Source organism: Oncorhynchus mykiss, chromosome 6, assembly GCF_013265735.2.
Source record: "Oncorhynchus mykiss isolate Arlee chromosome 6, USDA_OmykA_1.1, whole genome shotgun sequence".
Classification (NCBI taxonomy): Eukaryota; Metazoa; Chordata; class Actinopteri; order Salmoniformes; family Salmonidae; genus Oncorhynchus; species Oncorhynchus mykiss.
In genome coordinates, this window is record NC_048570.1 from 85123438 (window position 1) to 85195526 (window position 72089).

General features: G+C 41.5%; 4 protein-coding genes and 1 pseudogene across 8 annotated transcripts in view; 4 read left to right on the plus strand and 1 right to left on the minus strand.

Annotated features, from left to right (window-relative positions):
- The first annotated feature begins 753 nt into the window (after positions 1-753).
- Positions 754-2876, plus strand: LOC110506919 (guanylyl cyclase-activating protein 2-like). The gene is made up of 4 exons (XM_021586789.2): positions 754-1070; positions 1205-1354; positions 1796-1904; positions 2204-2876. Exons 1-4 carry the CDS (start codon positions 786-788, stop codon positions 2329-2331), a joined length of 672 nt encoding a protein of 223 aa, XP_021442464.2. The 5' UTR covers positions 754-785; the 3' UTR covers positions 2332-2876.
- Positions 2877-8116: 5240 nt separating this feature from the next.
- LOC110506187 (sushi, nidogen and EGF-like domain-containing protein 1) lies at positions 8117-27176 on the minus strand. Of its 4 annotated transcripts, XM_036981280.1 has the most exons (12): positions 27085-27176; positions 26888-26960; positions 26766-26789; positions 24500-24538; positions 23211-23249; positions 22321-22359; positions 21913-22034; positions 12806-13084; positions 12530-12625; positions 12233-12359; positions 10352-10390; positions 8117-9112 (listed from the first exon to the last, which is right to left on the minus strand). In XM_036981280.1, the coding sequence occupies exons 2-12, from the start codon at positions 26952-26954 to the stop codon at positions 8973-8975; spliced, it is 1011 nt and encodes a 336-aa protein (XP_036837175.1). In that variant the 5' UTR covers positions 26955-26960; positions 27085-27176; the 3' UTR covers positions 8117-8972. The 4 variants fall into 4 exon arrangements, with proteins under 4 accessions (XP_036837175.1, XP_036837172.1, XP_036837173.1 ...); XM_036981277.1 differs by lacking the exon at positions 22321-22359; XM_036981278.1 differs by lacking the exons at positions 22321-22359; positions 26766-26789; positions 26888-26960; positions 27085-27176 and adding an exon at positions 25659-25740.
- A 4414-nt stretch (positions 27177-31590) lies between these two features.
- LOC110506923 (guanylyl cyclase-activating protein 2-like) lies at positions 31591-44266 on the plus strand. Of its 2 annotated transcripts, XM_036981281.1 has the most exons (5): positions 31591-32409; positions 40483-40649; positions 42516-42665; positions 43544-43655; positions 43953-44266. In XM_036981281.1, the coding sequence occupies exons 1-5, from the start codon at positions 32205-32207 to the stop codon at positions 44090-44092; spliced, it is 774 nt and encodes a 257-aa protein (XP_036837176.1). In that variant the 5' UTR covers positions 31591-32204; the 3' UTR covers positions 44093-44266. The 2 variants fall into 2 exon arrangements, with proteins under 2 accessions (XP_036837176.1, XP_036837177.1); XM_036981282.1 differs by lacking the exon at positions 31591-32409 and having other exon boundaries at positions 40235-40649.
- Positions 44267-59741: 15475 nt separating this feature from the next.
- LOC118965049 lies at positions 59742-60887 on the plus strand (annotated as a pseudogene).
- Positions 60888-64816: 3929 nt separating this feature from the next.
- The window catches only part of LOC110506925 (guanylyl cyclase-activating protein 2-like), a 9388-nt gene continuing 2115 nt past the window's right edge, over positions 64817-72089 (plus strand). Inside the window, exon 1 of the mRNA XM_036981283.1 lies at positions 64817-65008. Coding sequence (XP_036837178.1) covers positions 64817-65008 — 192 coding nt within the window. The remainder of the gene's footprint in view (positions 65009-72089) is intronic.

Sequence of the window (72089 nt, forward strand, 5' to 3'; positions counted from 1 at the left end):
CTAATTGGCTTCTCTGTTATATTAAGATGTTCTGTTCTGAGAAGATTTGCGGGCATCAAGCTGGGAACCCCTTTAAGGACAATTGCTTTCGATGTGAAATGCTTACGTGGCAGTAATGAATGTCCTCTGGCATAATCCATGGACCATTGGTTATGGACGATTCCTTCATAGTGATTGGTTGATCAGCAGCTCCATGGTTCCACAGTGAAAGACAGTTAATTAACCATAGGATGAGAATCACATACTGAGGGACTTTACCAGACAAATTAGCTTGGTCTGAGGGGCTTCGTGTTTTCTATTGATTCCATTTATGTGCTGTCATGACAGTCTTGACAGCATATAAATAGAATGACTAGAAAAAATGAGATGGGATGGTACAGCCTCATTAAATAATATGTTCAGTCTATCATGGGTGCTAGATTGAGTTTTATTTGTTTTAATGAATTCCATTTCAGATTAATTAAAGCATTTGGGGAGTTGTATGATAATTTGAATTGAGGATAGAGTGTCTAGGTAGGCATTACCTTGAATAATGTTCAGGACAAGCTGACATGAGGGTATATACAGGCTATAGGCTAGGGTATCATATGTTTTTATCAATTCACAACCCTTGGGGCCTGGGGAAACCTGTCTGACATAATTCCTGTTCTAAAGCTGCTCCAAGTTACCTGACTTGAACATTAGTGAAGCCTCTGTGGTGTCCAACCTCTTATCAGTTCAAGTGCTTTCATGATCGAGTCCTTCCTAATTACTGACACCAACTCGGGAGCCCCTCCTGTTTGTTAATGACCTTTTTTAGTAGACCAACTGCAGAGACTCAGCACCAAGGAGTTTCAGAACAGAGGACAGCGCTCCCCCGACCACCAAACATGGGACAGACACACCAGACCGAGCAGAATGACCCGGAGATCGATGTCAAGGCGCTCCAGGACATGTACAAAAAGTTTGTGACAGAATGCCCGAGCGGTGTTTTATTTATCCACGAGTTCAAGCGTTTTTTTGGCATCGACCCAACTGGGGAAGTCTCTGAGTATGCGGAGAGCATGTTTCGAGCTTTTGACAAGAATGGGGTGAGATAGCCTATTGTATGCTGTCTGTTTCTGAGTTTTGCAGTTTTCTATATCCATGCAAATGAACACGGACACCCGTTTTTCTAAGTTTAGGGAAAAAAATGATTATTTTCAATTTGTCTATGTCTTTTCAGGATAACACCATTGATTTTCTGGAGTTTGTGGCAGCCTTGAATCTGGTCTTCCGGGGGGACTTGGAGCACAAATTACGCTGGTCATTTAAAGTATACGACAAGGACGGCAACGGCTATGTAGATAGGACAGAACTGCGAGCTATTATTGATGTAAGCACCCAGTGAAGGTCGCCCGAGGATTCCACAAAGTCACTTCGGTGTCTAGTGATTAAATTATCCAAGGGTCTTATGGGAGTGTCTTCTTCAGTGGTGGTAAATAAGCAGAAGCAGACAATCAGTTTATCAGTTAAAACTTTCTGGTCAGATGGCTAACTTTTAACAATTCTGATGAGACAATTATGTGTGTTTGTATGTGTGTGTGTAGGCTACTTTTGGTATAAGGTGTGGTTTAAATTACAAATCTAAAACAACTTTGATGTGTAAAAACATTAAGCGTGAATGCAAACCTGCAAACAGGTTCCATTGATGTAAGTTAGGCCTAACAATAGTAAAGGTTTTTAGGCCCTCTTACTTTGTGAATGATCTTGGCCCAAATAATTTATAACCATGTATGTATTGGTTACACACTGTTACTCCTTAATTCCCCCCCAGAGTATATATCGATTAAAGAAGACGTCCAAGAGAGAGCAGGAGGATATGCAGCTGTCGGTGAATGAAGTGTGTGAAAGAATACTGAAGACTGTGGATGTGGACAGGGACGGTAGGTGCATACTCAGTCTGAATGTTTACATTATGTGCAGTATTGGGGGCCAATTCAGCAGAGCTCAATGTTGTGGAACAAACAGATAGATATGTTTTGAAATCCCTCTTGTTTTCTTCTATATGTAGTCATGTCAGCTCTGTTCATGACATGTTTATCTGCAACGTTCCACAAGGTTTCCCTACTGAACGTGGCCCTGGTCTGCTTGTCTAGGTGTGCTGTAGGCCTGCACAGAAACTTTCAGTTTGTCTGTCTGCCTTGTTTTCTGAACAACCTTTCTGTTGTGATGGCCCATACAGGTCACATCACCCTGGAGGAGTTCATCAAGGGGGCCCAGGGAGACCCATGGATCATGAACATGCTCCAACTGGACATGAACCCTTATGGCTGGGTGCTGGAACAGAGAAGGAAGAGCGCACACTTTTAAAACGTCTGGAAAGACATCTTCATTTAACAGTTTTCTTCATTTTTTCCCCCCTTTTTTTCTTAAACTAAATTAGGTTCCAAATCAAAGCACATAATAGGAAAAAATACATTGCAGATTCATTCGGATTGTTTAAGCTAGTTTTAATTATAAGGACAGGAATGGTTGTGTCGTTTACCTTTCATAAATTCCATGAGATCTTCATTCTGAGTGAACCTGCAGTGCAGTTTTTCTTCATCTGTAGATGATCTCATTTGGGCCATATGACTTAATATGACTTAAAACAATGTCAGTTCCACTTGAACTACTTTTCAGAATGAAACAAACAGACAATCATAATATCAATACAAAATATAAAATTCCCAGTTCATGCTACAAAACCAACTTAAGAGGTTTTAAAAATAGGGTATATTTCACTCAAGATTCCATGACATACAGTAAGGCATTGTTGGGAGAATAGATGGATGCAGTTCAATGCATGAGTAATATAATTCACCTATTACAGTGCATTCAGAAAGTCTTCAGACCCCTTGACTTGTTCCACATTTTGTTACGTTACAGCCTTATTCTAAAATGGATTCAATTGTTTTTCCCCCCTCATCAATAAACACACAATACCCCATTAATGACAAAGCAAAAACAGGTTTTTAGAAATGTTAGCAAATGTATTAAAAATAAAACAGAAATATAACATTTACATAAGTATTCAGACCTATACTCAGTACTTTGCTGAAGCACCTTTGACAGCGATTACAGCCTTGAGTCGTTGGTATGATGCTACAAGCTTGGCACACCTGTATTTGGCAAGTTTCTCCCATTCTTCTCTGCAGATCCTCTCAAGCTCTGTCAGGTTGGAATAAGGAGCACCGCTGCACAGCTATTTTCAGGTCTCACCAGAAATGTTAGATTGGGTTCAAGTCCGGGCTCTGACTGGGCCACTCAAGGAAATTCAGAGACTTGTCCCGAAGTCACTCCCGCATTGTCTTGGCTTGTGGGCTACACTAGTTCATTTAGCAGACAAGATTTGCTTAGAATTCGGTGGCATTATTTTATACAATTTGAAAGTATGAAGAATATAGTTGAACATAGCTGAATAAAATATAAGTAATATTTTCTCCAAACGATATGGGGGAGTGAGCACATGCAGCAATTCTGTGTTGAGCAGTTAACAAAGAAACAGGTACTGCTATGTGCTTAATTTAGAGTTATTTATGAAACTTTAGTTGTGATGCAAATGTTGGGCTATATATATATATATTAATTTTTAATACATTCTAAGGCTGTATGGTGCTACTCTCATCATGATTTTTTAAAAGTTGCATGAAAGGCATGAGCTCTGCTTTGTTTTTTTGCGCAGGCTGTACAAACTCTCATTCACAGTCTGACAAGCACTTGATCATTCCTCAGATATCCTGGCTGCATCCCTGTGTGGCCGTAATGCTCCCTAATAAAAATCCATGCCTTTTGTGGCCAGTAGACATTGTGCCTTTGGGCTGAATATGATCATTATAATTCCTATGGAGAGTCATGTGAGCACCTCTCACTCACATGGCTGTCCATCACGTGATCGGGTCTTTCTCACAGGCAACAAGTGAAGACAGACTCGGGGACGCAATGGCGCAGGTCCTTATCCAATTGTGAGGAGCATATTGGAAGAACTCTTTACTTTTCGTCAGCCAACAAGATGAGTAGGCCTACCGAACAGCAAAAGTACTAGCCTATGTCAATCTACTATCCCCTATAGTACAAAAGTTTACCTATTCTATTCTGTGCGAAAAATAAATATTCCAAACAGTGTCATGACTATCTCTCTCTTGGTGAGGATCACAGGACAACAGATAGCCGAAACCCCCTCTCTCCCAGAGGAGAGGGGGAGTTGGGCCGGTTTTATGACTTAACGACAGGTTGTAAACTTTCTCTCTCTTGCACTGCAGTATGGAGAAGTAAAAAATTCCTTTGTTTCACTCCCAGAGAGAAACTCTCCCCGCCAAAACTTCAACATCAAAAGATTGGACATTGGAACATTCGTTTTTAAATCCAAATGTTTGCAATGGTTGGTAAGGATACAAACAATAATCATGTCATAATTTATTATTTTGTGATGTCATTAAGGATGGCATAACAAGATAACTGTAACTCTTAGAGTGTACACATCCGAGTTGTCAGGTTTGCATCTAAATGTTGTATAAAATCAATGATTAACATACCTTTCTGAAAATATACGGTGCAAATACTTGGCTAATCCCCCCCTTCATTTTACAGCCTGTTTATTACTATGTATTTACTAGGTAAGTTGATTAAAAACATATATACGGAGTAACAATTGGGTCCCCGATGTCGCCACTCATCTCTGATTTGCCACTGGGCACGCAATATCAAGTGCGCCTATAGGCTATTTAGTGTGGTCTCAATCAAATGATCCATAGCCTATAGGCTACAAATTGCATGCTTGTAGAAGCACAGAGCAAAGTTATATTTCTAAGATAATCAAATCAAATGTTATTGGTCGCATACACATATTTAGCAGATGTTATTCTGGGTGTAGCGAAATGCTTGTGTTCCTAGCTTCAACAGTGAAGTAATATCTAGCAATTCACAACAATACACACAAATCTAAAAGTAAATGTGTATATATGCGTGATGGGATGTATAGACATTATGGATAGCTGGTGGGATGGTGGAAATAAAACTAGGATGCATTACACACTGCTAATGGATATTCCAACCCTGAGCCCCGGCCTGCTCTGCGCTAGCTAATCAAAAGTGTTTGTGTGCTGCCTAAACAATGGCTGTGCTGCATAGGAGGCCTACGGTGGCAGTTCAGGAGGAGAGTAAGCCTACCTGTTTAACATATGACATGAGGGTATATGCTGCTATAGCCATAGATTTGTCGGTCAATTCCTCCACCCACCACGCACTCTTTAAATAGCCTATCTCAGTGTCATTGAAGGGCTGTTAAGTTAAAACAAAGAGTCGAATTGAGGGTGTATGAGAGGTTATCCCATAGGCCTGCCTTTAATTAAAGAAAATTGTAAACAAATAAAAAAAAAAACACAGGCCTACCGTTTGTTATTTTAAGATTTTGAAGAAAATAAAATGGATCTGATTATGTAAAGTGGTCAATAACAGCGCTTTGGTCTGTGAGACTTTATGTTAGGAACAAGCTGTAAAATACCTGGGAAAGGTGGGACTCTGATGCATATGGAGATATCATTGTTTAGTTTCTTTGACATTCAGAGGCTGAGCTACAACCCTTGATAGCCGAGGCTCATTTTTGGGGACTTTTCTTGGGAAGTAATCTAATTCTGTCACAGTCAATTTATTAAATGATTCAGTGTCCGTACAATAGAAGATGTTTAAACCCAGACAGCTTTTAGGGAAACACTTGTGACCTTCTCTCGTTGGGTTAAGCCACGGAAGAAGAGTAGCCAGCAGGTAAAGCTTACATGCTCGTGTGGCCTAATTTTTGAAAGTAACATCCCAGATAGAACTATGAGACAGATATTTCACCGGATGTATAAATGTGAAGCATCCGTTTGGCATTTCCACTCACTACCAAATAAGGTACTGAGAGGAAGCCCAGTGGCATTCTCATCAACGAAACATTTGATTTCAATAGAGTTTTCTGTTCCCAAAACTAGAATCTGTTACAAACAGAATGGACTAAATTTTGTAGAAAGTGCCAAAGTAAAAAAAACATGTTGTTTAGGAGTGCAAAGGCAAATTGCGTTATTGCACATGTCCATTTTAAAGTAGGTGTTCACTAATGGAATATGCAAATGCATGCTAGAACACGCCAATAGGATCTCTCTAACTTGTGCTTGGCTCTGCCCACCTCGTTGCTTGTTCTGCTCTCTATGACTCATTTGTTCCCATTGGTTTAAAGGAGACGCAGGGAGTCAGGAAGCAGGTGCAGTCGGTGAGTTTCATAGGAACGAAGATGGAGTAAATACAAAAACAGGAGACGTGTCAAAACATGAAAACAGGAAACAATACTACCTAATGGGTGATACAAAGGAGTGCTAGATAAAGGGGAAGTAATCAGGGAGTGATGAAATCCAGATGTGCCTCATGATGGGGCGCAGGTGTGCAAAATAAGGGTTGCCAGGTGTCCGTAATGAGGGTTGCCAGGTGTGCGTAATGATGGGTTGCCAGGACCGGTGGTTAGTAGACCGGTGACGTCGAGCGTAGACGTGACAATTAGAAACGACAGGGTGTGCTCCATCTTGGGTTAGTTATAAAAAATCTTTGGTACCATTCTCAGATTCCTAATGACGTCTCAGATTAAATTATTTGCAAATGGAGAGTTTTGTTGCAAACAAGACACACTGATTTGACATTGGAGAAATATGATATGATGAACACATAGGCCTATCTCTCTGTCCATTCTCAGTCTGTGATTAGAATTACATGACATTTTTATAAAAAGCAATGTTTTTCTCTGACCTGCAAATACGATGATAGATTCATGCAATGATTTTACTATAAAGGAGATATTTCCACCCCTACTCTTATCCATTGTGGTCTGCAAACCCATAACCTGGCCCCCAGCCCTGTACACTATCAAAATTACTGCAATGCCATGCAATGCATACAGGATGAAGAAACTGCAATCTGCACGCTCTGGACTCGGGTCTGTCCAAGAAGTGATGGTAAACATGTTCTCCACTACCCACTTTATGTTTAATTATTATTTTGGATATAGGGGAGGGTCACCTTTTTTAAATACTTTTTTTTTGCATTTTGGCACTATTAAGGTAAAAATATATTATGTTGAAGGGAGGGCCATCCATTTTCATTTCAAAGGTCCAATTTTCTCCATGTAACCGTTACTATGAATAAATTTCACTCCCTTACCGCTCCCTAAAAGATGAAATCGATGTTTCCCTTAGTCCTGCTTGGAACCAACGTCTTTCAAGATATGTTCGCCCTCTGGTTGGTATTGTAATCGTAACAACGCAGTCCTTTTTGAACAGACTACGGGTGATTTATGACAAGCATCCTGTACAGCGGAGGTAAAGAATGTCATTTTTTACCAAGCTAATCTACGGTGGTAATTTACTAGACTATTTGTATGAATGAAAAATAATGATGGTGTGACCTACTGTTATTATTTGATTTATTTCCTATTTATGTTATCGAAAAGTGTCTGGTACGGCCATTTCTTATCAAGAGAGAGGGTAAAATATCTATGGACTGTCCATATATGAAATGTGTAACCTGCTCAAGTCAATCGGGGGGGATGGAGTTATTTGTGCCTGAAGGGTGCAGGCTGGAATCAAACCCACGTTGACACATTGGGCTACAGATACGTTGGGCTACAGATACTTTGGGCTACAGATACATTGGGCTACAGGTACATTGGGCTACAGGTACATTGGGCTACAGATACGTTAGGCTACAGATACGTTAGGCTACAGATACATTGGGCTACAGATACATTGGGCTACAGATACATTGGGCTACAGATACGTTAGGCTACAGATACGTTAGGCTACAGATACATTGGGCTACAGATACATTGGGCTACAGATACATTGGGCTACAGATACGTTGGGCTACAGATACGTGTTGCAGTAATAGGACATAGGCCTAACGTTTGAGCGAGCGAGAAAAATACTTTTAGCGCAAGCCCTGATCCGAATGACTCGACTGCCCCAGCACAGAGAGAAAGAGAATTGCTCTTTTCCAGGGACTCACAAGGCTCATTTGAATGTCCTGATGCAGCAGGAAAATTCTCTGCCACAAAGAGGGATGAAGTTAAGACATCTGTACTTTGAGCTAATACTGTCAATCAGACTTCCAGTATATATTTAAAAGTAATCCGGTTAATTACAGTTGTGCAATAAGAATACAGTTATCAAAGAGAAAATATAGGGAGGCTTCAATGTAAAAAGATACTCACTTATCTAAGTCTATAAGCCTAGAAAATACCACAATGACATAGAAAATGTATGTCAGGAGATTGGTTAACAATATCTCCCATAAGTAAGAATATTTCCAACTTTTATCCTTCCCAGGGCAGATCCAAATCTCAATAATTACCCTAATGTAATTACCATCACTCTGCTTGGCCAAAACAATGATACAAAATAATAAAATCATCAAACACTCTCAGAACTAAATCAACACAACTCAATCTAAATGATAGGAGCGCACATCTGTGTTGCTCCTGCTTTGAATCGACCGCTGTCTGGCAACAGAGTAACATAGTTATCAGTCAGTCCTTGCAGCCATAGCTCCATCTATGAATTTGGGTTACATTTCTCCAGCCCCATTCCTCAACCGTTTATCAAAAAGTGGCACAGTGATCACTTTGTTTCTATTGGAATTTGCCACTTTAATGAATAGGTAAATATATTTCAAGTTATCCATCTACACAAATAAATCAATACAATAGCTAAGCCCATTAAAACACCCAGGAAGAAGGGCCCAAGGAAAATGGGAGTGGATCTGGAGTAACTCAAAGGCGCAACTGCACAAACAATACTGTTTAGAATATTAGACAATAGGCTCCCTCCTTCCCCACTCTCATTCTTCCAGTGCACTCCAGCCTTCACTTTGAAAGAGAAATCTCTCGAATGAATAGCACATGCACTATGGCTGCCAATAAAACCACTCCCTTGATTGCAACAAAGTAAGAATCAATGATTTAAAATGGTAAGAAACACCAGAATTAACAAAGTGCTCAGCATATAAACAGAACCAGTCAAACCCTGTCCTTTACAAAAAATGGAATCTATGCAGAAGTCATCAATTGCGAAAGGCTCATCAGATGTTGGAGCTGGAAGGAATAGAGACAGAGGTTTGATACAGAGATGCAGCATAATATGAATAACAATGTAACAATTTGGCAATTATGTAACAATCTTCCAGAACCAACTTCCTGTAGGGTCATCCTCACCCCCTACGATTTTGTTGTTGATGGAGCGGATGCCACACACGAAAGTGAGAATACTTTTGTTAGAATTTTGACATAATAACAATTGTAGAATTTAGCCAAACTGCTTTTAGATTGAGGCTGGACACAAGATGCTCGGGAATGGGTCTTGTATTTTATTTAACATTACACAATCCACCAGCACAACTCAACATTCCAGATAGCGCCAAGGAAGCCCAAAACGTGTCTTCTGCAGAGGACAGGACAAAGCCATAATAATACTTGATCAGCCATAGTGTAAAAACTATTGGTCGCTAAATCCGGAGAAATTACAGACAATGTAAAAAACTGTTGGTCATTAAATCCGTCTCGAAGGACCATGTAAAAAACTGTTGGTCGTTAAATCCAGCTAGAAGGACCATGTAAAAAACTGTTGGTCGTTAAATCCGTCTCGAAGGACCATGTAAAAAACTGTTGGTCATTAAATCTGTCTCGAAGGACCATGTAAAAAACTGTTGGTCATTAAATCTGTCTCGAAGGACCATGTAAAAAACTGTTGGTCATTAAATCTGTCTCGAAGGACCATGTAAAAATGATCGGTCGCTAAATCCAGTAAGGATGAGAAATACCAGAGTTTTGGTGCAGGAACGGGATAATAGTGCTATTTAATGTTATCAATCAGTCATAGGCTATACACATTTTATTTACTGTTTCATGGATAACCCACTTAAGAGGTTAACATTTTTCCAAATTGAATATAAATCATTTAGAACGATTTAAACACTTGACATCATCTAGCGTGCATCATGTGATTTTATACTGTAACAAGTAGGTAAAGTCTACTTTTACTGGTTAAAGTGATGTTGCACACCAGATGATGTCAAAGTGTATCCTGGTGAACTTCTCATTGGTTTTTTAAAATACTTTTATTTACTATTGCTCAATATTTAAATTCTAATTTTGCACAAAACCGTGGCAGACTGGAGGGATCACTATCAGACACATCAAGTGACCATTCCATAAAGGGATTAGAGTCCAGGTGTTCTTTTAATATAACATTGGTTTCAGTCAGTTACAATCCAGTAAGAGAGAATTGGGAAGTGGATTGAAATCAGCTATTTATTGAGTGTAATGTAAACTCACCAGGTGTTGTTGAAGGGCCATCAGTTGTTGAAGTGGTCGCTGGAAGATATAGACAGAGAGGTTGGAAACTTAGCACAAGCACTTCCTGTAATGTCCTGTAGCCCCCAAAATATGAGATTTGGACTCTTTTATAAACGCTCAAAGCCCCACCCGCCTTTGATCCTGCTGATTGGATTGTATAGAGCAGTACAGCTGTTTAAACTCCTATCACCTGCTCCCCTTTCTCTCCCTGAATGTTGACCAATTCCACTGACTACTTAATTAAACTCTTTGCAGTCCATAAGTCATTCATTTTCAATGGAGGCAGATCACCTTGATTTGTCCCACTCTTGTGTGTTTTCCATTGTACCCTGCGGCAACCACCAGTTAGTTGATTTTAAATGTATTTTGTGACATTTTAAGAGTATCAACTCGACAGCAACAATAATTCAGGAGGGCCGAGGTAAACTATTGTTTGCTAATTCTAGAATTCATGAAATAATGTTTTAGCATGGAGCACAAGCCACCAGCACAACTCAACATTCCAGATAGTGCCAAGGAAGCCCAAAATGTGTCTTCTGCAGAGGACAGGACAAAGCCATAATAATACTTGATCAGTCATAGTGTAAAAACTATTGGTCGCTAAATCCGGAGAAATGACAGACAATGTAAAAAACTGTTGGTCATTAAATCCGTTCTCGAAGGACCATGTAAAAAACTGTTGGTCATTAAATCCAGCTAGAAGGACCATGTAAAAAACTATTGGTCATTAAATCCAGCTAGAAGGACCATGTAAAAAACTGTTGGTCATTAAATCCAGCTAGAAGGACCATGTAAAAAACTGTTGGTCATTAAATCCAGCTAGAAGGACCATGTAAAAAACTATTGGTCATTAAATCCAGCTAGAAGGACCATGTAAAAAACTGTTGGTCATTAAATCCAGCTAGAAGGACCATGTAAAAAACTGTTGGTCATTAAATCCAGCTAGAAGGACCATGTAAAAAACTATTGGTCATTAAATCCAGCTAGAAGGACCATGTAAAAAACTATTGGTCATTAAATCCAGCTAGAAGGACCATGTAAAAAACTGTTGGTCATTAAATCCAGCTAGAAGGACCATGTAAAAAACTGTTGGTCATTAAATCCAGCTAGAAGGACCATGTAAAAAACTGTTGGTCATTAAATCCAGCTAGAAGGACCATGTAAAAAACTGTTGGTCATTAAATCCGTTCTTGAAGGACCATGTAAAAAACTGTTGGTCATTAAATCCAGCTAGAAGGACCATGTAAAAAACTGTTGGTCATTAAATCCAGCTAGAAGGACCATGTAAAAAACTGTTGGTCATTAAATCCGTTCTTGAAGGACCATGTAAAAAACTGTTGGTCATTAAATCCAGCTAGAAGGACCATGTAAAAAACTGTTGGTCATTAAATCCGTTCTCGAAGGACCATGTAAAAAACTGTTGGTCATTAAATCCGTCTCGAAGGACCATGTAAAAAACTGTTGGTCATTAAATCCGTCTCGAAGGACCATGTAAAAAACTGTTGGTCATTAAATCCGGAGAAATGACGGACCATGTAAAAAACTGTTGGTCGCTAAATACAATAAGGAAAAATACCAGAGTTTTGGTGCAGGAACGGGATAATAGTGCTATTTAATGTTATCAAGTGATGTTGCACACCAGATGATGTCAATGTGTATCCTGGTGAACTTGTCTTTAAAAAAAAAAAATTAAACATAGTCATCAAGTAAAAGTAGCTGTAGATATAATACTTTACAAATGTATTTCCAAATACATTCACGTAAACTACTTTAAAAAAACGTTGAATAATTATTTTGAAATGTATTTAAAGTAATTGAAATACATGAAATAGTATTTGAACCCAGGTTTGTTGAAAGTACCATTTGTCTGGAAGGCCCAGCGACCGGCGACATTGACATTGCTGGTGTAACTGAAAGTTGTGTCGTTGCTTTGAAATGACCCCGGAATCGAGAAGTAGTGGATGGAGTTGACTGTGTCATAGCCAGCCTAGAAATACACATATCATAGATCGTTATTATCATTTATTAAAAGCATCAGAGATGAAATACTGTCCATACATAATTCACATCAGGAATGCAATTTATGCTCATGATAATGAATAGAAACCCATATATTATTCTTCATGAAAATGTATAATATGCATTCATTCTTCTGACCTGAATATTTTGAGTTGTTGGTGCAATCTCCCCATAGTTCATCAGGATGAAGGAGGATTGGCCACCAGCAATCAGAACCACTTGGAAGGTGATTTCCTTATATTAAGGAAATTAGATACACATTTTAATACATACTGTAGCCTCCTGTGTCATGTACCAATCTTGCACATTATACATCTTATATCATAGATTCACAGGCTTTTACTAATCGGCTTAAAAATAACTAAGCATCACTTTAGCTGACAATAGAAACAGAGTCACAACAAAAAGTCTTACTGTTCCAAAAGTGTTGTAGTAGGGAACCTTATCCCAGGTAGCAACGAAGACCCAATTAACAGAGAAGCCCAGATTTGGGAAGTACTGATTAATATCTTGTGTGGCCTGTTGAAGAACACTGCCACTGCTGTACTGCCGGTAAGAGATGGTACCATTCCGCCTGTTGTCCAAATCGGTCCAAAACGGGGCGATCAGATCTCTTGAGGAAAATGCAGGGAATCGGTATGGTATGTAACTGGCAAATGCTGCATTGAAGGTCAGATGTCCATTGTGGTTCACCTGAAATGAAATGTCTGAATTGGAATGGAAATAAAGCCTGTATGACAGTTTAGACACAACTGGTTACGCTTCATCATTTGTTTATTTGTAAGGACAGATGTTTGGAGAAGATGGTTTTGCATCGCTTACAACACTGACAAGTGAAAGTAAAGGAAAATCAGACAAAATGCGTGAATAAATAAAGTACATGTAACATATTGTATGGGACACTTTTAAATGTACTTTTAGAGGCCATTCAATACAATACTCATAACTAAAACAAAAGCAGTTTAGGTCAAAATAGATTAGACTAATAAAGGAAATAGAGGAAGTAACAGTGCAGGCAGATGGTAATGGAAATTGTACTATAGAGGCACAAAATAGGCTAGAGAAAAAAACAAAAATAAATGGAGGTACTTATTCAAGAATGATCAAGTGTAATGTATTGCAAAAATAAAGTGAATTGGATGTAAAATTGTGAAAAATGCACAACATTTCTTCAACATAGAAATTCTACCAAAAATAATAGACATAGAAATTCTACCAAAAATAATTTACAGAAACTTGTTACAAATGATGGAGTTATCCATGATTCAAATTATAATTTGAAAAAGGAAGCAAAATATGTTAAGCATGTTTTCTTTTCAGTCTCCTCTATTTGCACTGAATGGTGTTAACTGTTATGATTTCTTTCCTAATAATAATAATAATTTAAAATGAACACATTTACAGAAAGACCTGTGTGAAGGCCAACTTACTGAAGAGGAACTTCTTGAGGGAATAAAATCTCTTCAGTCTGGAAAACATCAGGGCTTGACGGTATACCAGTAGAGGTACATCAGAACTTTTTTTTAATGTACTCAAATATCCATTATTAGCATATTTTAATTACTCCTATGCAAATGGTAGACGTTCAAGTTCTCAACAAGAAGGTGTGATTTCATTACTACTAAAACAGGACCCAAGTGGTAAGTATAAAGATCCAGTCCATTTTAAAAACAGGAGGCCTCTAATGCTTCAATGTTGTGATGTGAAAATCCTGGCGAAATGCATAGCACATAGAATACAAAAGGTTTTACCAGATATTGTTCATCCTGATCAGACAGGATTTTTACATGGACCATATATTGGAGATAATATATGACAATTATTTGAAACAATTGAACATTATGAAACATAGAAGATACCAGGCTTGGTCTTCATAGCAGATTTTGAAAAGGCATTTGATAAAGTACGACTAGAATTTATATATAAATGCCTGGATTACTTTAATTTTGGTGAATCTTGTCATGTACTGTCATGTTGTCTTGTCTCTGTCCTTTCCCTTCACCCTGTCTCCCTCTGCTGGTCGTGTTAGGTTACCTTTTCTCCCCCTCTTTCCCCCAGCTGTGCCTTGTCTCCTCCTAACCACCTCGTCACCCCGTTCCCCACCTGTTCCCTTTTTCCCTCTGATTAGGTCCCTATATCTCTCTCTGTTTCTGCTCCTGTCCTTGTCGGATTCTTGTTTGTTTGTGTCATTCATGCCTGAACCAGACTGCCGTCATGTTTGCTGTAACCTTGTCCTGTCCTGTCGGAATCTGCCGGTCCATCTGAGCCTACCTATGTTTGGTAATTAAAGAAGCTCTGTTTAAGTTGATTCGCTTTTGGGTCCTCATTCACGCACCGTAACAGAAGAATCCGACCAAGAATGGACCCAGCGACTTCGGATCCTCTCCACTCAGCCGTCGAGATCCAGGGAGCGATGCTAGGCAGACACAAGCAGGAATTGTCTGCTGCTCGACATGCCGTTGAGACCCTGGCCACCCAAGTCTCCAACCTCACAGAACAGGTTCACCATCTCCGCCTCGATCCACCGGCCACTTCCAGGGCTTTCGAATCTCCGGAGCCCAGAATCAATAACCCGCCGTGTTACTCTGGGGAGCCCACTGAATGCCGCTCGTTCCTCACCCAGTGTGATATTGTGTTTTCTCTCCAGCCCAACACTTACTCCAGGAGCACTGCTCGTGTCGCCTACGTCATATCTCTCCTTATTGGACGGGCTCGTGAGTGGGGCACGGCAATCTGGGAGGCAAGGGCTGAGTGTACTAACCAGTATCAAGACTTTAAGGAGGAGATGATACGGGTTTTTGATCGATCTGTTTTTGGGGAGGAGGCTTCCAGGGCCCTGTCTTCCCTATGTCAAGGCAATCGATCCATAACAGACTACTCTATTGAGTTTCGCACTCTTGCTGTCTCCAGTGGCTGGAACGAGCCGGCCTTGCTCGCTCGTCTTCTGGAGGGTTTCCGCGCAGAGGTAAAGGATGAGATTCTCTCCCGGGAGGTTCCTTCCAGCGTGGATTCCTTGATTGAACTCGCTATTCGCATTGAGCGACGGGTTGATCTTCGTCACCGAGCTCGTGGAAAGGAGCTCGCGCTCTCCGTCGCCTCCCTCTCCGCATCACTACCATCTTCCTCTGCCGGCTCGGGTGCTGAGCCCATGCAGCTGGGAGGTATCCGCATCTCGACTAAGGAGAGGGAACGGAGAATCACCAACCGCCTCTGTCTCTATTGCGGTTCCGCTGGTCATTTTGTCACTTCATGTCCAGTAAAAGGCCAGAGCTCGTCAGTAAGCGGAGGGCTACTGGTGAGCGCTACTACTCCTGTCTCTCCTTCAAGATCCTGCACTACCTTGTCGGTCCATCTACGCTGGACCGGTTCGTCAGCTTCCTGCAGTGCCTTAATAGACTCTGGGGCGGAGGGCTGTTTTATGGACGAGACCTGGGCTCGGGAACATGACATTCCTCTCAGACAGTTAAAGGAGCCCACGGCCTTGTTCGCCCTGGATGGTAGTCCTCTCCCCAGGATTCAGCGTGAGACGCTACCTTTAACCCTCACTGTTTCTGGTAATCATAGTGAAACCATTTCTTTTTTAATTTTTCGTTCACCTTTTACACCTGTTGTTTTGGGCCATCCCTGGCTAGTTTGTCATAATCCTTCCATTAATTGGTCTAGTAATTCTATCCTCTCCTGGAACGTCTCTTGTCATGTGAAATGTTTAATGTCTGCTATCCCTCCTGTTTCCTCTGTCTCTTCTTCACAGGAGGAGCCTGGTGATTTGACAGGGGTGCCGGAGGAATATCACGATCTGCGCACGGTGTTCAGTCGGTCCAGGGCCACCTCTCTTCCTCCACACCGGTCGTATGATTGTAGTATTGATCTCCTTCCGGGAACCACCCCCCCCCGGGGTAGACTATACTCTCTGTCGGCTCCCGAACGTAAGGCTCTCGAAGATTATTTGTCTGTAGCTCTTGACGCCGGTACCATAGTCCCCTCCTCCTCTCCCGCCGGAGCGGGGTTTTTTTTTTGTCAAGAAGAAGGACGGGTCTCTGCGCCCCTGCATAGATTATCGAGGGCTGAATGACATAACAGTGAAGAATCGTTATCCGCTTCCTCTTATGTCTTCAGCCTTCGAGATCCTGCAGGGAGCCAGGTTTTTCACTAAGTTGGACCTTCGTAACGCTTACCATCTCGTGCGCATCAGGGAGGGGGACGAGTGGAAGACGGCGTTTAACACTCCGTTAGGGCACTTTGAATACCGGGTTCTTCCTTTCGGCCTCGCTAACGCTCCAGCTGTCTTTCAGGCATTAGTCAATGATGTCCTGAGAGACATGCTGAACATCTTTGTTTTCGTTTACCTTGACGATATCCTGATTTTTTCACCGTCACTCCAGATTCATGTTCAGCACGTTCGACGTGTCCTCCAGCGCCTTTTAGAGAATTGTCTTTTTGTGAAGGCTGAGAAGTGCACTTTTCATGCCTCCTCCGTCACATTTCTCGGTTCTGTTATTTCCGCTGAAGGCATTAAGATGGATCCCGCTAAGGTCCAAGCTGTCATTGATTGGCCCGTCCCTAAGTCACGCGTCGAGCTGCAGCGCTTTCTCGGCTTCGCGAACTTCTATCGTCGTTTCATCCGTAATTTCGGTCAGGTGGCAGCTCCTCTCACAGCCCTTACTTCTGTCAAGACGTGCTTTAAGTGGTCCGTTTCCGCCCAGGGAGCTTTTGATCTCCTCAAGAATCGTTTTACATCCGCTCCTATCCTTGTTACACCTGACGTCTCTAGACAGTTCGTTGTCGAGGTTGACGCGTCAGAGGTGGGAGTGGGAGCCATCCTTTCTCAGCGCTCCCTCTCTGACGACAAGGTCCACCCATGCGCGTATTTTTCTCATCGCCTGTCGCCGTCGGAACGTAACTATGATGTGGGTAACCGCGAACTGCTCGCCATCCGGTTAGCCCTAGGCGAATGGCGACAGTGGTTGGAGGGGGCGACCGTTCCTTTTGTCGTTTGGACTGACCATAGGAACCTTGAGTACATCCGTTCTGCCAAACGACTTAATGCGCGTCAGGCGCGTTGGGCGCTGTTTTTCGCTCGTTTCGAGTTCGTGATTTCTTATCGCCCGGGCTCTAAGAACACCAAGCCTGATGCTTTGTCTCGTCTCTTCAGTTCTTCAGTAGCCTCCACTGACCCCGAGGGGATTCTCCCTGAGGGGCGTGTTGTCGGGTTGACTGTCTGGGGAATTGAGAGGCAGGTAAAGCAAGCACTCACTCAAACTCCGTCGCCGCGCGCTTGTCCTAGGAACCTTCTTTTCGTTCCCGTTCCTACTCGTCTGGCCGTTCTTCAGTGGGCTCACTCTGCCAAGTTAGCCGGCCACCCTGGCGTTCGGGGTACGCTTGCTTCCATTCGCCAGCGTTTCTGGTGGCCCACCCGGGAGCATGACACGCGTCGTTTCGTGGCTGCTTGTTCGGTCTGCGCGCAGACTAAGTCCGGTAACTCTCCTCCTGCCGGCCGTCTCAGGCCGCTTCCTATTCCCTCTCGACCGTGGTCTCACATCGCCTTAGATTTTGTCACCGGACTGCCTTCGTCAGCGGGAAAGACTGTTATTCTTACGGTTGTCGATAGGTTCTCTAAGGCGGCTCATTTCATTCCCCTTGCTAAGCTTCCTTCTGCTAAAGAGACGGCACAAATCATCATCGAGAATGTTTTCAGAATTCATGGCCTTCCGTCAGACGTCGTTTCGGACAGAGGTCCGCAATTCACGTCTCAATTTTGGAGGGAGTTTTGCCGTTTGATTGGGGCTTCCGTCAGTCTCTCTTCCGGCTTTCACCCCCAGTCTAACGGTCAAGCAGAACGGGCCAATCAGACTATTGGTCGCATCTTACGCAGTCTTTCTTTTCGCAACCCTGCGTCTTGGTCAGAACAGCTCCCCTGGGCAGAATACGCCCACAACTCGCTTCCTTCGTCTGCGACCGGGCTATCTCCTTTTCAGAGTAGCCTCGGGTACCAGCCTCCGTTGTTCTCATCTCAGTTCGCCGAGTCCAGCGTCCCCTCCGCTCAGGCTTTTGTCCAACGTTGCGAGCGCACCTGGAAGAGGGTCAGGTCTGCACTTTGCCGTTATAGGGCGCAGACTGTGAGAGCTGCTAATAAGCGTAGAACGAAGAGCCCTAGATATTGTCGCGGTCAGAGAGTTTGGCTCTCCACTCAGAACCTTCCCCTTAAGACGGCTTCTCGCAAGTTGACCCCGCGGTTCATTGGTCCATTCCGTATCTCTCAGGTCATTAATCCTGTCGCAGTGCGACTTCTTCTTCCGCGATATCTTCGTCGCGTCCACCCGGTCTTCCATGTCTCCTGTGTTAAGCCCGTTCTTCGCGCCCCCGCTCGTCTTCCCCCCCCCCCCCCCCCATCCTTGTCGAGGGCGCACCTATCTACAGGGTCCGTAAGATCTTGGACATGCGTCCTCGGGGCCGTGGTCATCAGTACCTAGTTGACTGGGAGGGGTACGGTCCTGAGGAGAGGAGTTGGGTTCCCTCTCGGGACGTGCTGGACCGTGCGCTGATTGATGATTTCCTCCGTTGCCGCCAGGTTTCCTCCTCGAGTGCGCCAGGAGGCGCTCGGTGAGTGGGGGGGTACTGTCATGTACTGTCATGTTGTCTTGTCTCTGTCCTTTCCCTTCACCCTGTCTCCCTCTGCTGGTCGTGTTAGGTTACCTTTTCTCCCCCTCTTTCCCCCAGCTGTGCCTTGTCTCCTCCTAACCACCTCGTCACCCCGTTCCCCACCTGTTCCCTTTTTCCCTCTGATTAGGTCCCTATATCTCTCTCTGTTTCTGCTCCTGTCCTTGTCGGATTCTTGTTTGTTTGTGTCATTCATGCCTGAACCAGACTGCCGTCATGTTTGCTGTAACCTTGTCCTGTCCTGTCGGAATCTGCCGGTCCATCTGAGCCTACCTATGTTTGGTAATTAAAGAAGCTCTGTTTAAGTTGATTCGCTTTTGGGTCCTCATTCACGCACCGTAACAAATCTCTTATACAATAGGTTAAAGTTATGTACAGCAACCCCAGGTGTAAAATAGTAAATAATGGTTACTTCTCAGAAAGTATTGAGCTTTTAAGAGGAGTAAAACAAGGCTGTCCGTTGTCTCCATATCTATTTATTATGGCCTTTGAAATGCTAGCTATTAAAATGAGATCCAACAAGAACATCAAGGGGTTAGAAATCCAGGGGATAAAAACTAAAATGTCAATGTATGCTGATGACTAGTTTTTTCTTAAGTCCGCGATCTGGATCCCTGCACAGTCTCAATCTGGATCCCTGCACAGTCTCAATCTGGATCCCTGCACAGTCTCAATCTGGATCCCTGCACAGTCTCAATCTGGATCCCTGCACAGTCTCATTTAATTTGATTTGGAATGCTAAGCCAGACAAATTAAACGTGCCTATTTATATAATGAATATGAGTTTGGGGGGCTAAAATGATTAAATATTAGCATTTGAAACCTTTCACTAAAAGCTTCACTAATACATAAATTATACTTAAACCCAAAATGGTTCTCCAGTAGATTATTAAGAAAGGCTCAGCCTTTGTTCAAAAATGGCCTTTTTGCATGTATACAGATTGAAACTTCTAATTTCTGACAAATTGAAAATGAAATGTTGTTTAAAGCATTGCCCTTTCTTAAACAAGCCATACAAAGCTGGTTACAATTTCAGTTTTATCCTCAAGACAAGATATAACAAATATTACAACAAATATTATGGTGAAACTCAAATATACTGATTAATAAATAAACATTCTTTATAGATTTTCTTTTAAATGGTATTATATTTATTAATGATATTATGAATAGAAACAGTGGAGTTATGTCACATATTTAGCTATTGAAAATATATGGGAATATCTGCTCAATCCAAACTTACAACCAAATGGATGCAGTACTACCACACAAATGGATGAGGCAAGTGGAAAAAGGAGAAGGAAGGGAACTTGTTTGCCTGCCATATATTAAAGATACAAATTGGCTGAAAGGAACTGCATTAATAGAGGACAAAAATGTTGACAGCTGCGCCATACAGGTTGCAAAATAAATGGGAAGAGATTTTCGATGTACCAATTCCATGACACATGGTTTATGAACTGGTACAAAAAACTATACTTGATTCAACACTTAGAGTTTTAAATGTAAGTTTTTATATAAAATTCTTGCCACCAACAGAATGATATATATTGGGGGCATACAACAATCTCAGCTCTGTAAATTTAGCCTGCGAAGAGAGAGAATTAATAGATAATTTACTCTGGTATTGCCCCCATGTAGCTTGTTTCTGGTCACAGGTTCAGGAATGGTTAAAAAAAAAATCACAACATGCTCTTAAAATGAATCTTACAAATAGCAGTGTTGGGCGATTTGGAAAGACATAGTTAGTCAATAAATAATATAATAATACTCGTAGGAAAGGTTTTCATCTTTAGCTCACAATTTGTGGTTACTATACTATTAGAAAGGTAAAAAAAAGGATCTAAAACATCACAGGACAATTGATAAATATATGGCACATGGAAACCAAACAAGGGTGGTCTATGGTGATAGGTGGTATGGGCTGAGAGTGGCTGAGGGGTGGGATTAAAGAGCTGAGGTCTATAGTGATAGGTGGGATGGGCTGAGAGTGGCTGAGGGTTGGGATTAAAGAGCTGAGGTCTGGGATTAAAGAGCTGAGGTCTATGGCGATAGGTGGGATGGGCTGAGACTGGCTGAGGGGTGGGATTAAAGAGCTGAGGTCTATGGTGATAGGTGGGATGGGCTGAGAGTGGCTGATGGGCAGAATTAAAGAGCTGAGGTCTATGGTGATAGGTGGGATGGGCTGAGAGTGGCTGAGGGGTGGGATTAAAGAGCTGAGGTCTATGGTGATAGGTGGGATGGGCTGAGAGTGGCTGAGGGGTGGGATTAAAGAGCTGAGGTCTATGGTGATAGGTGGGACGGGCTGAGAGTGGCAGAGGGGTGGGATTAAAGAGCTGAGGTCTGGGATTAAAGAGCTGAGGTTTATGGTGATAGGTGGAATGGGCTGAGAGTGGCAGAGGGGTGGGATTAAAGAGCTGAGGTCTATGGTAATAGGTGGGATGGGCTGAGAGTGGCTGAGGGGTGGGATTAAAGAGCTGAGGTCTATGATGATAGGTGGGACGGGCTGAGAGTGGCTGAGGGGTGGGATTAAAGAGCTGAGGTCTATGGTGATAGGTGGGACGGGCTGAGAGTGGCTGAGGGGTGGGATTAAAGAGTTTATGTTTGGTAATGTATTATTGTTATGTGACTGCTTTATATAAAAGTACCATGTATGTAAAATGTGTATGTAAAATGTATGTATATGTAGCAGAAAAGTAGTTTTAAAAAAAACAAAAAGATATTTGTACTCCGGGTGGTGGAGTAAAAAAAACACAAAAAAACATGGAACATATTAATAAATACAGTGTGTACTACTATCACTCCATAATGTATGTAATGTATGCACTATCCCAGAGAGGTTAAAAACATTTATTTTTACGCACGTGTATCTGTTGATATGGTTTTCCAAAATAAACAAATGGCTGCTCCAGGGTTATAGGAGGGGAACTTCCATCATCGGATCGGGAGCTCACTGTGTCTCCAGCCCCAAATGGATAGAGTGGGCCTGAGATGAACAAAATGGTCCATTAATAACATCATTACAATTAGGTCATACAGCGATTATCTAACAACAGTTGGAATGCAAGTGCACAATATTTAAATTCTCATTTTGCCCAAAACCATGGCAGACTGGAGGGATCACTATCAGACACATCAGCAAGTGGCCATTCCATAATGGGCTTAGAGTCCAGGTGTTCTTTTAATATAACATTGGTTTCAGTCAGTTACAATCCAGTAAGAGAGAATTGAGAAGTGGATTGAAATCAGCTATTTATTGGGTGTAATGTAACCAGGGGATGTTGAAGGGCCATCAGTTGTTGAAGTGTTCACTGGAGGATATAGACAGAGAGGTTGGAAATTTAGCACTTCCTGTAAAACCCCGTAGCCCCCAAAATACGGGATTTGGTCTCTTTTATAAATGCTTAAAGCCCCACTGATTTTAGATTGCGGCGGGACACGAGATGCTCGAGAATGGATCTTGAATTTTTGAATATGAACACGTGGCAGCTGGGATGTAAATCATATTGTCTGACTTCTCATTTTGCCCAAGCAATTCAGCCAAAGTGAGTTTAGGTCATGGCGGGACACAAGATGCTTGGGAATTGGTTTTTAATTTTGGAATATTGACAGGTGGCAGTTGGAATGCAAGTGCACCATATTTAAATTCAAATTTTTCCCAAAACCATGTCAGACTGGAGGGATCACTAGCAGACACATCAGCAAGTGGCCATTCCATAATGGGCTTAGAGTCCAAGTGTTCTTTCAACATAAGATTGTCAACCTGTTGTTTTATGTAAACGATGCCGAGTCTCCAAGGTACTGTGTAATGGACAGGGCTGTCTCACTGTCTGGAGGCTACGATTGGATAGAGCACAATCAGTGCATCTGTTTAATCTAGTGTTAGTGGGCAAGTGGACATTATTGTAATCCAAACCCAACCCTCATGTAAATCGTGATGCACAGTGATTGGCCACCCATCCAGTAGCAAACCCGCGTCACAACTATAACTTTATTGATCAAATCCCAGCTCTTTCATGACAACCCCACTAATATGTAATATTTGGTATATAACATAACATCTCATTAAGATGAGAGACGGTTTCAGACAGTTACAATCCAGTAAGAGAGAATTGAGAAGTGGATTGAAATCAGCTATTTATTGGGTGTAATGTAAACTCACCAGGGGTTGTTGAAGGGCCATCAGTTGTTGAAGTGGTCGCTGGAGGATAAAGACGGAGAGGTTGGAAATTTAGCACAAGCACTTGCTCCCAAAATACAAGATTTGGTCTCTTCTAAACGCTTAAAGCCCCACTGATTTTAGATTGCGGCGGGACACGAGATGCTCGGATATGGGTCTTGAATTTTTGAATATGGACAAGTGGCAGCTGGGATGCAAGTGCATTTACTGCTTGTGAAGTTGCTAGCTAGCAAGTTAGCATAAACTAGCACTAACTGGGCTAGTCATTGTCTAAATCAACTGTTGCCAAACTCAGTCCCCGGGACCCAAAGGGGTGCACGTTTAGTTTTGTTCTCTAACACTACACAGCTGATTCAAATGATCAAAGCTTAATGATTAGAGGATTATTTGAATCAGTTGTGTAGTGCAGGGGCAAAAAACAAAATATGCACCCCTTCGGGTCCTGGGGACCGAGTTTGGGAAACCCTGGTCTAAATGACAGGCAGAAGCACATTCATAACAATAATATGATAACATCTTGTGGTCCAATGTGAATTACGGAGGGGGGGGGGGGGTCAGTTACCGCAGGGGGCTATTTACCCCCTAGTACCCTACCCTGCTGCAGCCACCGGTTGGTTTAAATGTATTTTTTGAAAATGTAAGAGTAATGTGTTGCGTTGTCTCATGCTTCAACCACCAGTTGATTTAAAAAGTATTTTGTGACATTTCAAGAGTATCAACTCGACAGCAAAATTCATTACCGAGCCAAGAGGGCCGAGGTAAACTAGGGTTGACTTCCATAGATTCACTTTGCTCTGATTTGATTCATTTTTTGCTAATTCTAGTATTCAGAAAATAATATTTTAGCAAGAGCACAAGCCACCAGCCCTCAACATTCTCAACATTCCAGAGAGTGCCAAAACAAAAAGCCCAAAACGTGTCTGCTGCAGAGGGACAGGACAAAGCCATAAGAAAACCTATTCAGTCATAGTGTAAAAATGATTAGTCGCTAAATCCAAAAACATTGACATGATTGTAATCCAAACCCAACCCTCATGTAAATCATGATGCACAGTGAATGGGGGACCAGTCAGTGGCAAGCCCGCGTCACACCTACACATTTACTGATCAAATCCCAGCTCTTTCGTGACAACCCCACCTATATATAATATTTGTTATATAACATAACATCTCATTAAGATAAGAGACGGTTTCAGTCAGTTACAATCCAGTAAGAGAGAATTGAGAAGTGGATTGAAATCAGCTATTTATTGGGTGTAATGTAAACTCACCAGGGGTTGTTGAAGGGCCATCAGTTGTTGAAGTGTTCACTGGAATATATAGACAGAGAGGTTAGAAATGTAGCACTTCCTGTAAAACCCCATAGCTTCCAAAATACTAGATTTGGTCTCTTATAAACGCTTAAAGCCCCACTGATTTTAGATTGCGGCGGGACACGAGATGCTCGGGAATGGATCTTGAATTTTTGAATATGGACAAGTGGCAGCAGGAATATAAGTGAGTATTGTCTCAATTCTCATTTTTCCCAAAACCATGGCAGACTGGAGTGATCACTATCAGACACATCAGCAAGTGGCCATTCCATAAAGGGATTAGAGTCCAAGTGTTCTTTCAACATAAGATTGTCAACATGTTGTCTTACAGTATATATACTGTATATAAAACAATATCTAAAGAAAGCCACACACTCTCTCACACACACTCCTATAGTATATGCAATACCACTTAAATGTAACTAAATGTTATCTTAAATGTAATCACTGTAATCCCCAAAAGTAACTATTTATCATGAAGGGGCATAAACAATAACTACTAATGCTGCACACTCCAAGAAATGTACAAATCTCACCTTTCTGGTAAAGAAATATATAAATTGCTGCGGTGTAGTCACTTTTGAGGACACAAGCTCAAATACACAGTACAAATATGATAAAAATATGAAAATATGAAATATTTGATAAAAACTGTAGTTCTGGGTCGCCTCCCTGACCAAGTTTCTTCTTGCACGGTTGCTCAATTTGGTCAGCGCTAGGCAGAGTCTGAGTAGTTCCATATTTTGTGCTCAAGGAAACTCTAGAAATTGTTTTATTGTCATGACTTCCGCAGAAGTGGGCTCCTCTCCTTGTTCGGGCGGCGTTCGGCGGTCGACGTCACCGGCTTTCTAGCCATTGCCGCTCCATTTTTCATTTATCCATTTGTTTTGTCTTGTTCCCTGCACACCTGGTTTTCATTCCCAATCACACTACATGCATTTATTCCTCTGTTCCCCCTCATGTCTTTGTGTGAAATTGTTTGTTTGTTACATGTAGCCCGTATTAGGCTGGTTATTTTGTACCATTCGTGTACTTTGGGCGAATATTGCTATTTTCATTGGGTATGAATAAAATGCGCCTATTATCACCCATCTCTGCTCTCCTGCACCTGACTTACCTTCAACCAGTAGCGCACACCCTGACATTTATACCTTTCCCCAGATGACCTCCGAGATGAGGTGATCTACGGACAGTCCCTTGGCCTTCATGGTATAGTTTCTGCTCTGACATGCATTGTCAACTGTGGGACCTTATATAGACAGGTGTGTTTTATTTTTTAAATCTTGTCCGAACAATTGAATTGGCCACAGGTGGACTCCAATAGAGTTGTAGTGACATTTCAAGGATGATCAAAGGAAATTGGATGCACCTGAACTCAATTTGGAGTGTCATAGCAAAGGGGTGTGAATACTTATGTAAATTTGAAATTTCTGTATTTCATTTTCAAAAAATTAGCAAACAATTCGAAAAGCATGTTTTCATTTTATCATTATGGGGTATTGTGTGTAGATAGGTGAGAAAAAATGTATATTTAATCCATTTTGAATTCAGGCTGTAACACAAAGAATGTGTAACAAATCAAGGGGTATGAATACTTTCTGAAGCCAGTATAAGCAATTCCAATGCAAGTCAATGGAGAGTGAGGCATGCTCCAGTATTCTCCCTATTCCCCTCCCTCTCTCACAAGTACACGTGTACACACAAGTGGAGGCTGCTGAGGGGAGGACGGCTCGGAATAATGGCTGGAACGGAGTCAATGGAATGACATGAAACACATGGAAACGATGTGTTTGATACCATTCCACTAATTCTGCTCCAGTCATTACCAAGAGCCTGTCCTCCCTAATTAAGGAGCCACCAACCTCCTTTGGTAGACACATACCACAGACATCCATGCACACCCGCGCAAAATCTTTAATTCTAATTCACAGATCTTCTCGAGTGACATTGTCACAATAGAAGTTAAATATAAGTTATTTTAGGATGCTTGTAGGCCAAGTTTTCACACTTGTAGTTTTCACACCAAGCATTCTTTCGGTAGAATAAGGAAGTCAAATCCATTCCTCTGTGTTAGTTCAGGAACTACCACCTATGCCTCTAAGACTAAGTGATGTAATCTCTGCTTGTTTCATGTTATGTAAGTATCTCATGACGGTTTCAGTTACAATTCAGTCCGAGTTGAAAAGTGGATTGAAATCAGTTATTGGATGTCATGTAAACTCACCAAAATCAGCAGTGGTCACCTTACCTTTTGAGACAATGGAGGGGGGTCAAGGTGAGCAAGCTTAAATTCACATGTAAAATACTAACACAATCATCAAGATACAACGTGGATAAAGTACTTACTCATCATCAACAAAAACATCACAAAAAGCATCATTTGATTCCTCATTGTCACAAGCTCCTTGTCCATTCAAATCTAGAAGCAAAATGTTTCATATTTATCGTCATAACCATGAATATCATTATCCCTTTCTTCAAAACTGTCTTCATTCACATTTTACATGTTCTATTCTACAAACAGATGTGTTAGAACAGCTCACCTGTTTCCGCGCATTCACCCTTTCTTCTGTGTAGTTCTGTTGGGTTGGGACTATTGGTTCCTAGGTATAGTTTATACGTAGGTATGTTAAGAAGGTGGAATGTGGCCAACCCCTATAGTCAATGGCATACATGAATCACCCCAAGGACACTTCCTGCAGGTTTTGGCACCAGGCTTATGTATTTTATATGTAAATCAAATGAATAAGGTGGAATAACAACAAATGGAATGCAATACATACATTTCAATTATGAGATTACAAAACAATTAGACCTAGACCTAGGTAGCTAACTGGTTTCTTAGCTATATTCACCTTCAATATCTTAATCAGGACTTGATTTACTGTAATAGTGTCACGCCCTGACCTATGATATCTCTGTTTTCTTTATATTTTGGTTAGGTCAGGGTTTGACTAGGGTGGACATGCTAGTTTTTGTATTGTCTAGGAGTTTTGTATTGTCTAGTGGTTTTGTATTGTCTAGGGTTTTTGTATGTCTAGAGTTTTGTAGGTCTAGCGTTTTTGTATGTCTAGGGTTTTGTAGGTCTAGGTATTTGTATGTTTATGGTGGCCTGATATGGTTCCCAATCAGAGGCAGCTGTTTATCGTTGTCTCTGATTGGGGATCATATTTAGGTAGCCATTTCCCTTTGGTCTTTGTGGGTTCTTGTCTATGTGTAGTTGCCTGTCAGCACTCATTTGTATAGCTTCACGTGTCGTTTTGTTTAGTTTGTTCAGTGTTCATTCTTTTAAATAGAGAATGTACGCATACCACGCTGCGCCTTGGTCCGATTCATACGACGAACGTGACAAATAGAAAATAAAAGATTATTAGCTAGAGACAACCTAGTCCTATTTCATTTGCAAATCTCATGACATGGCTTGAGACTTGGCTATGAGGTATACTGTAGTAAAGTATCTATGGGTATTTTTTATTTAGCTGAGCCTGCTAACTAGCTAAATTTAGCATTGATATAGCTAACATTAGCTAGCTAGCAGCTGTGAAGTAATTGAAATGGTTTGAAATTGCGATTGAGGTAGCCATATAATCTATCTAAACACTTAGCTAATTTATATTACCATAAATAAAGGTTAACTTACCCGTAGCACCACACGTGGGCATTTTGATTTGTGAACTCTGTCACATGCACAGAAACACAGCTAACCAAACAACAGTGCTAGGTGCTAGGTGCACTAAAATGTTAGACTTAAAAACATTTCCCCTGGTGTGTAGAGCACCCTATTGTTATTATATCCATTTTTTGATGTGATTTTGAGAGCGAAGCTAGAAAGAAATGGGGGAAATACGAATCCTGGCAAAACAAAACCGAGAAAGCGGAATTTGGGAAAAACCTGAATTAGGCTAAAAAATAATCTAATAATAATTAAGAGCCCTACCAATGTTTTACTCTGTGCGTGACTGCACTTTAGAGTGTGTCATCCTGTAGCACAGAATTCTGGGGAACGTTGAGGTCACGTCCAATATTGGCAGTGCACACAAGAAGTAAAGAGTTTAGGCCGTCCTAGAAATGTAATATAAATATACAGTTATAATATAATATATACCATTTAGCAGATGCTTTTATCCAAAGCGACTTACAGTCATGCGTCCATTTATAACCAGTGTGAAACGGCTGGCTAGTTAGTTGTTTCCCTTGCTCTGCCGCTGCTTTTGTGGAGCTATAGGTAACAATGCTCTGTGGGTGACTGTTGTCGTGTTCAGAGGGTCCATCGTTCCAGCCCAGGTCGGGTCAAGGAGAGGGATGGAAGCAATACCTTTACACATACAGTTGTACGCATGGGTGGTCCCTGCAATAATCTACCAACATGCATGACAAGGTTATAGCTAGATTTGTGATGCCTCAATTTTATAGAATTCATAAAGCTTTTATTAAGCAGTGTTCATGTCACCCTTTATAAAGCACAGGTTTGTGTCATGTATGACATAGTGGGTTATGTCACATTTGACATGGGTAATTATGTCACACAGTTATGCCACATTTATGAACCCTGTATAGAGCATGACATATAGTTATAGATGATTTGTGACATTTATGTAGTGCTTATGAAGGCTTTATGAAGCATTTATAAGCTACACTTCATTTAAAGCGGGACCAAACATTTGCAAATGCTGGAGTATAGAGATACATTTTAAATGTTAGCTTCACTGTACAAATACATATGGGGTTGAGTGTATACGTAGCTTATAGACAGGTAAATAAAGGGATTCTGGCAATTACACCTTTTGTCTCCTTACCCAGATTCAGATAGACTTGTGCAGTATGAAGCTATGATGACTAAGTAGAAGAATGTTGTTGTTAAGAATCTTAACATTCATGGACCTTTGTGACATGCAGTGCAGGCGTGGAACAATGCACAATAGATTAGACATGGGTACACAATGAGTTATGACTGACAGTTGACCTCATAGGATTGAATAAGAGCATTCTTAGTCATCATCGGTAGCGAAAATGCGAACTGGAAAAACACGTTGCCTCACCAGATGTGTGTGACATGGGGAGAACTTCCTCCTTAATAGATGTGTGGGAGGCAGGTGGACCTTTATTGGAATAACTGAGTCTAAAAGGCGTCAGTCAGAACGTACCAGCTCGTAACTGGTACATACTGTTCCATCTCCAGACCAAGGGCTGTTATGGTGACCGTATTACTGCCGCACCGGCAGTCACAAGTCATGACTGCAGTCAAATTCCACGTGACCATTTAGTCCTGGTTATTAGGCTTCTCCAAGCTCTGACACTGCTGATGGTCATTAATAGCCCACCAAACTTGCAGAGGCGGAGCTAAAGGGGTGCTGACAGTTTGATGTTGATTGACATCCCATTTCACCTCTTGTTGAAAGAAGCATTTATTTTGACATTCGGCAGCGCATTTTTCAAATCGAGGAAGAGAGAATATTAATGTTGGTTGCGAGATACAGAAGAATAAGAATAAGAGGAACATACAGAAGAAGAGAGAATATTTCCACAGCTCCACAAGCTCTTTTCGCGATTGGCGAAAGCATCATATTTTAAGTAAGTTTAAGGTTTAGCATCGGGTTTACATTTCCTGAACAACTTTTATGAAAGTTGAGTCGCTGTGTCAGTTAATGTTAGACCTTTGGCTCCATTAACGCAGACGTCTCATCTAGACACCTGGAAATGCAAATGCACTACGCTAAATGCTAAATGTACTCGTTAAAACTCAAACGTTCATTAAAACACACATGCAGGGTATTGAATTAAAGCTACACTCGTTGTGAATCTAGCCAACAAGTCAGATTTTTTAAATGCTTTTCGGCGAAAGCATGAGAAGCTATTATCTGATAGCATGCAACACCCCAAAATACCTGAAGGGGACGTAAACAAAAGAATTAGCGTAGCCGGCGCTACACAAAACGCAGAAATAAAATATAAAACATTCATTACCTTTGATGATATTCTTTGTTGGCACTCCTATATGTTCCATAAACATCACAATTGGGTCTTTTTCCCGATTAAATCCGTCCATGTATGCCCAAAATATCCATTTGTATAGCCTGTCTGGTTCAGGAAAAAGCTCCGTTCCAAAACGCAACGTCATTTTTAAAAATTATATAAGTTGCCTATATTCTTTGACAAAACACTTCAAACTACTTTTGTAACCCAACTTTAGGTATTTGTAAACGTTAATAATCGATCAAATTGATCACTGGGCGATCTGTATTCAATAGCAGCTACTCAAGAAAACGTTGTCCTTTCTCTCTCTTCCAAAAATCTTTTCCTGTATGCTGGATGAAATGAAGGATCTATTTGTCATTACACAAATGATTTTTGTCAATGAAAATGACGTTTTTGGCGACATCGTGTGGAAGTTGTAGGAACTGCAAGCTCCGGGCTATATATTTTTGCTTGCAATAAACAATTCAGAGACTGGCGGATTAATACTTTTCTGTGGTTTTTGTGACCACGGGGATTTTGCTTGCTGTTCACGTTCTGTTATAGTCACAGACATTATTTAACCAGTTTTAGAAACTTCAGAGTGTTTTCTATCCACACATACTAATCATATGCATATACTATATTCCTGGCATGAGTAGCAGGACGCTGAAATGTTGCGCGATTTTTAACAGAATGTTCGAAAAAGTAGTGGGTCGACTTAAGAGGTTCAGACAGTTAATCAGATAAGAGAGATCGGTTCCCAATTTAGCCTAACATTGTGTCAACATCTGTGCTAGTAATACACGCATATACAGTGCAGTGTTGTAAGTTACAGTGTACAAATGTTTAGCTAATGTGGGGTAACCAGTAGGCTACAGCTGTCAGTGTTCAGCAAGTTAACATTCAGCAATTTGAAATCCATGAATTAACTCAGTTCGATTTTCGGACTTGAACTCAAAATGAACAATTGTTATTATCAATCTGTTGACGTTACTCAAAAGATTACAACAATTTGCAGATAGCCTGTTTGCTATCGTAAAGGTGAAATAAATTATAGCTAGCTGTGTTACTTACTGCAGAGTAGGGCTAGCCATGATCTAACTAGTAACTTAGGCTGGTAGTTGATTTTAAGGCACAGTTATGATAATGGGGATTTGTAATTAAGATTGAGATTGGACTAAAATGTGGGTAATTGGATGCCTAGAGGTAAACATAGACTGTCTTGTTTTTGCATAGGGTCAGTTAAACATCAAAAGAAAGGGAGAGATATCAGACTGTTACAAAAGGACCCAATGGTAGGCCAGGCCAATACTTTAAACTACACATTTTAGTTAGCAGCTGTTAGTATCTAATCTTGTGGATCCCTTAATTATACATTTCCATAGAGATATGACACATTATTTAATGTATATTTCAGACATGTCAAGATCCAGAGAAGAGGGTCCTGTACAGCCGTGTTTGAAAACATTTCCCAGAACTCAGCATGGTACTAGGAAAAAGGTTTTCAACAGCTCCTGGTATAAGGACAATTCATGGCTTGAATATTCTGTAAATCAAGATTAAACGTATTCTTTCGCCTGTAGTCATTTTTCTCTGCCCAGTACACCTGAATCTGCCTTCACATCACAGTCAGGGTTTTGTAACTGGAAAAAGGCGCTGCTTAAAGATTCTGGGTTTAAGCTCCATTCGAAGGCAGAGCATCATATCAATGCTATTTACGTATGCTTGGAATCAGCATAAAATGGCTATTGACAGCAACTTATCAATGTTATATTTCATAAATGAGGACTGGAAAAAGAAAGTGGAAGAATACTGTACTTACATTAAAACAATTGCAGATGTGCTCCTATTAACTGCCACTCAAAATATAACGCAGAGAGGTCATCGAGAGTCTGATGACTCTCACAACAAGGGTAATTGTTTTTACAATCTTAGAAGAAATAACAAAGCATGACCCTCTCATAGAGAAAAGGATGAATGCATGTGGCAATGCTAAGTACACAAGCTACCAAATCCAGAACAAAGTTATTGAGGGCTTAGCTGAGATGGTACAAAGTCAAATAATAAGAGAAGTAAAAGAAAGTGAAGTTTTTATTGTAATTGCAGATGAAACCAAAGATGTAAAGAAAAATAAGAAATGTCTTTAGTTGTGAGGTACTACTACAACGGGGCCATCCACGAAAGCTTTTTACACCTTCAGTCAGCTGAAAGCTTAGATGTAATCAATGATAATTGATTCCGTTGAAAAACATGGTCTGGACTACAGGAATAATCTTGAGGGGCAAGGCTATGAAGTTGCATCCGTCATGAGCGGAAAGCATTCTGGTGTGTCTGCACGGATTAATATCAGTGCAAGATGTAATGCACAGTGTTTGAATTTGGTTCTTGTAAATTCTGTCAAATCAGTGCCTGAGGCAGTTCACTTTTTTGCTCTCCTGCAGAAGCTTTATAACTTTGTATCTGGCTCATAGGTTCATCTGAAGTGGCTTGCAGTTCAGAAAGAGCTGTATCCACAGCAGCAGCCCAGGGAACTACAGAGACTTACGGATGTAAGGTTGGCATGCAGATACATGGCAAGCCGTAATCTGAGGGACAGGCTTCCAGCAGTTCTAAGAGTGCCACAGGATATCACACTTGAAAATAGCGGTGATAGATCAGTGGAGGCAAGGGGCCTTCTTTCTCAGATAGATTTACATTTCATAGGGATTTTGGTTACCTTTTGTAAAGTGATTGGTGATGCCAAATGTCTTTCTGACATACTCCAATCAAGGTCTCTTGACCTAGCAAGAGCTGTGGATCTAGTAGGTTCCCTTACAGACACATTACAGGACTACAGAAGTGAGGGTTACATTGGAGAACTATGGAAAGAGGTTGAAGAGATTGCAGAGCAACCCAAAGAGCATTCTACAGCATTCTTGAATGAGGATCCTCTGTTTGCCTTTGCTCAGACCTTTGAGTCAGATTTAGAGGACCTCAAACATGAGGTTCATCAAACCAAGCGGCTTTTTGATAGGAGAGAGAAACGTGGAAGCGACAGACCGTCTACTCTCCTTGACTTGGTTGTGTTTCTAGAACCTTATAAAGAGGTCTTCCATGAGCTATTTCCACTTTGTAAGATTTCTGTTGTTAAACACCAGTCAGCAGTGCTTCTTGCGAGTGCAGCTTCTCAGCTTTAAAACGGATTAAAACCCACCTTAGGACAATAACGGTTGATGACAGGTTGTCACCTCGGAATGCTCGGTGTTGAGTCAAGGAGGGCACGCTCCCTCAACATGGATGAGTTTGTGAAACATTTAGCCAGTTCTCACCAGAACCGCAGAAGTATGCTGTTCTAAATTTACCTAGGATAATTTGGAACTTAGGCTGTCCCTCTGGTCATGATTAAAACCTACACTGTGTACTACCTAGTACACTGACATTCTAAAATTATAAATCCCAAGGGAATCATGTCACACAGATTTAATTTAGTCTTGATTAAGCTAATTCCAAAACTTTTCTTTGCTATTAGTTAAAATAATATATATGAGCATAAATATGATACTGTAAGTTTGTAATATTGATGGGCACCAATTTTTTAAAATCCATTTATGCTTGATACCTGGTATGTCAAATTGCAGTCTGTTTTTTTTGTAAATAAACTATGCAATTTTTGTAACACACATGCTATCTTAACTCCTTGGTGCTTGAGCTTAATTTTCTGAAAATACTTCGGATGTTCAACACTTATAGACCCAGATTATATGTTAATGACATAGGTACACTTCAACTGTGATAGATGGAATCTAAAACAAAAATCCAGAAAATCACATTGTATGATTTTTAAGTAATTAATTAGCATTTTCTTGCATGACATATGTATTTGATACATCAGAAAAGCAGAACTTAATATTTGGTACAGAAACCTTTGTTTGCAATTACAGAGATCATACGTTTCCTGTAGTACTTGACCAGGTTTGCACACACATCCTGGCTTAGGAAGGCCACCAAAAATTCTGAGATTTCCATACCCAACTATAACATTTTCTGTCAAGATAGAACTGCCAAAGGGGGAGGAGTTGCAGTCTACTGCAGAGATAGCCTGCAAAGTAATGTCATACTTTCCAGGTCCATACCCAAACAGTTCGAACTACTAATTTTAAAAATCCCTCTCTCCAGAAATAAGTCTCTCACTGTTGCCGCCTGCTACCAACCCACCTCAGCTCCCAGCTGTGCCCTGGACACCATTTGTTAATTGATCTCCCCCCATCTAGCTTCAGAGTTTGTTCTATTAGGTGACCTAAACTGGGATATGCTTAACACCCCGGCAGTCCTACAATCTAAGCTAGATGCCCTCAATCTCACACAAATCATCAAGGAACCCACCAGGTACAACCCTAAATCTGTAAACAAGGGCACCCTCATAGACGTCATCCTGACCAACTGGCCCTCCAAATACACCTCCGCTGTCTTCAACCAGGATCTCAGCATTCACTGCCTCATTGCCTGTATCCGCTACGGATCCGCAGTCAAACGACCACCCCTCAACACTGTCAAACGCTCCCTAAAACACTTCTGCGAGCAGGCCTTTCTAATCGACCTGGCCCGGGTATCCTGGAAGGATATTGACCTCATCCCGTCAGTTGAGGATGCCTGGTCATTCTTTAAAAGTAACTTCCTCACCATTTTAGATAAGCATGCTCCGTTCAAAAAATGCAGAATACAGATATAGCCCTTGGTTCACTCCAGACCTGACTGCCCTCGACCAGCACAAAAACATCCTGTGGCAGACTGCAATACCATTGAATAGTCCCCGCGATATGCAACTGTTCAGGGAAGTCAGGAACCAATACACGCAGTCAGTCATGAAAGCCAAGGCCAGCTTCTTCAGGCAGAAATGTGCATCCTGTAGCTCTAACTCCAAAAAGTTCTGGGACACTGTAAAGTCCATAGAGAACAAGAGCACCTCCTCCCAGCTGCCCACTGCACTGAGGCTAGGTAACACGGTCACCACCGATAAATCCAAGATTATCGAAAACTTCAACAAGCATTTCTCAACGGCTGGCCATGCCTTCCTCCTAGCTACTCCAACCTCGGACAACAGCTCCGCCCCCCCCGCAGCTACTCGCCCAAGCCTCTCCAGGTTCTCCTTTACCCAAATCCAGATAGCAGATGGTCTGAAAGAGCTGCAAAACCTGGACCCATACAAATCAGCTAGGGTAGACTATCTGGACCCTCTCTTTCTAAAACTATCTGCCGCCATTGTTGCAACCTCTATTACCAGATTGTTCAACCTTTCTTTCGTATCTCCGAGATCCCTAAAATTGGAAAACTGCTGCGGTCATCCCCCTCTTCAAAGGGGGTGACACCTTAGACCCAAACTGTTACAGACCTATATCCATCCTTCCCTGCCTATCTAAAATCTTAGAAAGCCAAGTTAATAAACAGATCACTGACCATTTCGAATCCAACCGTACCTTCTCCTCTGTGCAATCCGGTTTCCGAGCCGGTGACGGGTGCCCCTCAGCCACGCTCAAGGTACTAAACGATACCATAACCACCATCGATAAAAGACAGTACTGTGCAGCCGTCTTCATCGACCTGGCCAAGGCTTCCGACTCTGTCAATCACTGTATTCTTATCGGCAGACTCAATAGCCTTGGTTTTTTTAATGACTGCCTCGCCTGGTTCACCAACTACTTTGCAGACAGAGTTCAGTGTGTTAAATCGGAGGGCATGTTGTCCAGACCTCTGGCAGTCTCTATGGGGGTGCCACAGCGTTCAATTCTCGGGCCAACTCTTTTCTCTGTATATATGATGTCGCTCTTGCTGCGGGCGATTCTCTGATCCACCTCTACGCAGACGACAACAGTCTGTATACTTCAGGCCCTTCTTTGGACACTGTGCTAACTAACCTCCAAACGAGCTTCAATGCCCTACAACACTCCTTCCGTGGCCTCCACCTGCTCTTAAACGCTAGTAAAACCAAATGCATGCTTTTCAACCGTTCGCTGCCCGCACCCGTCTGCCCGACTAGCATCACCACCCTGGACGGTTCCGACCTAGAATATGTGGACAACTATAAACACCTAGGTGTCTGGTTAGACTGTAAACTCTCCTCCCAGACTCATATTAAGCATCTCCAATCCAAAATCAAATCTAGAATTGGCTTTCTATTTCGCAACAAAGTCTCCTTCACTCATGCCGCCAAACTTACCCTAGTAAAACTGACTATCCTACCGATCCTCGACATCGGCGATGTCATCTACAAAATAGCTTCCAATACTCTACTCAGCCAACTGGATGCAGTCTATCACAGTGCCATCCGTTTTGTTACCAAATCACCTTATACCACCCACCACTGTGACCTGTATGCTCTAGTCGGCTGGCCCTCGCTACATATTTGTCGCCAGACCCACTGGCTCCAGGTCATCTATAAATCTATGCTAGGTAAAGCTCCGTCTTATCTCAATTCACTGGTCACAATAACAACACCCACCCGTAGCACACGTTCCAGCAGGTATATCTCACTGATCGTTCCCAAAGTCAACACCTCATTTGGCCGCCTTTTCTTCCAGTTCTCTGCTGCCAGTAACCGAAACGAATTGCAAAAATCACTGAAGTTGGAGACTTATTTCCCTCACCAACTTTAAACATCAGCTATCTGAGCAGCTAACCGATCACTGCAGCCGTACATAGTCCATCTGTAAATAGCCCACCCAATCTACCTACCTCATCCCCATACTGTTTTTATTTACCTTTCTGCTCTTTTGCACACCAGTATCTGCTCATTTATCACTCCAGTGTTAATCTGCTAAATTGTAATTATTCGCTCCTATGGCCTATTTATTGTCTACCACCTCATGCCTTTTGCACACACTGTATATAGACTTTCTTTTTTATACTGTGTCATTGGCTTGTTTATTGTTTATTCCATGTGTAACTAACTCTCTGTTGTTGTCTGTGTCACACTGCTTTGCTTTATCTTGGCCAGGTCGCAGTTGTACATGAGAACTTGTTCTCAACTTGCCTACCTGGTCAAATATATATATATATATACTGTACCTCCTGAACTGGTTTTGACCTTTTGCCTGTCCACGACCATTCTCTTGCCTACCACAGTGCAGTCCCTTTTGGATTTAATAAATATCAAAGACTCAAACCATCTGCCTCCTGTGTCTGCATCTGGGTCCTTATACTGTACCATAAGGACTTTCTCTGAGGGCCTAGTTATACTCAACATAGTTGTGTTAGGAAACTCTTGGTTTACAGGTCATATCAGGCCAGCAAGTCACATTATGCTGTTTTACAGTCATGTGTAATTCCTATTGGAATCCAGCCAGAGTTAGGATATCCAACACATGTATTTTCATTTGTTTTAGCACCCACAACCTGCAATCTGAATGACTTGAATGCTGAGACTACCTTAATCATCTAAACTGGAACGACCATCCCAGTAACGGGCGCAATAAGTCGAATAACTACTAACAGAATGGATTAGTTTAGAATTATTTAAAACAATCTGTGTGTAGCAGAAAATTAATCAACCAATCAATGTGCATCCAAAAACACAGATATTATAACAAACCATTCTGAATATCACCATGTAAAAGAACAAACTGGGAAATGTGGTTCTATGTAGAACCCTTATTGCCTTCTGAAAAATCATTCTTTGCTTCCAAAGAATCATTACAGAAACCTTTCTTCCAAAAACTGTTCTTTATAATGTTAAAGGTTTTAGGTAGAAACCTGTGTCTTACATAGAACACTTGTCTTTCAGAAAGGGTTCTTCAGATAAAAACTGTTCTTTTATAATGTTAAAGGTTTTAGGTAGAAACCTGTGTCTTACATAGAACACTTGTCTTTCAGAAAGGGTTCTTCAGATAAAAACAGTTATTTTATAATGTTAAAGGTTTTAGGTAGAAACCTGTGTCTTACATAGAACACTTGTCTTTCAGAAAGGGTTCTTCAGATAAAAACAGTTCTTTATAATGTTAAAAGTTTTAGGTAGAAATCTGTGTATTACATAGAACACTTGTCTTTCAGAAAGGGTTCTTCAGATAAAAACTGTTCTTGGTAGAACCCTATCCCTCCACAAAGAACCCCCTTGGAACCATTTTTTCTAAGACTGTAGGCATAACTGATTATTCTTTGCAGATGAATCCTTCGTTGACCCACAGCCAAACTCAAGGTTTTCCTCAACAAGGGTCTTCTGAAGGGAGTTACTCTAACCTGATGCTTGCACCAGAGCTACTCAACTTCTACCTGACTTCTCTATTTAATATATGACTTGTTTAATGTATCCTTATCAGGGTGAATTGATTCTCATACAACACCTCAACTGAATCATCTCACTGAATCATCTCACATAGAATATTCCCACTGAATCATCTCACATTGAATAATCCCACTGAATCATGCACCTCCCCCATATAATAATAATAAATTCACTTTTCCTACTAGCACTGACTTTGCTGATAACTACTTTATTGAGGGAAAATGTACCTGCTACAGTAGTGATATGTTGTTGTCTCACCTAGCTATCTTAAGATGAATGCACTATTTGTAAGTCGCTCTGGATAAGAGTCTGTGAAATGAATAAAATGTCAATGTAATTTCCTGTTTCATATAAATCCTCCTTTGACCGATAGCCAACATCGAGGTTTTCCCCCACATGGGTCATGTTGAAGAAGCTTACACCAGAGCCAATCAACTTGAACTTGTGTAATATCCCGTAACACTCTTAGCCCATACCTGACCTTTAACGATATCTCTTATCTTTATCAACTTATAAAAATACAAAAGGTCGACTGAGATGCTGAAAACAATAGGTCAGGTATGGGTCACTGGAGTTAAAAGCAATTCATTGCCAGAATCTCAATCTAAGGTACTAACTTAGAAAAAAGGTGCTCCCTTGAACCATAAAGGGTTATTTGGTTGTCTCTGTAGGGGACATCTTTTTTTGGTTCCTTTTCACCAAGGAGTTCTTAATTGAAAAGCAAATGTTAGGGGTTCCTTGTTGGGTGAAAGGGTTCTACCTGGAACCAAAAATAGTTTTCCTACAGGGACAGCCGAAGAACCCTATCCGAAACCCTTTTTTCTAAGCGAGAATACAATCAAGCTGTCCTGGTTCTAGTCTCTCGTGACAGGCCAGCGTGTGCAGTTAATCCTTCGTTGACCCACAGCCAACCTTAAGGTATTCCCCAACATGGGTCATCTGGAAGTAACAAGCCCGAACCTTACACCAGAGCCTTTCAAATTCCACCGGACCTCTCTATTTAAACACCTAACTTCTGTTATATCCAGTAACACTCTAAACCCATTTCCAACCTACTATTGGATATGTTACCTATATTTTACCTGTTCTGATCTCTGTACACATACTATTTTGACTTCAGAAGTGGCTGTTCAGTGAAAATGTATTTATTAATCCTCAGATAGTGATGGGTGATCATTTGCCCATGGCCTGACCAACCTCCATTCCAGGTGTGAAAAGGTTTTATAACATAAATGCAATTGTGAAAATGTTTCATAATATATTAACACAATAAAACGAGTTGAGTCACAAACGTTATAAGACATATACTCTCTATTTGGCACACTGTATGTAGCCTTGTAGGTCTACAAATTACATCGTTCAATTGGATCAGGTCTGCAGATTACTAAATGCCGATATAGGACAAGTCTTGCTAAAAATAAATTCGCCTCCTGGGGTTAACGTATGTATATCCCACATGATGTAGCCTATGTTGTCTGACCTATTTCCACGCACAACCATCAAAGGCAACGATGCAGGGAGCAGAGAGAAGATACGAGGTCAAATTCTTAAAGGTTTACGAATTTTATGAACCTCGGAGGTAACGGTGTCCCCAGGCTATTGCGCACAGCCAAATCGGAGACTAGCCCACAGCTGGATTTAAATTTACGCGTTGTCTTTTTCACACTTTTACCTTTTTCACTCGGATTTACAATGGGTCAAAATCAGCAAGCTCAGTCAACCAGCGAAGAAGAGTTGGAAGTATCGACAATTCAAGACCTCTACAGGAGGTTCATCAATGAGTGCCCCAGCGGTTCGTTGCACTTGCACGAGTTCAAAAGGATGTTTGGGGTTCAAAACGATAATTCGCCAGAATCGCAATACATGGAGGGCATATTCAGTGCGTTTGATATGAATGGGGTAAGATTCTGAATACAAACCAGCAGACCTGGGTCAATTGCATTTGCATTTACTGTAAATTATGTATATACATACTGTAAAAAAAACATGTTGTATTGGTGTAGGCCTAAAGTTATCATAGACCCCTCCCCCTCAACTCAAGTGTTTTAAACTTCCCATTTAATTCATGAATATAGATCCATAAAATTTTAGGACAATACTATTATTAATATTGTTTTCTAGAATATGGGTTTCCCAAAATGTGTGCTCTTTCCACGTGTAGGCTAAGCTATTTGTCTGAACACTATCATGCTTCATTTGGCCGTATGGTTAATTAAATAGTCTAAAGTTAGATGGCCATAATACCCTTCTTTCCATAAAGTGGGCCAGAGTGTAAAGCCAAATTAGTCGTTCCACCTCAAAAAGGACAAGAAAGAGGATTTCAACAGCAACCTTCTCAGGTTGTTCTGGAATAGTTTTTGCATTCTTTAAATGTAGTACCTAACATCCACATTTGACTATTGTTTTTCTAACAATGACTTAGACATCAAAAGCCACCAATGGACCCCCCACACCCCACGCCAATCCCACCCCAACAATGAGTATATTATCAGTTCTCTATGTCTGACAAGTAGCAAGTGAGCAAAAGCTGTGTGCATTAAGGAAATAGACACCTGGCTTAAATAGAAGCCTGTCTCTAATAAGCACCTGTTGGGTTCAGGAATTTAATTAAATAAACACCTGGGCTATTCATTACATTTTTATGTTAACTCAATGGTGTTACTTATAGATTATATGGATATGAAGTGCAAAAATGCTAATAGGTACCATTGACTTGCATTGGATTAGCTGGTTTGAATACCGAGCCGACAAGGTGAAAAATCTGTTGAAGTGCCCTTGAGCAAGGCACTTAATGCTAATTTGCTCCAGGGGCACTGTGCTACTATGGCTGACCCTGTAAAACAACACATTTCACTGCACCTATCTAGTGTATGTGACAATACAACATATTTTTTTCCCTAGTGTTCAGAACCTGGTAATATCAGGATGTAGGATGGGATAAAAACCTAACAACTTCCATTACTAATTTCTCTGAATGGGGAAAAAAAACAATAAAATTCACTGAGAATACATTACATATGAAAGAAAGAAATAATACTCAGAGCAGCAGCTCCATACTACTTATCAGACATAGAGAACTGATACTATAAACTCGGTGTTGGAGTGGGATTGGCGTGTAGGGCTGTGGGTGGCTTTTTGACATTTCTTTGGATTCCTCACGTCTTACTCCTTGTTAAAAGTTAAGGTCCAAATCGTATCTTAGGTACTATATGTGTTGAATATTCTATGAATCCTATAAATTAAAATGTCCAATTTAGGTGCAATCAATTAGCTTAATTTCTCACAAATCAAATTATATATATTTTAAATGATGCTGCAGGAATGCTAATAGTATCTGTTTTTAACTACAGAAACGACTTCAGAAGAATCTGAGTGGGTGTTACGGCCTGCTGAATTGACATGGAAAGACCCAAATGGAAATAGGGCCACACTTCCAACAAAGGCCCAAGACAATGCTGTAGGCCAGTTAAGCTATCCCACAGTTACCACCAATGTAACAATTGAGGAGAAAGTTGGAAATTGGCTCGATGCAGAAGTCTAAAAAGGTCCACAACTCTCTGGATGAATAATAGACTACCTGAAAAGACATATTTGACCCAGGTCTCTTTCCCCATATTATCACAATCCACCATGATCCCATGGTGTACCTTTTGTTTTACATGTGCCCCACTGTCAGGGATGTTATGCATTTCTTACTTGGAGAACACATAAGGATTTTTATTGAGGCTGTAGTTGATCATGATCGTTTGTCTGTCTCTATTACAGGACAACACCATGGAGTTTATAGAGTATGTTGCTGCGCTAAACCTTGTGCTTCGAGGACGGCTCGAGGATAAACTCAAGTGGTCTTTCAAGGTGTTTGACAACGATGACAATGGGCGACTGGACAGGCACGAGCTGAGAATAATTATAAGGGTAAGGGTTTGGGCCGAAGTGCGACCTATAGTAACATTCTAATCCAGTGTTTCTCAACATGGCTCCTGGTAGGAATGTGTTCTACAGCACACTATAGCTCATTATCAATTAGACGCTAAGCAGTGTATATCTGCTTGGGTAACCACTAAACTCAAAGCCTCTGAGAATCAGCTATTTATCAAACAGAAAAACAACAACTAAGTTGAATAAACACATTTATATTGTAGATACTGCACTTTGCCCTTGCATTACCCATATAGTTAAGGTCATACAAAGGCAGAGTGCAGTATCTGCATTTTAGGGGTCATAGATCAAATCAGTGTTCATGGTTGATATGCATAAACATTACTTCACAATAAGATGATACGTCATTGCATTATCATTTATTTACCTACAACCTATTGGGATGGCTAACAAAAATACTTTAAAACCATATTTCTCAGATTCACTGTTGGCATAGTTACTGTATTGGCAGTATTGGAAGTACTCTAGTTAGAATAATTCAAATTAATTACATTTGGGCCATTTCATTCAGGCTTCTTAATCTAAGTAATTTATCGGTTAATTGAAAAGCTGTGTGCACAGTGGCTGTTCATGATCGAAGTTGAGAAACCCTGCGCTTGGACTTGAAGGCTGTAGTCCGATGCTCTACTGTTCCCCCAAAGTGTGTACTCGTATATACCCCCTTATGGATTTAAAAGCATCGAATTGGTGTAAAGAATATGGTAGGAACTTTCTCCAGCCGTACTAACCTAATGATTTAAAATGCACACATGTGGAAGGGTAGGAAATCTCTCAGACCCTTTGAGGAACCAATGTCTGCAAAACGTAACTATAACAGTTGATTGATGTAACACTCCTGTTTGTGATGTCTGTAGATCATCTACAAGATAAAGAAAGGTTCTGTCAGTGACGAGGCAGGCCAAATCCACCTTACACCTGAAGAGGTTTGTGACCGTATCTTCCAGAAAGTTGACGAGAATGGTGACGGTGAGTACTGGAGCACTTATTTGTGTATTGTGACGGACTTTAGCTGTTACTGAAGCAGGATGGTCAGATATGTCAGAAATAATGACATAGTGAGACACTATTAAAATAATGACCCATGTATGGCTTGATCTACTCAACCGATGGCGTGGGAAGTGGATGAATTGTGACTACTTATGAGATCTGAAAAATTTGGAATGAGCTATCGCCTTTAACTAATTCTTGATGATACAGTATAATGACAGAGTGGATACACATTAGGTAGAATAATAAGGATCTCCTTGTTGTCTTTGGTTCCAGGTCAGATAACTCTGGAGGAGTTTGTGGAGGGGGCAAAGAGAGACCCCTGGGTACAAAAACTCATACGCCTGGATATCAACCCCAGTTACTGGGTCCACCAGCACCTGAGTGACAGAAAACTCCAGAGTCCAAAACAATGAACTAAAATGTCAGACAGGGAGGAAGAGGACATTGGTTCTCTCTATTAAAGAGGATCCGAACCAAAACAACAACTTCTCTGGTTGAAAACGGCCTGTATTCATTATCATCGACTCTACTCCCATAATAGGATAACAATAGGATGATCATAAAGTCAGTATCTCTCAAAACGGGGATTTGCTAGATTTAGGAAATGAATGACGTTGCCAAATCCTTGGATATTTGAGGATTGTGTATGATTTTCAATTATTCCCAGCATACTCACTCTCCGAGGAGTCAGAAGAAAGCGGATGTTTCCAGTTTTCATGGATACAGTATTTTCAACTTCCATTTCCCCTGAAAAACGGATGTGGGGACTTCGCTCAGGCATCTTTTTGCACCTGCTATATTAGGTTAGAGCATCCTGCATCCTGCATCCTGCATGATATCCAATTGTAGCAGCAGAATCAACCTACAGCCCATTTCTTTACAGACAGCAGAAATTCACATTTGAGTCATTAGCATACATCGCCTCAGGACTTATTTGATTGAGACCTTCTCCTACAATGGCCTTCTCCTACAATGGGTTTTGAGAAGGAGGCGAGGAGAGAGGACACGAAGAGTATGCATTTGAGATTCTCCCATTCAATTTGTCGGGACATGCTCTGCAAGGTGTCGAAAGCGTTCCACAGCAGTGCTGGCCCATGTTGACTCCAATGCTTCCCAAGTTGGCTGGATGTCCTTTCAGTTGGTGGACCATTCTTGACACACAAGGGAAACTGTTGAGTGTGAAAACCCCTGCAGCGTTGCAGTTCTTGACACAAACCGGTGTGCCTGACACCTACTACAATATCCTGTTCAAAGGCACTTAAAACTTTTGTCTTGCCCATTCACCCTCTGAATGGCACACGTACACATTTCTTGTCTCAGTTGTTTCAAGGGTTAACAATCCTTCTTTAACCTGTCTCCTCCCCTTCATCTACAATGATTGAAGTGGATTTCTATGTCATGGAAAGAGAAGGTGTCCTTAATGTTTTGTACACTCTGTGTATATGCCAATATCAAAATAAATGCAATACATTTTTTATAACATTAAGATAAGAATTGATACTGTAGTACATACCCAGCTAGCACTTTTGGTTCCTTGGAAGTTGTGGGAACATATGTTTTTGGTTTCCCATTGGTTCTGGGAACGAAGCCATATGTTTCCTGATCGGTACAACTGAATATTTTTTAAATGTTCTGAGAATGGAAATAAAAATGTATCCTGTTCAGGGACGTTCATTTTTAGGTTGAAGGGAGGTTCTGAGAACATTTGACTATGGTTCACTAAAAGTTTTCCTGGGAGGTTTTATTAACGTTCTGAGAACAGAAATGATAGTTTATTTGAAGATGATTAAATAATGTTCTGAGAACATGTTTCAATAACACTGCTAGCTTAAGCAGTTTTGAACTCAAGCACAGGTAGGACACATGGAAATTAATCTTCTTAGACATTAATCATATAAACACATTCATTTTTTATTGTGGCACGGTGTCAGTAAGATTCAAACCTATGATCTTCTGTTCTCTATTCATGGAATTATTCCACTGCGCCACAAGGATGGCGCTAATCATGCCTTGTTTTTCTTTACTCATACAAAGCAGTTCAATTTAGTCTATTCAAACAGACCCCCATTTCAAAGGAAACAAGCACTCATTAAGTTCAGGTGTGGCCAATTAGTGGGCCCAGCCAACACACCTAAACACACTTAACAAGATAGAGGCTAGACGCTGAGAACATAATGTATATGTTGACGCTGAGAACATAATGTATATGTTGACGCTGAGAACATAATGTATATGTTGACGCTGAGAACATAATGTATATGTTGACGCTGAGAACATAATGTATATGTTGACGCTGAGAACATAATGTATATGTTGACGCTGAGAACATAATGTATATGTTGACGCTGAGAACATAATGTATATGTTGACGCTGAGAACATAATGTATATGTTGACGCTGAGAACATAATGTATATGTTGACGCTGAGAACATAATGTATATGTTGACGCTGAGAACATAATGTATATGTTGACGCTGAGAACATAATGTATATGTTGACGCTGAGAACATAATGTATATGTTGACGCTGAGAACATAATGTATATGTTGACGCTGAGAACATAATGTATATGTTGACGCTGAGAACATAATGTATATGTTGACGCTGAGAACATAATGTATATGTTGACGCTGAGAACATAATGTATATGTTGACGCTGAGAACATAATGTATATGTTGACGCTGAGAACATAATGTATATGTTGACGCTGAGAACATAATGCATATGTTGACGCTGAGAACATAATGTATATGTTGTTAAATAACATTCTTAGAACGTTCTTTGAACGTTACTAATGTTTTCTTAATGTTCTGAGAACATGACTTTAAATAGAACCCTGAGAAAACCTGCAGAAAACGTTATGCTGAAGTACTGAAATTCCCACCCAAGAAACATGGTTCTCAGAACATTATGTGCAACCAGGGTATCCCTTCAGCATTCCCAGAACCCTGAGGGAAGGTTGCATGCAATATAACCATAGGACAACCATGCTCTCACCAAGCTCTAACAAACATATGGTTCTCAGAATGTTATGTGTTAGCTGGGTACCTTACATATTGTAAAAACAAACAACAACATATACCCAATATACAGTATGTCCAGGTACATGTGGACGTTTTCAATATATGAAATGGTAGAAACAAGTAAGCTTACCAGCCAAATACTGTAAATAACAGCAGAGACCACACACAGTGAGAATGTAGCCATTTCACAAATCATCTCCAGAGTTGCAGCCTGGATATTTCAATTGGTCACACTTTGTTTAAATAGTGCCTTTTTTCACAAATAGCCATTTAAATACTTGACAACTGTTTTCGCTGGCGATTGAGTCATAAGAGATGGTTGGTGGAAGATAATTCACAAGAACTTCAGGTAAATTATCTTTGAATACGGAGTACTGATATTTAATATGCTTTAGAAATGTTTTGAATTTAGTTTTGAATCTTCAATATTTTAGAATCTTGAAATCTGTTCTTGATTTTGAATTCTTAATAAGTGCCAAATGTTAGTATGTGGTCATACTAAAGTCAAAATGGTTAGCATGTTTTTACATGGCTGTCTATGGCACTGCAATTGAAGCGAAAGCTTTGGATCGACCTGTAAAACAAACCTTCTGTTAAGGCAAGTCGTCCAGGTACCTGACTCCTGAGGCAGCAAAGCATCCCCAAACCATGACACTACCACCATCATGCTTGACCGTTGGTATGAGGTTTGTCGTGGCAGAATCAGAATTCTTTAGGTAACATTTATAAATAAGATGTTTTATTCATTTTATTGCATACTTATGTGAGATATTTGTCATTAGAATGTCTTCTTTTGGATAATACTGTTTGCAGTTATCCCTTTCCTGTGGGCAAAGTTACGTGGGCCCAGAGAAATGAGAGGTCTGGTTAGTCTTATCTGTGAATGTGTCTGTAAACTATTCCTAAACCATGTGAAGGGATGGTGTGATAAATGGGGAACCAGATAGTTGGCTCCACAATGTCTGTGTGCCAGTCACTGTCTCTCTGTGATCTTGTCCAGGAGGGGGTGTATTTGATATATGCTAGTGGATGAGGTTTTGTTTTTGGTCCTGAGTGGTACCAAGAGCGAGATAAGAACATAGACAAAGCTGAATGATAATTTATAGCCAATGCTGTCTGGCTATGTGTGTCTTTGCTATAAAGGATCTCAGTTGCAATGTGTAAGGACTCTCAGAGAATTCATTGATAGACACTGAATTGATCTGAGAGTCACAGGGTTGTGATGGAGCTCATATAATTAAAGATGGACTTTATGATAACTCTGACTTATGTGTGGTTTGCTCTCATGATTTGGTAATACAGGAAATTTCCACTTCAGGTTCTTACTGTGGATTGCAGTGTTTTGTTTTTGCCAGACACAACGGGACCCATGACGTCCAAAGAAGTTATCATTTTGAATCAACTGTCCATAGAACATTCTTCCAAGGGTCTTGATGATCATCCAGGTGCTTCTTGGCAAACTTGAGTCAACTGTTTTGGACAACATGGGTTTTGGAATGGCCTCGTCGAGTTCATGCTTGAAAACCCACAAATGTCGCTGAGTTACAGCAGTTCTGCAACCAAGAGTGGGCCAAAATGCCTCCACAGCGATTTGAGAGACTGATCAACAACTACAGGAAGCGTTTGGTTGCAGTCATTGCCGCTAAAGGTGGCACAGGCAGTTATTAAGTGTAAGGGGGCAATTACTTTTTCACACAGGGAAATAGGGTGTTGAATAACAGAGTTTACACATGACAAAAAGTGATTATACTTAAAATAAGTGTAATTTTTGGGGGGATATTTGTAAACTCAGGTTCCCTTTATGTAATATTAGGTTTTGGTTGAAGATCTGACAACATTCAGTATCAAAAATATGTCAAAATAGAGACAATCAAAAAGGGCAAATACTTTTTCACAGCTCTGTATCTGTTTTACACTTTCAAATGCTTTTTCACAGCTCTGTATCTGTTTTACACTTTCAAATGCTTTTTCACAGCTCTGTATCTGTTTTACACTTTCAAATGCTTTTTCACAGCTCTGTATCTGTTTTATACTTTCAAATGCTTTTTCACAGCTCTGTATCTGTTTTATACTTTCAAATACTTTTTCACAGCTCTGTATCTGTTTTATACTTTCAAATGCTTTTTCACAGCTCTGTATCTGTTTTACACTTTCAAATGCTTTTTCACAGCTCTGTATCTGTTTTATACTTTCAAATGCTTTTTCACAGCTCTGTATCTGTTTTACACTTTCAAATACTTTTTCACAGCTCTGTATCTGTTTTATACTTTCAAATGCTTTTTCACAGCTCTGTATCTGTTTTATACTTTCAAATGCTTTTTCACAGCTCTGTATCTGTTTTACACTTTCAAATGCTTTTTCACAGCTCTGTATCTGTTTTATACTTTCAAATGCTTTTTCACAGCTCTGTATCTGTTTTACACTTTCAAATACTTTTTCACAGCTCTGTATCTGTTTTATACTTTCAAATGCTTTTTCACAGCTCTGTATCTGTTTTATACTTTCAAATGCTTTTTCACAGCTCTGTATCTGTTTTACACTTTCAAATACTTTTTCACAGCTCTGTATCTGTTTTACACTTTCAAATACTTTTTCACAGCTCTGTATCTGTTTTACACTTTCAAATGCTTTTTCACAGCTCTGTATCTGTTTTACACTTTCAAATACTTTTTCACAGCTCTGTATCTGTTTTACACTTTCAAATACTTTTTCACGTCTCTGTATCTGTTTTACACTTTCAAATGCTTTTTCACAGCTCTGTATCTGTTTTACACTTTCAAATACTTTTTCACAGCTCTGTATCTGTTTTACACTTTCAAATACTTTTTCACGTCTCTGTATCTGTTTTACACTTTCAAATACTTTTTCACGGCTCTGTATCTGTTTTACACTTTCAAATACTTTTTCACAGCTCTGTATCTGTTTTACACTTTCAAATACTTTTTCACAGCTCTGTATCTGTTTTACACTTTCAAATACTTTTTCACAGCTCTGTATCTGTTTTACACTTTCAAATGCTTTTTCACAGCTCTGTATCTGTTTTACACTTTCAAATGCTTTTTCACAGCTCTGTATCTGTTTTACACTTTCAAATACTTTTTCACAGCTCTGTATCTGTTTTACACTTTCAAATGCTTTTTCACAGCTCTGTATCTGTTTTACACTTTCAAATGCTTTTTCACAGCTCTGTATCTGTTTTACACTTTTAAATACTTTTTCACAGCTCTGTATCTGTTTTACACTTTCAAATACTTTTTCACAGCTCTGTATCTGTTTTACACTTTCAAATGCTTTTTCACAGCTCTGTATCTGTTTTACACTTTCAAATACTTTTTCACAGCTCTGTATCTGTTTAACACTTTCAAATACTTTTTCACAGCTCTGTATCTGTTTTACACTTTCAAATACTTTTTCACAGCTCTGTATCTGTTTTACACTTTCAAATACTTTTTCACGTCTCTGTATCTGTTTTACACTTTCAAATGCTTTTTCACAGCTCTGTATCTGTTTTACACTTTCAAATGCTTTTTCACAGCTCTGTATCTGTTTTACACTTTCAAATACTTTTTCACAGCTCTGTATCTGTTTTACACTTTCAAATGCTTTTTCACAGCTCTGTATCTGTTTTACACTTTCAAATGCTTTTTCACAGCTCTGTATCTGTTTTACACTTTCAAATACTTTTTCACAGCTCTGTATCTGTTTTACACTTTCAAATATTTTTTCACGGCTCTGTATCTGTTTTACACTTTCAAATACTTTTTCACAGCTCTGTATCTGTTTTACACTTTCAAATACTTTTTCACAGCTCTGTATCTGTTTTACACTTTCAAATGCTTTTTCACAGCTCTGTATCTGTTTTACACTTTCAAATGCTTTTTCACAGCTCTGTATCTGTTTTACACTTTCAAATACTTTTTCACAGCTCTGTATCTGTTTTACACTTTCAAATGCTTTTTCACAGCTCTGTATCTGTTTTACACTTTAAAATACTTTTTCACAGCTCTGTATCTGTTTAACACTTTCAAATACTTTTTCACAGCTCTGTATCTGTTTTACACTTTCAAATACTTTTTCACAGCTCTGTATCTGTTTTACACTTTCAAATGCTTTTTCACAGCTCTGTATCTGTTTTACACTTTCAAATACTTTTTCACAGCTCTGTATCTGTTTTACACTTTCAAATGCTTTTTCACAGCTCTGTATCTGTTTTACACTTTCAAATACTTTTTCACAGCTCTGTATCTGTTTTACACTTTCAAAATTAAAGCTCCTTAAGTATCTAGTCGACACATTTTAAGAGGTCATAAGTATTTGTACAAATTCACTTATAGTGTATTACATTTTGTCAAAATGTAGTATTTGGTCCCATATTCCTAGCACGCAATGACTGCATCAAGCTTGTGACTACAAACTCGTTGGATGCATTTGCAGTTGGTTTTGGTTGTGTTTCAGATTATGTTGTGCCCAATAGAAATGAATGGTAAATATTGTATTGTCATTTTGGAGTCACTTTTATTATAAATAAGAATAGAATATGTTTCTGAACAGGTATACATTAATGTGGATGCTACCATGATTACGAATAATCATGAATGAATTGTGAATAATGATGAGTGAGAGAGTTAGAGGTGTAGGGGAGTGTATGTATGTTTATTACACAATAGTTTTTTCCAAACATAGTACCATACAATCATTGTAATGGTATAACTTGTGGTCCTGATTCTTGTGCTGCTCCTAATGGAGTGTAAGGTGTTGGGGATTGAGAAGCTATTTCATGTGTTATAACATATTAAAGATCTGTCTGAATGCACTGGACAGGTTCTTTATGAATGCACACTTAACACAACTACTCAACCTGAACACGTGAGAAGGGCCAGGATTCCTAATTAACTAAAGGGGATGGATAAGTGGAACTTTGGCATATCTGACTGGGGGGAGGAGCTTAATGTTCTCACCTTATGTAAATGACTATGTGTGTTTGACCCAGGTTACCCAGAACAATCCTAAAACCTTTTTCAATTTTTTAAATTATCTTCTTTGTAATCCACTGGTGTCCTGTGAAGATATTTTATTGATTGCTGAGAATAAAATTCTAAAGAGGGTAACAAAAATATTTTCACAACATGAAATGAATAAAGGGGCTGGGGAGTAGTTACCCCAGAAAAAAACATGCTTTCACAGCAAACAATTATAGCGCCCCATATGGGGCTCTAACATGTAACATTCCACTTTGCAAGGCGGATGTTATGCCTACCCTCATCCCCCATAGCGCCCAGATTCTTGAGCAATGGGACAAAACTAAGAGCGTGTGGCTGCCCTCTGGTGGACGAATTGGGAAGTCAGACGTATAACTCCCTATGACAGAAGTCAAATAAGAGTCTGAGGCTTCGGTTACCCAGCTACACAATATATTTTACAGTAATGTCATTCACACACCTTTTTAAATATGGTGAATAGTATAATATTATTTACCCAACTGCTTTCCCACTAGGTATATCCCTGTCACTTACCACTACACAGCCTTTCTTCTGCCACACACTCATTAGGCAAGGATCAAGTCGCAATCTCCTCCCAATCAAAAGCTGTTTCATCACCATTGGCTATCAGACATTCCTCAGAGCAAAAGATCTGGTCAACTAGTAACATCTCTATTTCAACATAATGTATGTCTAATTATGGTGAGCATCAACATAGCACACCATAGCTGTGCTGGGTGAATTTGCTACGTTTCTTCAATGTAATCAGTTTAGGTCTCATTTTAATGTAGGGTGTCAAGGGTTCATTTCAAGTTAAATTCATGTTAGTTGGAAACAGAATCAAATATCAACCAATGTTGGAAAATGTTCTGTCTTTGCCTGGTGGCATGTTGTTTTTACCCATAGAGTTATATGCCAACAGTACAACCCCATTATACTGAACCTATCCTCAGTTGACTGAATTACACCAAGTACAAGTATCTGTTGGCTAGGACCCAACAGTACAACCCCATTATACTGAACCTATCCTCAGGTGTAATTCAGTCTGAAGAGGTGGAGGAAGTCATCATCCACACATTGTCCTCATCATCATTCATTATTCATTACTACATTTAGCTAACAATAGATCATTGATACAGAGATCTTTACTACATTTAGCTAACATTAGATCATTGATACAGAGATCTTTACCTTTACTACATTTAGCTAACATTAGATCATTGATACAGAGATCCTTACTACATTTAGCTAACATTAGATCATTGATACAGAGATCTTTACCTTTACTACATTTAGCTAACATTAGATCATTGATACAGAGATCTTCACTACATGTAGCTAACATTAGATAATTGATACAGAGATCTTTACTACATTTAGCTAACATTAGATAATTGATACAGAGATCTTTACCTTTACTACATTTAGCTAACATTAGATCATTGATACAGAGATCTTCACTACATGTAGCTAACATTAGATCATTGATACAGAGATCTTTACTACATTTAGCTAACATTAGATAATTGATACAGAGATCTTTACCTTTACTACATTTAGCTAACATTAGATCATTGATACAGAGATCTTCACTACATGTAGCTAACATTAGATCATTGATACAGAGATCTTCACTACATGTAGCTAACATTAGATCATTGATACAGAGATCTTTACCTTTACTACATTTAGCTAACATTAGATCATTGATACAGAGATCTTTACTACATTTAGCTAACATTAGATCATTGATACAGAGATCCTTACTACATTTAGCTAACATTAGATCATTGATACAGAGATCTTTACTACATTTAGCTAACATTAGATCATTGATACAGAGATCTTTACTACATTTAGCTAACATTAGATCATTGATACAGAGATCTTTACTACATTTAGCTAACATTAGATCATTGATACAGAGATCCTTACTACATTTAGCTAACATTAGATCATTGATACAGAGATCCTTACTACATTTAGCTAACATTAGATCATTGATACAGAGATCTTTACCTTCACTACATTTAGCTAACATTAGATCATTGATACAGAGATCCTTACTACATTTAGCTAACATTAGATCATTGATACAGAGATCTTTACCTTCACTACATTTAGCTAACATTAGATCATTGATACAGAGATCTTTACTACATTTAGCTAACATTAGATCATTGATACAGAGATCCTTAACTTTACTACATTTAGCTAACATTAGATCATTGATACAGAGATCTTTACCTTCACTACATTTAGCTAACATTAGATCATTGATACAGCGATCCTTACCTTTGTCTCGATTTGGCAGTCTCGTCCAGATCATGGCATTAGTAGAAATTTATGATAGCCATATTATCAGCTAATTAGCATTTAATTTGGGGGAGTAACTACAGACAGATATATTGATAAGGCACCTTGTCCTGGAGAGATTTACATGGTTATTAAAACGCCATGCCAGGGTGAGCCGACAGGAAATGCAGCCCGTATGTGTTTCTAAAATCTCCTATGGGAAACATTGATGGTGGAAAAACGATTGGAACAGTTTCCCTGTTTGACCACTAGGTTTTATGGGTATTATGGCTCATACTGTCATTCTCTATTGCCACACCTGTAGGGAATTGGGAGGAACAGCCCCTACTTGGCAGTGTAGTTCTGATTAAAGTCAAATCAAAGGCTTTCAGCATCACCAGTCTGGTGTCCATTAGGTTAGGACACCATCAGCCTCAAGCCACTGTACACCACGTCATCGAGCCACAGTCACCTTTCACCTACCACGGCCAAAACACTGCCAAGCCAATTACCAAGTATACCATTAACACCGCCCAGGTACAATACCTCAGATTAACCACGTAGAGGCACTATTCTGTTTTCTGGGATTTAACTGTACAGTATCTTTGGAGTCTCTATGACTTTTCTCCAGCCTTTTGGTTACATAATCTCATAAAATGTTGTGTTTTATCAACAAATCCATACATTCTGTGAACACTGGCTTATTAGAGCACTTTTCTTTTCTGTCACCAGAAAAGCAAGAATCTTCCTTTAAGGGGGCATTCTGTGATTCCAAAAATAACAAAGCCAACTGACAATTAAACCAACTGACATTAGGCCTGACATCCTCCTGAGACCTAACATTTCCTTGTTGTCCTCTCTAATGGACATTTGTTTTTGGTCCGTGTCGCTGAAGGTCATACATGCCACTGTGTTAGGACCTGATGTGGCTTTGAGAAGACATTCTGGGATTTTCACGTGGGGGTGTCACCTTCATCATTTTTTCTTTTTGGTTCTTCAAAATGGCTACCATCACAATTAGTACATTTTATGCCAAGTGTGTGTGATTGTGTAATTAGATTTTTTTGTGAGTTTGTTATTCAAATAGTTTCTAATCGATGCATATCTCAGTAATAGGTTGGTGAGTTTTCAGAGCAGTGTAATATTTTGTAAAGTATCAAACACTTTAAATTGGAGCTTAAGAGCTTGTTAATACATGTCCTCTGTAGTGGACAGCAGGATGAGATAACTATGGTTTTTACCTACTCTCCCTGTTTACTGCAATGTAAAGAAAATCATATTTACTATCAACTGAGTCAATGGAGTCCTGAGTCCTAATGGCCACTACAGTACACATACATTTCGCTACACTCCAAACTCATCATTAAGCTTGAGTTCCTGAGTTCCTGGGTCTTGGACTTCCTGCAACTGGGTCCTGGACTTCCTGACGGGCTGCCCCCAGGTGATGAAGGTAAGAAACAACATCTCCACTCCGCTGATCCTCAACACTGGGGCCCCACAAGGGTGTGTGCTCAGCCCCCTCCTGTACTCCCTGTTCACCCACAACTGGGTGGCCTTGCTCGCCTCCAACTCAATCATCAAGTTTTCAGACGACCCAACAGTGGTAGGCTAGATTATCAACAACGACGAGACAGCCTACAGGGAGAAGGTGAGGGCCCTCGGAGTGTGGTGTCAGGAAAATAACCTCTCAGTCAATGTCAGTAAAACAAAAGAGATGATCGTGGACTTCAGGAAACAGCAAAGGTGAGCACCCCCCTATCCGCATCAACGGGACAGTAGTGGAGAAGGTGGAAAGTTCCTGTCGTGAATGATCGTTACAAAATATAACACTTACAAGAACTTGTGAATTAAATATAGGCTTTTAATACAAACATATCAGAAGCCTAGATGGTCCGCGGAACACACCCTTTTCCAGAGCACTGGCTCTGGATTTATACAAATTCAACATATGAGTCCATCCCACATGCAAATGAAGTTACTTCCCTCAGTCCATCTGCCACCATTATCTTTCAATCCGTGCTTCCTACTTGTTCACGCCCAATAACGCCCATATCTGCTTTCAGTTAAGTTATAATGGTGACAGGACCTCTTCATGTCCCAAAAATAATACATGCCCATCTTATCCTATGGGCCCCTTATGTTTCGCTTGTCCTTATTAGGACTAGTAGACTATGTGTCTCTTCTCTTCATGTCCTAAAAATATATGCCCTATGTCTATAGTCCATCAGTTGGTCATTTGGCTGACCCCCTCCTTTGTATGTCCCTCTGACCTTGGTATGTCCAGCTGTCCTATGCTCTCATGGCCTTACTTTGTTTCCTGTCCTATACAATAGACAATGCATTTGACCAGAATGGCAAATGCACTCTAAGTGTATCTTTCTCTTGTGGTACAGTATTATGTTTATCCCTATATGTACATCTTGCTCCCACATTCCTTGGAGTACACATCACGGACAAACTGAAATGGCCCACCCACACAGACAATGTGGTGAAGAAGGCGCAACAGCGCCTCTTTAACCTCAGGAGGCTGAAAATATTTGGCTTGTCACCAAAAACCCTCAAAAACTTTTACAGGTGCACAATCGAGAGCATCCTGTCTGGCTGTATCACCGCCTAGTACGGAAACTGCACTGCCACAACCGCAGGGCTCTCCAGAGGGTGGTCCGGTCTGCACAACTCATCACCGGGGGCAAACTACCTGCCCCCCAGGACACCTACAACACCCGATGTGACAGGAAGGCAAAAAAGATAATCAAGGGCAATAACCACCCGAGCCACTGTCTGTTCACCCCGCTTCCATCCAGAAGGCGAGGTCAGTAAAGGTGCATCACAGCTGGGACAGAGAGATTGAAAAACAGATTCTATCTCAAGGCCATCAGATTGTTAAACAGCCATCACTAGCACAGAGAGGTGGCTGCCTACCTACAGACTTGATATCATTGGCCACTTTAAGAAATGGAACTCTAGTCACTTTAATAATGACACTTTAAGAATATCTCACATTACTAATCTCATATGTATATACTGTATACTGTTTCCTACACTATCTATTGCATCTTAGCCACTCTGTCACTGCTCATCCATTCATTTTATATTCATATGTTCTTATCCCATTCCTTTACTAGATTGTGTGTATTAGGTTCTGTTTTTTGTTAGATATTGAATTTGTTAGATATTTGGTTTTGCTATGAAATTGTTAGATACTACATGTTAGATATTACTGCACTGTCGGAACTAGAAGCATAAGCATTTCGCTACACTCGCAATAACATATGCTAACCATGTGTATGTGACCAATACATTTTGATTTGATTTTGCATTAAAAAAAAATATTTTTTTCTTTGTAAATTCCAAACCATTGTGATGAAAATACATAGTATTCCAGAGCTTGTTTTTTGCTAGGTCTCAGGATATAGGTTGGGTCTCAGGATATAGGTTGGGTCTCAGGATATAGGTTGGATCTCAGGATATAGGTTGGATCTCAGGATATAGGTTGAGTCTCAGGATATAGGTTGGGTCTCAGGATATAGGTTGGGTCTCAGGATATAGGTTGAGTCTCAGGATATAGGTTGGGTCTCGGGATATAGGTTGGGTCTCAGGATATAGGTTGAGTCTCAGGATATAGGTTGGGTCTCAGGATATAGGTTGGGTCTCAGGATATAGGCTAGGTCTCAGGATATAGGTTGGGTCTCAGGATATAGGTTGGGTCTCAGGATATAGGTTGAGTCTCAGGATATAGGTTGGGTCTCGGGATATAGGTTGGGTATCAGGATTTAGGTTGAGTCTCAGGATATAGGTTGGGTCTCAGGATATAGGTTGGGTCTCGGGATATAGGTTGGGTCTTAGGATATAGGTTGAGTCTCAGGATATAGGTTAAGTCTCAGGATATAGGTTGGGTCTCAGGATATAGGTTGGGTCTCGGGATATAGGTTGGGTCTCAGGATATAGGTTGGGTCTCAGGATATAGGTTGGGTCTCAGGATATAGGTTGGGTCTCGGGATATAGGTTGGGTCTCAGGATATAGGTTGAGTCTCAGGATATAGGTTGGGTCTCGGGATATAGGTTGGGTCTCAGGATATAGGTTGAGTCTCAGGATATAGGTTAAGTCTCAGAATATAGGTTGGGTCTCAGGATATAGGTTGAGTCTCAGAATATAGGTTGGGTCTCAGGATATAGGTTGAGTCTCAGGATATAGGTTGAGTCTCAGGATATAGGTTGAGTCTCAGGATATAGGTTGAGTCTCAGGATATAGGTTGGGTCTCAGGATATAGGTTGGGTCTCAGGATATAGGTTGAGTCTCAGGATATAGGTTGAGTCTCAGGATATAGGTTGAGTCTCAGGATATAGGTTGGGTCTCAGGATATAGGTTGAGTCTCAGGATATAGGTTGAGTCTCAGGATATAGGTTGAGTCTCGGGATATAGGTTGAGTCTCAGGATATAGGTTGGGTCTCAGGATATAGGTTGAGTCTCAGGATATAGGTTGAGTCTCAGCTTTGAATGCCATAATACTATACATCTCGCCCTGAAAGGCAAAAGCAATTTTTCGATGCTAACCAACATTTTTCGACAGAGATTTTGAAGAATACATCAACCTGCCTGACTATAAGTACTCTAATATACTACAGTATAGGTACTCTAATAAACTATAGGTACTCTAATATATTATAGGTACTCTAATATATTATAGTGATAGGTTTGTATTTATGAACTTTAAATCCTTATTAATCATTAGTTGTAATAGAGAAATGAGGGGTGCCATAGCTGAGGGGCTACTCCAGAGGTTAATGATTATCTGTAGGAGAAAAGTATATGGTGGGGGGCAATTAAGCTTGGAATGTACTGAGTGTAGGAAAAGCAATCACATGTGGTAGGCATTGATAAGGGGAGAGAGCCAGGGATTAGTGATGAAGGGGGTAGAGGTCAGACCAGGTCATGTTAAGGAAGAAATAAAAGTTTATGGCCCGTATCACCTAGTGTCCTGCCTAGCAGTAAAGATACAATGTTTGTTCAGATGTGTAGGAGGAGACTCAGCCTAGGAGAAAGGGTTTTGATTATCAGTGATTGTGTGAAAATGTATTTGTTTAATGCAGCTGTTGTCACGCCCTGACCTTAGTATTCTTTGTTTTCTTTATTGTTTTGGTTAGGTCAGGGTGTGACATGGGTGATGTATGTGTTTTTGTACTGTCTAGGGGTTTTGTAGGTTTATGGGGTCGTTTACTATCTACGTGTTTATGTATGTCTATGGTTGCCTAGATTGGTTCTCAATTAGAGGCAGCTATTTATCGTTGTCTCTAATTGGGAACCATATTTAAGCAGCCATCTTCTTTGGGTATTTCGTGGGTTATTGTCTATGTGATGTTTGCACTCAGTTTTGATAGCAGTCACGGCCGTCTTGTTATTTTGTTTAGTGAACTTTGTGTTTTTTCGTCTTTCATTAAAAATATGTATTCACATCACGCTGCGCTTTGGTCTCCTTCGTACAACGACCGTGACAGCTTTCTTTGTTTAATGCAGCTGTATTGACCCTCTGGGAAGAATAACATTGGTTCAAGCTTTCATAGTGTTTCATAGTGTCAATTAGAGAATTAGAACCTAACAATGGGTACTGTAATGTTTCCAACTGTCCCACCCCATCAGAACCCTAAATATAAGCTTTTACTCTGAGAATTAGAACCTAACAATGGGTACTGTAATGTTTCCAACTGTCACACCCCATCAGAACCCTAAATATAAGCTTTTACTCTGAGAATTAGAACCTAACAATGGGTACTGTAATGTTTCCAACTGTCACACCCCATCAGAACCCTAAATATAAGCTTTTCTTTACTCCATTGATTGTTAACAATGTATTTGTAAACAAACACTGTATAGCCTCAAAACATTTAACACTATAATTTGGATCTCATGGATGGTCGGTCCTTGCAATTGCTGATTAAGAGTACAGTACACACACTCACACATCAGCCAATAGTACAGTGAGTTAAAGGATTGCCATTTGGTTGAGTGACAGGCACAAGCCTAAGTAGGGAGTAGGTCAGTACAGGCCAACTATCCGCTGCCTTAGACACTGTGAACCATCAGATCCTCCTCTCCACCCTCTCAGGGTTGGGCATCTCAGACTCTGCTCACCCTTGGATTGCATCCTACCTGGCAGGTCGCTCCTACCAGGTGGCTGAGGAGGATCTGTGTCTGCATCACATGCTTTCACTACTTGTGTCACCCAGGGCTCGGTTCTAGGCCCTCTCCTCTTTCTCATTACAAGTCACTCGGCTCTGTCATATCCTCACATGGTCTCCTATCATTGCTATGCTGATGACACTCAACTACACATCTCTGCTTACCTGTCAGATATCTCAGCTTGGATGTCGGCCCACCACCTCAAGTACAATCTTGACAAGAAGGAGCAGCCTTTCCTTCTGGGGGCGGCCTGCCTGCTTCAAAACCTCTTCATCACGGTTGACAATTCCAGTGTCGCCCTCCCAGAGCACAAATAACCTTGGCGTGACCCTGGACAACACCCTGTAGTTCTCTGCAAACATCAAAGCAGTGACTCACTCCTGCAGGGTCATGCTCTACAATATCCATAGAGGAACACCTTTCACACATGAAATAGTGCAGGTCCTAATCCAGGCACTTGTCATCTCCCGTCTAGACTACTGCATCTCTCTGTTGGCTGTGCTCCACGCTTGTTCTAGCAAACCCCTGCAACTTATCTAGAATGCCACAGCCCACCTGGTGTTCAACCTTCCTAAGTTCTCCCATGTCACCCTGCTCCTCCACACACTCCACTTCCAGTCAAAGCTTGCATCATCTTCAAGATCCTGGTGCTTGTCTACGGAACAGCAAGGTGAACTGCCCCTACTTAGGCTATGCTCAAACCCTACATCCCAACCCGAGCCACCTCTGGTCTCTTGGCCCAGTCAAAGCTCTTCTCTGTCCTGGCACCCCAATGGTGGAACAAGTTTTCCCCGAAAGTCATTACACTGGAGTCCCTGCCTATCTTTTGAAAACATCTGGGACCTTACCCTATGAAGAGTATCTTACCTAAAAGAGTATCTTAAATAACTTTCATGGCGCATTCGGGCAGGTAGCGTTCTCCTGGCATCCACCAAACCCAGATTTGTCCGTCGGACTGCTAAATAGCGAAGCGTGATTCATCCCTCCAGAGAACGTGTTTACACTACTCCAGAGTCCAATGGAGACGAGCTTTACACTACTCCAGAGTCCAATGGAGACGAGCTTTACACTACTCCAGAGTCCAATGGAGGCGAGCTTTACACTACTCCAGAGTCCAATGGAGGCGAGCTTTACACTACTCCAGAGCCCAATGGAGGCGAGCTTTACACTACTCCAGAGTCCAATGGAGACGAGCTTTACACTACTCCAGAGTCCAATGGAGGCGAGCTTTACACTACTCCAGAGTCCAATGGAGGCGAGCTTTACACTACTCCAGAGCCCAATGGAGGCGAGCTTTACACTACTCCAGAGTCCAATGGAGGCGAGCTTTACACTACTCCAGAGTCCAATGGAGGCGAGCTTTACACTACTCCAGAGTCCAATGGAGGCGAGCTTTACACTACTCCAGAGTCCAATGGAGGCGAGCTTTACACTACTCCAGAGTCCTATGGGGGCGAGCTTTACACTACTCCAGAGTCCAATGGAGACAAGCTTTACACTACTCCAGAGTCCAATGGAGGCGAGCTTTACACTACTCCAGAGTCCAATGGAGGCGAGCTTTACACTACTCCAGAGTCCAATGGAGGCGAGCTTTACACTACTCCAGAGTCCAATGGAGGCGAGCTTTACACTACTCCAGAGTCCAATGGAGGCGAGCTTTACACTACTCCAGAGCCCAATGGAGGCGAGCTTTACACTACTCCAGAGCCCAATGGAGGCAAGCTTTACACTACTCCAGAGCCCAATGGAGGCGAGCTTTACACTACTCCAGAGCCCGATGGAGGCGAGCTTTACACTACTCCAGAGCCCAATGGAGGCGAGCTTTACACTACTCCAGAGTCCGATGGAGGCGAGCTTTACACTACTCCAGAGTCCAATGGAGGCGAGCTTTACACTACTCCAGAGTCCAATGGAGGCGAGCTTTACACTACTCCAGAGCCCGATGGAGGCGAGCTTTACACTACTCCAGAGTCCGATGGAGGCGAGCTTTACACTACTCCAGAGTCCAATGGAGGCGAGCTTTACACTACTCCAGAGTCCAATGGAGGCGAGCTTTACACTACTCCAGAGCCCGATGGAGGCGAGCTTTACACTACTCCAGAGCCCAATGGAGGCGAGCTTTACACTACTCCAGCCGATGCATGGCATTGCACATGGTGATCTTAGGCTTGTGTGCGGCTGTTTGGCCATGGACACCCATTTCATGAAGCTCCCGACAAGCAGTTATTGTGCTGACGTTGCTTTCAGAGGCAGTTTGGAACTCAGTTGTGAGTGTTGCAACTGAGGACAGATGATTTTTACACGCTTCAGCACTCTGTGGTCGCGTTCTGTGAGCTTGTGTGGCCTACTACTTCGCGGCTAAGCCGTTGTTGCTCTTAGACGTTTCCTCTTCACAATAACAGCACTTACAGTTGACCGGGGCAGCTCTCGCAGGACGAACTGACTTGTTGGAAAGGTGGATCCTATGACAGTGCCATGTTGAAAGTCACTGAGCTCTTCAGTAAGGCCAATGTTTGTCTATGTATGCTCGATGTTATACACCTGTCAGCAACGGTTGTGGCTGAAATAGCCAAATCCACTCATTTGAAGCGGTGTCCACATACTTTTGTATAGATAGTGTAGCTATCTTAAGATAAGAGTGTCTGTTTTAAATGACTAAAATGTAAACATTTGACATTTTATTGTATGTATGGGTACAGAGATAAGCTAGTCATCAAAAAATAATTTTAAACACTATTATTGCACACAGAGTGCGTCCATGAAACTTGTGACTTGTTAAGCACATTACTCTTGAACTTATTTAGGCTTGTCATAAGAAAGGCTTTGAATACTTATTGACTGAAGACATTGCAGATTTTAATTTTTAATCCATTTGTAAAAATGTCAAAAAAAATAATTACACTTCAACATTATGGGTTATTGTGTGTACAAAAAGGTGCTATCAGGAACCAGAAAGTGTTATTTTGCTGTACCCATAGGAGAACCCTTTGAAGAACCCCTTTTGGTTCCAGGTATAACTATTTTGGTTCCAGGTAGAACCATTTTGGGATCCATGTAGAACCCTTTCCAAAAGAGTTCTACCCGGAACCAAAAAGTGTTTTCCTATGGGGACAGCCGCAGAACCCTTTTGGAACCCTTTTTCTAAGAGTGTAAGCTAGTGATACAACATCTTTATATTTAATCAATTTTAAATTCAAGCTGTACCACAACAAAATGTGGAAAAAGTCAAGGAGTTTGAATACTTTCTGAAGGCACTGCATGTCAGGAAATGCCTAGGGAGTATGTCAGGAAATGCCTAGGGAGTATGTCAGGACATGCCTAGGGAGTATGTCAGGAAATGCCTAGGGAGTATGTCAGGACATGCCTAGGGAGTATGTCAGGAAATGCCTAGGGAGTATGTCAGGACATGCCTAGGGAGTATGTCAGGAAATGCCTAGGGAGTATGTCAGGACATGCCTAGGGAGTATGTCAGGACATGCCTAGGGAGTATGTCAGGAAATGCCAAAGGGAGTATGTCAGGAAATGCCTAGGGAGTATGTCAGGAAATGCCTAGGGAGTATGTCAGGAAATGCCTAGGGAGTATGTCAGGACATGCCAAAGGGAGTATGTCAGGAAATGCCTAGGGAGTATGTCAGGAAATGCCAAAGGGAGTATGTCAGGAAATGCCTAGGGAGTATGTCAGGAAATGCCTAGGCAGTATGTCAGGAAATGCCAAAGGGAGTATGTCAGGAAATGCCAAGGGAGTATGTCAGGAAATGCCTAGGGAGTATGTCAGGAAATGCCTAGGGAGTATGTCAGGACATGCCTAGGGAGTATGTCAGGAAATGCCTAGGGAGTATGTCAGGACATGCCTAGGGAGTATGTCAGGAAATGCCTAGGGAGTATGTAAGGAAATGCCTAGGGAGTATGTCAGGACATGCCTAGGGAGTATGTCAGGAAATGCCTAGGGAGTATGTCAGGAAATGCCTAGGGAGTATGTCAGGACATGCCTAGGGAGTATGTCAGGAAATGCCTAGGGAGTATGTCAGGACATGCCTAGGGAGTATGTCAGGAAATGCCTAGGGAGTATGTCAGGAAATGCCTAGGGAGTATGTAAGGAAATGCCTAGGGAGTATGTCAGGACATGCCTAGGGAGTATGTCAGGACATGCCTAGGGAGTATGTCAGGAAATGCCTAGGGAGTATGTCAGGACATGCCTAGGGAGTATGTCAGGAAATGCCTAGGGAGTATGTCAGGACATGCCTAGGGAGTATGTCAGGAAATGCCTAGGGAGTATGTCAGGACATGCCTAGGGAGTATGTCAGGACATGCCTAGGGAATATGTCAGGACATGCCTAGGGAGTATGTTAGGACATGCCTAGGGAGTATGTTAGGACATGCACTCTTGAATGGTCAGGTGACAGCTCACCTTTCTTTTGGCAAAAGATTGAGAGATTTCTTAGTTAATGTGATTGAAAGGTTAAATATACACTGTCCAGTCCCCCATTAGGCCATGGTATCTGACAAGTGGAGTAAAGGCATTTAGTTTGATGGACCGTGTCAGCAGATGCTTCGGTAGCCACTTGTAGTAGCCAGACTTGAACTTATAACCTTTATGTTGAACTATATTTGCTTGAATTCTTGTAGAAAATATTTTCTACCATCAAAGTGAACTGCAACAATGGGTCAAGCAGAGAGCCACAATGAGATGGATTTGGAGCAAATTCAGGAGCTGTGTATGGCTTTTATGAAGGAGTGCCCGAGCGGTGCTTTGCACCTACATGAATTAAAACGGATCTTTTGTATACCAGCCAGCTGCGAGGAAGAGACTTTGTACATTGAGACTGTCTTCCATTCATTCGACACAAACAGGGTAAGTGAAGGGGGTAAAACAATTTTCAATCAGGAAATAATGTTTAAAAAAATGTCATCCATTCCATTCATCCATTGTGCTGTTAAAGGGACAGTTCACTCAAATTACGAAATGTAATGTTGGTTTCCTTACACTGTAAGTAGTCTATGGGCAAGGTATGACAGCAATCCATGCTTTGGTTTAGTTTCCCTGGCACTGTTTCCAAATGCTAATCTCTTGGTGCTGATATTAAAACATGTTGTGCATCATATTCAAATCATCTACAGTGCCATCAGAAAGAATGTAAACCCTTTGACTTATTCCACATTTTGTTATGTTACAGCCTGAATTCAAAATGGATTACATATATATTTCCTCTCACCCATCTACACACAATACCCCATAATTAAATGTTTTGAAATGTTTGCAGATACATAACTATTTAATGTACAATAGTATTCACTCCCCTGAGTCAATACATGTCAGAATCACCCTTGGCAGCGATTACAGCTGTGAGTGTTTCTGGGTAAGTTTCTAAGAGCATTCCACATCTGCATTGTACAATATTTGTCCATTATTATTTTCAAAATGTCAAGCTCTGTCAAATATGTTGTTGATAATTGCTGGACAACCATTTTCAAGTCTTGCAATAGATTTTCAAGCAGATTTAAGTCCAAACTGTAACTCGGCAACTCAGGAACATTCACTATCTTGGTAAGCTACTCTAGGGCAGATTTGGCCTTGTCTTTTAGGTTATCGCCTGCAAAAAGGTTAATTCATCTCCCGGTGTCTGGTAGAATGCAAACTGAAACATGTTGTCCTCTAGGATTTTGCTTGTGCTTAGCTCCATTCTGTATGTTTTTTTTATCCTGAAAAACTCCCAGTCCTTAACAAGTACAAGCATACCCTTAACATTCAGCCACCCCTATGCTTGAAAATATGGACAGTGGTACTCAGTAATGTGTTGCATTGGATTTGCCCAAAACTTAACTTTGTATTCAGGAATTGCTTTGCCAATTTTTTGCAGTATTACTTTAGTGCCTTGTTGCAAACAGGATGCATGTTTTGGAATATTTTTCATTCTGTACAGGCTTCCATCTTCTCACTCTGTCAATTAGGTTAATATTTTGGAGTAACTACAACATAATAGATACATCCTCAGTTTTCCCCCAAACTAAACCTGTATAACCCTGTAACTATTTTAAAGTTTCCATTTGTTACGGTGCGTGAATGAGGACCCAAAAGCGAATTAACGTAAACAGAGCTTCTTTAATAACAAAACAAACGTAGGCTCAGATGGACCGGCAGATTCCGACAGGACAGGACAAGGTTGCAGCAAACATGACGATAGTCTGGTTCAGGCATGAATAACACAAACAAGAATCCGACAAAGACAGAAACAAAAACAGAGAGAGATATAGAGGACTAATCAGAGGGAAAAAGGGAACAGGTGGGAAAAGGGGTGACGAGGTAGTTAGGAGGAGACAAGGAACAGCTGGGGGAAGGAGGGGGAGAAAAGGTAACCTAAAACGACCAGCAGGGGGAGACAGGGTGAAGAGAAAGGACAGAAACAAGACACAACATGACAATACATGACAGTACCCCCCCACTCACCGAGCGCCTCCTGGCGCACTCGAGGAGGAAACCTGGCGGCAACGGAGGAAATCATCGATCAGCGCACGGTCCAGCACGTCCCGAGAGGGAACCCAACTCCTCTCCTCAGGACCGTACCCCTCCCAATCTACTAGGTACTGATGACCACGGCCCCGAGGACGCATGTCCAAAATCCTACGGACCCTGTAGATGGGTGCGCCCTCGACAAGGATGGGGGGGGGGGGGGGGGAAGACGAGCGGGGGCGCGAAGAACGGGCTTGACACAGGAGACATGGAAGACCGGGTGGACGCGACGAAGATATCGCGGAAGAAGAAGTCGAACTGCGACAGGATTAATGATCCGAGAAATACGGAACGGACCAATGAACCGCGGGGTCAACTTGCGAGAAGCGGTCTTAAGGGGAAGGTTCTGAGTGGAGAGCCAAACTCTCTGACCGCGACAATATCTAGGACTCTTAGTTCTACGCTTATTAGCAGCCCTCACAGTCTGCGCCCTATAACGGCAAAGTGCAGACCTGACCCTCTTCCAGGTGCGCTCGCAACGTTGGACAAAAGCCTGAGCGGAGGGGACGCTGGACTCGGCGAACTGAGAAGAGAACAGCGGAGGCTGGTACCCGAGGCTACTCTGAAAAGGAGATAGCCCGGTCGCAGACGAAGGAAGCGAGTTGTGGGCGTATTCTGCCCAGGGGAGCTGTTCTGACCAAGACGCAGGGTTGCGAAAAGAAAGACTGCGTAAGATGCGACCAATAGTCTGATTGGCCCGTTCTGCTTGACCGTTAGACTGGGGGTGAAAGCCGGAAGAGAGACTGACGGAAGCCCCAATCAAACGGCAAAACTCCCTCCAAAATTGAGACGTGAATTGCGGACCTCTGTCCGAAACGACGTCTGACGGAAGGCCATGAATTCTGAAAACATTCTCGATGATGATTTGTGCCGTCTCTTTAGCAGAAGGAAGCTTAGCAAGGGGAATAAAATGAGCCGCCTTAGAGAACCTGTCGACAACCGTAAGAATAACAGTCTTCCCCGCTGACGAAGGCAGTCCGGTGACAAAATCTAAGGCGATGTGAGACCACGGTCGAGAGGGAATGGGAAGCGGCCTGAGACGGCCGGCAGGAAGCGACGCGTGTCATGCTCCCGGGTGGGCCACCAAAAGCGCTGGCGAATGGAAGCAAGCGTACCCCGAACGCCAGGGTGGCCGGCTAACTTGGCAGAGTGAGCCCACTGAAGAACGGCCAGACGAGTAGGAACGGGAACGAAAAGAAGGTTCCTGGGACAAGCGCGCGGCGACAGAGTTTGAGTGAGTGCTTGCTTTACCTGCCTCTCAATTCCCCAGACAGTCAACCCGACAACACGCCCCTCAGGGAGAATCCCCTCGGGGTCAGTGGAGGCTACTGAAGAACTGAAGAGACGAGATAAAGCATCAGGCTTGGTGTTCTTAGAGCCCGGACGATAAGAAATCACGAACTCGAAACGAGCGAAAAACAGCGCCCAGCGCGCCTGACGCGCATTAAGTCGTTTGGCAGAACGGATGTACTCAAGGTTCCTATGGTCAGTCCAAACGACAAAAGGAACGGTCGCCCCCTCCAACCACTGTCGCCATTCGCCTAGGGCTAAGCGGATGGCGAGCAGTTCGCGGTTTCCCACATCATAGTTACGTTCCGACGGCGACAGGCGATGAGAAAAATACGCGCAAGGGTGGACCTTGTCGTCAGAGAAGGAGCGCTGAGAAAGAATGGCTCCCACGCCCACCTCTGACGCGTCAACCTCGACAATGAACTGTCTAGAGACGTCAGGTGTAGCAAGGATAGGTGCGGATGTAAAACGATTCTTGAGGAGATCAAAAGCTCCCTGGGCGGAAACGGACCACTTAAAGCACGTCTTGACAGAAGTAAGGGCTGTGAGAGGGGCTGCCACCTGACCAAAATTACGGATGAAACGACGATAGAAATTCGCGAAGCCGAGAAAGCGCTGCAACTCGACGCGTGACTTAGGGACGGGCCAATCAATGACAGCTTGGACCTTAGCGGGATCCATCTTAATGCCTTCAGCGGAAATAACAGAACCGAGAAATGTGACGGAGGAGGCATGAAAAGAGCACTTCTCAGCCTTCACAAAAAGACAATTCTCTAAAAGGCGCTGGAGGACACGTCGAACGTGCTGAACATGAAACTGGAGTGACGGTGAAAAAATCAGGATATCGTCAAGGTAAACGAAGACAAAGATGTTCAGCATGTCTCTCAGGACATCATTGACTAATGCCTGAAAGACAGCTGGAGCGTTAGCGAGGCCGAAAGGAAGAACCCGGTATTCAAAGTGCCCTAACGGAGTGTTAAACGCCGTCTTCCACTCGTCCCCCTCCCTGATGCGCACGAGATGGTAAGCGTTACGAAGGTCCAACTTAGTGAAAAACCTGGCTCCCTGCAGGATCTCGAAGGCTGAAGACATAAGAGGAAGCGGATAACGATTCTTCACTGTTATGTCATTCAGCCCTCAATAATCTATGCAGGGGCGCAGGGACCCGTCCTTCTTCTTAACAAAAAAAAACCCCGCTCCGGCGGGAGAGGAGGAGGGGACTATGGTACCGGCGGCAAGAGCTACAGACAAATAATCCTCAAGAGCCTTACGTTCGGGAGCCGACAGAGAGTATAGTCTACCCCGGGGAGGAGTGGTTCCCGGAAGGAGATCAATACTACAATCATACGACCGGTGTGGAGGAAGAGAGGTGGCCCTGGACCGACTGAACACCGTGCGCAGATCGTGATATTCCTCCGGCACCCCTGTCAAATCACCAGGCTCCTCCTGTGAAGAAGAGACAGAGGAAACAGGAGGGATAGCAGACATTAAACATTTCACATGACAAGAGACGTTCCAGGAGAGGATAGAATTACTAGACCAATTAATGGAAGGATTATGACAAACTAGCCAGGGATGGCCCAAAACAACAGGTGTAAAAGGTGAACGAAAAATTAAAAAAGAAATGGTTTCGCTATGATTACCAGAAACAGTGAGGGTTAAAGGTAGCGTCTCACGCTGAATCCTGGGGAGAGGACTACCATCCAGGGCGAACAAGGCCGTGGACTCCCTTAACTGTCTGAGAGGAATGTCATGTTCCCGAGCCCAGGTCTCGTCCATAAAACAGCCCTCCGCCCCAGAGTCTATTAAGGCACTGCAGGAAGCTGACGAACCGGTCCAGCGTAGATGGACCGACAAGGTAGTGCAGGATCTTGAAGGAGAGACAGGAGTAGTAGCGCTCACCAGTAGCCCTCCGCTTACTGATGAGCTCTGGCTTTTACTGGACATGAAGTGACAAAATGACCAGCAGAACCGCAATAGAGACAGAGGCGGTTGGTGATTCTCCGTTCCCTCTCCTTAGTCGAGATGCGGATACCTCCCAGCTGCATAGGCTCAGCACCCGAGCCGGCAGAGGAAGATGGTAGTGATGCGGAGAGGGGGGCAACGAAGAACGCGAGCTCCTTTCCACGAGCTCGGTGACGAAGATCAACCCGTCGCTCAATGCGAATAGCGAGTTCAATCAAGGAATCCACGCTGGAAGGAACCTCCCGGGAGAGAATCTCATCCTTTACCTCTGCGCGGAGACCCTCCAGAAAACGAGCGAGCAAAGCCGGCTCGTTCCAGCCACTGGAGGCAGCAAGAGTGCGAAACTCAATAGAGTAGTCTGTTATGGATCGATTACCTTGACATAGGGAAGACAGGGCCCTGGAAGCCTCCTCCCCAAAAACAGATCGATCAAAAACCCGTATCATCTCCTCCTTAAAGTCCTGATACTGGTTAGTACACTCAGCCCTTGCCTCCCAGATTGCCGTGCCCCACTCACGAGCCCGTCCAGTAAGGAGAGATATGACGTAGGCGACACGAGCAGTGCTCCTGGAGTAAGTGTTGGGCTGGAGAGAAAACACAATATCACACTGGGTGAGGAACGAGCGGCATTCAGTGGGCTCCCCAGAGTAACACGGCGGGTTATTGATTCTGGGCTCCGGAGATTCGAAAGCCCTGGAAGTGGCCGGTGGATCGAGGCGGAGATGGTGAACCTGTTCTGTGAGGTTGGAGACTTGGGTGGCCAGGGTCTCAACGGCATGTCGAGCAGCAGACAATTCCTGCTCGTGTCTGCCTAGCATCGCTCCCTGGATCTCGACGGCTGAGTGGAGAGGATCCGAAGTCGCTGGGTCCATTTTTGGTCGGATTCTTCTGTTACGGTGCGTGAATGAGGACCCAAAAGCGAATTAACGTAAACAGAGCTTCTTTAATAACAAAACAAACGTAGGCTCAGATGGACCGGCAGATTCCGACAGGACAGGACAAGGTTGCAGCAAACATGACGATAGTCTGGTTCAGGCATGAATAACACAAACAAGAATCCGACAAAGACAGAAACAAAAACAGAGAGAGATATAGAGGACTAATCAGAGGGAAAAAGGGAACAGGTGGGAAAAGGGGTGACGAGGTAGTTAGGAGGAGACAAGGAACAGCTGGGGGAAGGAGGGGGAGAAAAGGTAACCTAAAACGACCAGCAGGGGGAGACAGGGTGAAGAGAAAGGACAGAAACAAGACACAACATGACAATACATGACACCATTAGCCTGATAATGAAATCCCTGAACAGTTTCCTTAATCTCCGGCAACTGAGTTAGGAAGGACACTTGTATCTTTGTAGTGACGGGGTGTATTGCTTTTTTTTATATATTTTTTTATATATATTAAGAACAAATTCTTCTTTACAATGACGGCCTAGGAACAGTGGTTAACTGCCTTGTTCAGGGGCAGAACGACTGATGTTTACCTTGTCAGCTCAGGGAATTGATCTAGCAACCTTTCTAATCACTAGGCTACACCATCCAAAGTGTAATTAATAACTTCACCATATTCAATGTCTGCTTTTAAAATATTTACCCATCTACTAATAGGTGCCCTTCTTTGCAAGGCATTGGTCTTTGTGGTTGAATCTGTGTTTGAAATTCACTGCTCGACTGAGGAACCTTACAGATAATTGTATGTGTGGGGTACTGAGATGAGGTAGTCATTAAAAAATCACGTTAAACACTATTATTGCAACTTATTATGTGACTTGTTAGCATTTTTTTCTCCTTAGCTTATTTAGACAAACCATAACAAAGGGGTTTAATATTTATTGACTCAAAACATTTCAGCAGATTTTTTAATGAATTAGTAAAAATATGGAAAAATGTGATTCCCCTTTGACATTATGGGGTATTGTGTGTAAGCCAGTGACAAAAATCTAAATTGAATCCATTTTAAATTCAGGCTGTAACACAACAAAATGTGGAAAATGTCAAGAGGTGTGAATCCTTTCTGAGGGCACAGAAGAAATTACTTTGTTGAGCTTCACAATCAATTTGAGATACTTTCGATTTGGACATAATGCACGAATAATGCTAATACCGGTATCATGACATAATTTTGTAATTTGGGTGAACAATCCCTTTAATTGCATTAGCTTCAGTTATCAATA

What these genes read in the sequence shown, in the direction of transcription:
- LOC110506919 (XM_021586789.2), top strand. Translation starts at nt 786, where the DNA reads ATGACCTTTTTTAGTAGACCAACTGCAGAGACTCAGCACCAAGGAGTT. An exon ending in AACTGCGAGCTATTATTGAT is followed by an intron (nt 1,355 to 1,795) that starts GTAAGCACCCAG and finishes ATTCCCCCCCAG; the next exon opens with AGTATATATCGATTAAAGAA. An exon ending in TGTGGATGTGGACAGGGACG is followed by an intron (nt 1,905 to 2,203) that starts GTAGGTGCATAC and finishes TGGCCCATACAG; the next exon opens with GTCACATCACCCTGGAGGAG.
- LOC110506187 (XM_036981280.1), bottom strand. Translation starts at nt 26,954, where the DNA reads ATGGACAAGGAGCTTGTGACAATGAGGAATCAAATGATGCTTTTTGTG. An exon ending in TGGCCCTTCAACAACCCCTG is followed by an intron (nt 23,250 to 24,499) that starts GTGAGTTTACAT and finishes TTTATCCTCCAG; the next exon opens with CGACCACTTCAACAACTGAT. An exon ending in TGGCCCTTCAACAACACCTG is followed by an intron (nt 9,113 to 10,351) that starts GTGAGTTTACAT and finishes TATTCCTTCCAG; the next exon opens with CTCCAACATCTGATGAGCCT.
- LOC110506923 (XM_036981281.1), top strand. Translation starts at nt 32,205, where the DNA reads ATGCTATTTACGTATGCTTGGAATCAGCATAAAATGGCTATTGACAGC. An exon ending in TGATGACTCTCACAACAAGG is followed by an intron (nt 32,410 to 40,482) that starts GTAATTGTTTTT and finishes CCAGCGAAGAAG; the next exon opens with AGTTGGAAGTATCGACAATT. An exon ending in AGTTGACGAGAATGGTGACG is followed by an intron (nt 43,656 to 43,952) that starts GTGAGTACTGGA and finishes CTTTGGTTCCAG; the next exon opens with GTCAGATAACTCTGGAGGAG.